Genomic DNA, 72,089 nt, shown 5'->3' on the forward strand with positions numbered 1-72,089 from the left:
TATTTTCCTTTCTTGCACGTGGTTTGATCATGATTTGATTACAGTTGGTGCTCTATTGTGTAATGTTTGTTTTTCCCTAATTTCACCCTTATTGTTTTTTTACATACTGTATATATTTTAGCACCAGTCTACATGAAATGATTTGACCTTCTTATCAATGTAGTCATCTGAATAACATGTAACATAGGGTGTTAGGTAAACACTAGCACCCTATGACCACAATAACACTCCCACCCAAAAAATGATAGGGAATGTGGTCTGATGTACTCTTTAACCACTTGCTTACTGGGCACTTAAACCCCCCTCAGTCCCAGACCAATTTTCAGCTTTAAGCGCTGATGCACTTTGAATGACAATTGCGCGGGCATACAACACTGTACCCAAATGAAATTTTTATCATTTTTTTCCCACAAATAGAGCTTTCTTTTGGTGGTATTTAGTTACAGCTCGGAGTTTTATTTTTTGCTAAACAAACAAAAAAAGATGCAAAAAAAAAAAAAAAAAAAATCATGTTTTAATAGTTTGTTATAAAATTTTGCAAACGGGTCATTTTTCTCCTTCATTGAAGTGCGCTGATAAGGCGGCACTGATAGGCTGCATTGGTGGGCACTGATGGGCTGCATTGGTGGGCACTGATGGGCTGCACTGGTGGGCACTGATAGGCATAGTTAAGGCGGCACTAATAGGCACAGATAAGGCGGCACCGATGGGCACAGATAAGGCGGCACTGATGGGCAAAGATGGGCACAGATAAGATGGCACGGATGGGTGGCACGGATAAGTGGCACGGATGGGTGGCACGGATGGGCACTGATAGGTACCACAGATAGATGGGACTGATGGGCACTGATAGGTGGCACTGATAGGTGGCTCTGATAGGTGGCACTGCTGGGCACTGATGGGCGGCACTGCTGGGCACTGATGGGCGGCACTGCTGGGCACTGATGGGCGGCACTGGGGTGCAGCACCTTTGAGGCAGATTGGGTGGCACTGTGGGTGGCACTGTGGGTGGCACTGTGGGTGGCACTGTGGGGTGGCACTGTGGGTGGCACTGTGGGTGGCACTGTGGGTGGCACTGTGGGCACTATGGGCACAGACGGGGGCACTTACTTTTACTTTTAGTTATACTTCAGGATGGCACTGCGGGAGGCAGGTGGGCACTGGCAGGTGGCATGTGGTGCCTTGCATTGCTGGCCGTGATCGGGACTGATGTCCCGATCACGGCCGCCGGTGATCGGCTTTTTTTTTTTCTCCTCGCGCTGTCAGCGCGAGGAGGAATAATAGCCGATTACCGGCTCCGTTCTATCACATGATCAGCTGTCATTGGCTGACAGCTGATCACGTGATAAGGGGTCGGGATCGACCCCTTACACGGATCGGTGATCAGGCGAGTCTCACGGACTCGCCGATCACAGAGCGCGCCGCGCGCGCCCCTCAGGGGGCGCGCAGGCCGCTCGTAACCGGGACGACGTCAATAGACGTAGTCCCGGAAATCTAGGTCCGCGCTAATGCCGTCATTCGGCAATAGCGCGGTACCCAAGTGGTTAAATTACATATTTCTTAACACCATCTCAGTCCTGCCTACATGAACTTGTGTAACCTTTTTATCAATGTAGTCATCTGAAAAGCAAGAAATGTAGGACTTGCGGTTTGAGCAAGTCAGAAATCAGATTAGTTATGACACTATTATTTATCTTATTACTAGATGTACATGGAAAATTTAAAGATTATGTGTGATAGATTGACAATTTTAAAGACAATTATTGACTCCCTCAATTCTGTAAAACTAAAAGGAAAAACTTGACAGGGGTTATACCCTTCCTTTACCTTATACAAAATGGAGAAAAAAAGTTTTGCCTTATGCCGTGTACACACGACCAGACTTTCCGTCAAAATAAACTTTGACGGTCTTTCCGACAGAGTTTCCGATGGAGTTCCGCTGAAACGGACTTGCCTACACACGATCACACCAAAGTCCTTTCGTTTAGAATGCAATGATGTACAAAGGGACTAGAAAGGGAAGTTCAATATCCAGTAGCCAATAGCTGCCCTTTGCGTCATTTTTGGTCCGCCGTATAAGCATACAGACAAACGGTTTTTATATAGGAATTGATTCCGTCGAAAAGATTTAAAACATGTTCTATTTCTAGGTCCATCAGAATTTTTGAAAAAAAAGTCTGCTGAAGCCCACACACGATCGGAATATCCAATGAAATTATTCCCTCTGGCCTTTTCTGCCATAAAGTCCGGTCATGTGTACGCAGCATTAGTTCTACTTTAAAACTGTTTTTCTTTTCAGTGATGCCCCAGTAAACAATAAGAATAATGCAATTGAAAAGTAACATAATAGTTTACAAAGAAGTTGCACCAACAATGTTAAGGTTACAATCTGGGTTATATATGAACATTTTCCAATTTATAGAACATCACTCACAAATGTTTTAAATGAATACAGCTTATGCTTAAAGCAGAAAAAAATCTTTTATTTTTTTAAATTCTTTAATAGCCACAAAGGATTAAAATCCACTTTCTGTGCAGCACATGATTTTAAAAACCAAGATATTACTATGTAAAAGTAGCAGTGATATCATCACTGTGCTGTACATAGCCTGTGTAGACACCAGAGCTGTGGGAGGGGCCCAGCAGGCTCCACTCACTACAGAAAACTATAGGAGGGGGGCAGATACAAGACCAATCACCCTGCACAAGGAGAGAGAGCAGCAGTAATTGGTCTTTATTACAGGAAGCTCCTGCACATAGGTAAGGTTTCACTAGATTACGACAGAGAGATGGAAAAATACACAAATCAAACCAATATTTAAAGTATTACTAAACCCACAACAGTAAAAATTAGTCCATACAGTGCCTTGAAAAAGTATTCACACCCCTTGACATTTTCCATATTTTGTCATGTTACAACCAAAAACATAAATGCATTTTGTTGGGATTTTATGTTGTAGAAGCCTGGAGTTTGTGCAGGGCTGCTCCTCACAAATTTACTTGCCAGGAGTAGTTATCCTGGTTGATTGTTAGAGATCCGTTGATTTCTCCCTCAGTTTGGCCTTGTTGAACTTTTCTCTTCTACCACTAGGTGGCCGGGTACTTGGTGGTACTAGATATTAGAAGGGCATGTCAAAGTCAGGTTATGGGTATATAGGGTATCTCAGCCAACGGGCAGTTGTTTTCTTGGATCCCTTGGCCTGCTGGGAGAGCCTATGTATTCGGGTGGAGTCAGGTGATCTAGGTTCTATGCGACCTGGACAGCTGGGGGCCTATCTTGGGGGCGTCTGGCTGCTATGCTGTCTAAGGGCCTATCCAGAAGCAAGAGAGCAGTGCAGGGTTGGGACTGAAGCTCAAAGTCCAACCAGAAGTGACGATTCTGCCCGGCGGAGAAGAGGGGAAGCTGTCGCCACTAAGGGACCAATCACCTTATTACCAGGGACCACAGTGAGTAACTGAAGCAAGTACCGGAGCAGTATTCTCACCGAACGGGCATGGTGGAGAATCAGGAAATTTCAGGCGGTAATCAAGTCAGGGACCCAGCCAGCAGAGGTGACGCTTGCAGAGCATCACCTCTTGTGTGTCAAGCCAAGGACCGAGCAGGCTAGTGGGGTGAAGCTTGAGAAGTTTCGGGAGTGCCAAGCTAGGGACCCAGCAGAGAAGTAGGGGTGATGCTTGAGGAAGATACCACCATGAAGATTGGAGGAGCTCAAGGGATTCAGTGACAGTGAATCAGTGGGTTTAGTGAGAGACTGGAAGCTCAGTGGGCTGAAGAACTACAAGGAGAAGTTGTAGTGGAGGTGAAAGAACTGTTATCTCGTGTACACACAACCAGACTTTTTGACAGCAAAGGTCCGGCGGAACGAGTCCGTCGGACAATTCAATCTTGTGTGGGCTCCATCGGACCTTTGCTTGCCAAAAATTCGGCGGACTTTAGAAATAGAACATGTTTTAAATTTTTCCATCGGAACTCCGGCGGACCGAGAAATCCATTCGTGTCTATGCTAGTCCGACGGACAAAAACCGACGCTATGGCAGCTATTGGCTACTGGCTATGAACTTCCTTATTCTAGTCCAGTCGTATGTCATCACGTTCGATTCCGTCAGACTTTGGTGTGATTGTGTGTGGCCAAGTCCGTTCATTCGGAAAGTCCGTCGGAACTCCGCCGAAACTCCGTAGGAAAGACCTACAGACCTAGTCCCTCGAAAAGTCCGGTCGTGTGTACGCGGTATTAAAGACTGTTGCCATATAAGACAGAATACCTGCACGTGCAGATATGGCTTCTTGCTGGAGGCCTTTTCCTGCACAGCTGTCCTCCAATTGAAGTCTCAGAGTCTGCTAATTGAACTTGCAACTATTCAAGGGTGTCCTGGCCCTAACCCTCTTTCCCCTAAAAGTTTGTAAGAGAAATAAACATCTCTTTTGCATTCATGAAGTGTCTGGCGCCCAATAACTTTATCCACCTTATACCCACTGTGCCTCACAACCCACCACATACAGAAGGATGTCAGTTATCTCTGGCACTGGAGGGTCTCTTTAGACTGAAGGAGGCCAGAGACCTTGCTACAATGTGATAGACCAACACAAAGTGGCACATAATTGTGAAGTGAATGGAAAATGATAAATGGTTTTCAACGTTTTTTTTAAATAAATATGTGAAAAGTGTGGCGTGCATTTGTATTCAGCCCCCATGAGTCAATACGTTGTAGAACCATCTTTCACTGCAATTACAGCTGCAAGTCTTTTTGAGGATGTCTCTACCCACTTTACACATCTAGAGAGTGAATTTTTGCCCATTCTACTTTGCAAAATAGCTCAAGCTCTGTCAGATTGGATGGAGAGTGTCTGTGAACAACAATTTTCAAGTCTTGCCACAGATTACCAATTTGATTTAGGTCTGGACTTTGACTGGGCCATTCTAACACATGAATATGCTTTGATCGAAAACCTTCCATTGTAGCTCTGGCTGTATGTTTAGGGTCATTGTCCTGCTGGAAGGTGAACCTCCTCCCCAGTCTTAAGTCCCTTACAGACTCTAACAGGTTTTCTTCTAAAAATTGCCCTGTATTTGGCACCATCCATCTTCTCATCAACTCTGACCAGCTTCCCTGTCCCTGCTGAAGAAAAGCATCCCAACAACATGATGCTGCCACTACCATGTTTCACGGTAGGGATGGTGTGTTCAGGGTGCAGTGTTAGTTTTCTGCCACACATAGCGTTTTGCTTTTAGGCCAAAAAAGTTACATTTTGGTCTCATCTGACCAGAGCATCTTCTTCCACATGCTTGCAGTGTCCCTCACATGGCTTCTCCCAAACTGTAAATGGGACTTCTTATGGGTTTCCTTCAACAATGGCTTTCTTCTTGTCACTGTTCCATAAAGGCCAGATTTGTGGAGTGCATGACTAATAATTGTCCTGTGGTCAGAATCTCCCATCTGAGCTGTGGATCACTGCAGCTCCTCCAGAGTTACCATGGGCCTCTTGACTGCTTTTCTAATTAATGCTCTCCTTGCCTGGCCTGCCAGTTTAGGTGGATGGCCATGTTTTGGTAGGTTTTCAGTTGTGCCATACTCTTTCCATTTTCGGATGATGGATTGAACAGTGCTCTGTGAAATGTTCAAAGCTTGGGATATTTTTTTATAACCTAACCCTGCTTTAAACTTCTCCACAACTTTATCCCTGACCTGTCTGGTGTGTTCCTTGGCCTTCATGATGTTTGTTCACTAAGGAGCTCTAAGAAACCTCTGAGGGCTTCACAGAACAGCTGTTTTTATACTGAGATTAAATTACACACAGGTAGACTCTATTTACTAATTAGGTGACTTCTGAAGGCAATTGGTTCCACTAGATTTTAGTTATGGGGTATCAGAGAAAATGGGGCTACATACAAATGCACGCCATACTTTTCACTTATTCATTTGTAAAAAATTCTAAAAAATATTTATAATTTTCCTTCCACTTCACAATTATGTGCCACTTTGTGTTGGTCTATCACATAAAATCCCAATTCTTGTAACATGATAAATGTGGAAAAATTCAAGGAGTATGAATACTTTTTTTAAGGCACTGTATATGTAGTAAAGCATACTTGATATACTCAATGCATTTCCATGTTCTGTGCACTGTGGGAGACCAGATATAGTGAATGCAGGGTCATGGGTTTAGTAATACTTTAAGGAAGTGTGTAGGCAGAGCCCCAACTTATTTACATATGCCTTTCACGTGCAGCTCAGTCTCCGCCTGCGTATTGCAAAGTATCAAAGGTAGGTCAGTCCAAGCCACATACTGTAACGTGCATGAATGTCAGCCAGACAGGGGAGTCATTTTTCTTCATCACCACCCACTCCAGATCCGACCAGGCTTGCAGGAATAAAGCACATAACTCACTCCACTCCCCAGATATTGTCTGTATTAGACACTTCACTCCATTAGATCATTACATAAAGGCTTGCAATTGCAATAAAACTCTTTACTTGCATACGTCAGCAAACAGAACTGAACAGTCCAGATAGTGGTATCAATAAATTCCAAATCATAACATGAAATAAGTAGTGTTCAATAACTGTATCAGCATTCGGGTATCTTGTGACTTTCGGTCCTCGATTAAGCCGTTTGGTAATTGGGTTCTCTGTTCTGCACCTTGACTCCAAGAATAACATCAGCCTCTCTGACACACCTGGTTGAAGGAAAGTTACTTCAACCACTTATAGGAACACAAGCGTGGAAACCTTTAACTGACTGGGAAATTGGATCAGGAAATCATAGCAGTAAAGCAGTAAAAGAGCTAAATGTATTGATATGGGTTAGGTTCAGTGCCATCTTTAATGCAAGGCAAAAGGGGCAGCTGCCCTGGGCCCTGTCATTGTTGTGGGGCCTCATACTTACCATCTATCCCAGTTTAACCACTTAAGCCCTGGACTATTTGGCTGCCTAAAGACCAGGGGAATTTTTACAATTTGGCACTGTGCTGCTTTAACTGGTAATTGCGCGGTCATGCAATGTTGTACCCAAACAAAATTTGCTTCCTTTTTTTCCCCACAAATAGAGCTTTATTTTGATGGTATTTGATTGCGAGATAAACAGAAAAAGACCAAACATTTTGAAAACAAATGATATTTTCTACTTTTTGTTATGAGAAAAATCCAATAAACTCAATTTTAGTCATACATTTAGGCCAAAATGTATTCAGCCACATGTCTTTGGTAAAAAAAATGTCAATAAGCGTATATTTATTGGTTTGCGCAAAAGTTATAGCGTCTACAAACTAGTGTACATTTTCTGGAATTTACACAGCTTTTAGTTTATGACTGCCTATCTAATTTCTTGAGGTGCTAAAATGGCAGGGCAGTACAAACCCCCAATAGACCCAATTTTGGAAAGTAGACACTCCAAGGAAATTGCTGAGGGGCATGTTAAGTCCATTGAATATTTAATTATTTTGACCCAAGAGATTGAATAATGATTGATTGAATAATGACAACAAAAAAAAGTTTTTTTTACAAAAAGTGATATATTGCTCACACATGGCATGGTTATATGTGGAATTGCACTCCAAAATACATTTTTCTGCTTCTCCTGAGTACGGAGATACCACATGTGTTGGACTTTTTGGGAGCCTATCCGCATATGGGGGCCGAAAACCAATCACTGCCTTCAGGATTTCTAAGGGCGTCAATTTTTGATTGAAGGCCATAAAATGCCAAGATGGCACAAACCCTCCCCCCAAATGACCTCATTTTGGAAAGTAGACACCCCAAGCTATTTACTGAGAGGCATGTTGAGTCCATAGAATATTTTATATTTTGCTACAAGTTGCAGGAAAATTACAAACGTTTTATTTTTTGTTTTGCTCAAAGTTGTCACTAAATGATATATTGCTCAAACATGCCATGGGCATATGTGGAATTACACCCCAAAATACATTCTGCCTCTTCTTCTGAGTACGGGGATACCACATGTGTGGGACTTTTTTGGAGCCTAGCCACGTACGGGGCCCTGAAATCCAAGCACCGCCTTCAGGATTTCTAAGGGCATACATTTTTTATTTCACTCCTCACTACCTATCACAGTTTTGTAAGTAGACACCCAAAGCTATTTGCTGAGAGGCATGGTGAGTATTTTTCATCTCTCATTTGTTTTTGAAAATGAAGAAAGAAAAGAAAAATTTATATTTTTTTTCTTTTTTCAATTTTCAAAACTTTGTGACAAAAAGCAAGATCTGCAAAATACTCACCATACCTCTCAGCGAAGAGCTTGGGGTGTCTAATTTCCTAAATGTTTTCATTTGGGGGGGGGGGTTGTGTCATCTGGGCATTCCATGGCCTCTGAAACTATAGGCAGTGAGGAGTGAAATCAAAAATGTACACCCTTAGAAAGCCTGAAGGGGGTGCTTGGTTTTCGGGGGGCCCCATAGGCTCCCAAAAAGTGCCACGCATGTGGCATCTCCGTACTCAGGAGAAGCAGCCAAATGTATTTTGGAGTGCAATTCCACATATAACCATGCCATGTGTGATCAATATATCATTTAGTGACAACATTTTGTAAAAAAAATAACTTTTTTTTGTTGTCATTATTCAATCACTTGGGACAAAATAAGTAAATATTCAATGGGCTTGCTTAGGCTTCCAAAAAGTCTCACACTTGTGGTATCCCCGTACTCAGGAGAAGCAACAGAATGTATTTTGGGGTGTAATTTCACATATGCCCATGGCATGTTTGAGCAATATATTATTTAGTGACAACTTTGTGCAAAAAAAACAAAAACAATTGTCTTTTTCCCGCAACTTGTGTCAAAATATAAGATATTCCATGGACTCGACATGCCTCTCAGCAAATAGCTTGGGGTGTCTACTTTCCAAAATGGGGTCATTTGGGAGAGTTTTGAACTGTCCTGGCATTTTATGCACAACATTTAGAAGCTTATGTCACACATCACCCACTCTTCTAACCAATTGAAGACAAAGCCCTTTTTGACACTTTTTGTTTACATGAAAAAATATTTTTTTTGCAAGAAAATAACTTTGAGCCCCCAAACATTATATATATTTTTTAAAGAAAAGGCCCTACAGATTAAAATGGTGGGTCATGTTTTTTCCATACAGTGTTTGCGCAGCGATTTTTCAAACACATTTTTTGAAAATACACACTTTATAAAAAATTATAATGCACTAAAACACACTATATTGCCCATATGTTTGATGAAATAAAAAAGGATGATCTTAGGCGAGTACATGGATACCAAACACGACATTCTTTAAAATTGAGCACAAACGTGCAGCAGTGACAAACTACATACATTTTTAAAAGCCTTTAAAAGCCCTTACAGATTACCACTTTAGATTTACAGAGGAGCTCTACTACTAAAATGACTGCCCTCGATCTGACCTTCGTGGTGAAATTGCTGTTTATATATGACGCCAGACCGACGCTTGCGTTTGCCTTTGTGCGAGAGCAGGGGGAGACAGGGGTGCTTTTTTTTATTTTTATTTTTAATTATTTATTTTGCTTTTTTATTTTTAAACTGTTCCATTCATTTTTATTTTTTTATAATTTTTATTGTTATCTCAGGGAATGTAAATATCCACTATGATAGCAATAGGTAGTGACAGTTGCTCTTTTTTGAAAAAATTGGGGTCTACTAGACCCTAGATCTCTCCTCTGCACTCAAAGGATCTGACCACACCAAGATTGGTGTGATAAAATGCTTTCCCAATTTCCCAATGGCACTGTTTATATCCGGTTTCTTAGGCCATAGAGATGATTGGAGCCGTTCTGGTCACTGATCAGCTCTATGGTCAGCTGGCGGCATTCTCAGGTTCCCTGTTGGGACAGGAGAGCCAGAGAAAACCATGTGGAAGATGGTTTCCCTCCCACTGCTTGTAAAAGCAGTCTAGAGGCTAATTAGCCGCTAGGATTGCTTTTACATGAAAGCCGACTGCTGGCTGAAAATAATGATACCAAGATGATACCTAAACCCACAGGCATCATTCTGGTATAACCACTTGAAGTCCAGCAACATACCATACCATACAAGCTGAATGGCGTACCTGAAAACAAAAAAATGCTTAACAATAAAACACAATAAAACACAATTTTTTTTACTTTTTTTTTTTTTACACTTTTATTTGTAACTGTAACTGTAACGGTTCAGTTCCAGGTTTGGGTCTCTCAAAATGCAAAGGCATCTTGGAAGACCCTGTGAAAGTGTGTCCTAGTCTGTGCAGTGCTGTACCCTACGCTAAAACTCCACTAGTGTATAGTAGCGTTCAAAACTTTCAATAATGCAAAGACCAGGATTGTCAGGACAGGAGGAACAAAAATAGCAGGTGTCACGCCTATATCCATGCTTTCTACAGACACAACATTTTCTTTGGGGGGCTCATTGGGTAGGGGTACTCGGGAGGACATACGGAAAATGCCTCTCATGCACCCGGCTTACTGCATTTGGATTGGGAAGGTGAGGTGGAGCACCGTCCTTTAAAGAAGGATCCAGTCCGTCCTGAAGCTTTGTATAGCACATGAGCGTTCAGCAAAGCCAATTGAAATAAGTATACAGAGACTTTTTTCTACCAGCGTATAGCCTTATGGGCAATTAGGTACGGTGCCAACAACTGGTCATTGAGGTCCACCCCTCCCATATTTTGCTTATATTCGTTGTCACAGAGGGGTTTCTCCACAACACCAGTCACCGTAGGAATTTGGACCGCTGTGTCTGCGTGAAGGGAGGACAGAACTAAAACATTCTTATTATCCCTCCACTTCACAGTGAGCAAATTATTACACTTGAAGCAGGCTCTCTCCCCCAGCCTAAGATGGTAATCTACAAGCCTCTGGGGTAAGCCCCGGCGATTAGGTCGCACGGTGCCACATGCGCCAATCTGATGATCAAACAAGTGACTAAAAAGTGGCACGCTTGTTTAATAATTGTCCACATACAAATGGTACCCTTTTCCGAATAAGGGGGACACCAAGTCCCACACAATCTTGCCAGTGCTTCCTATGTAGTCTGGGCAGTTCTCCGGCTCTATGTGACTATCTGTTCCCTCGTAAACCTTAAAACTATATGTATAGCCTGTGGCCCTGTCACAGAGCTTTTACATCTTGAACCCATACCTGGCACGCTTGCTGGGAAGATACTGTTTGAAAGACAAGTGGCCAGAAAATGTAATCAGGGACTCATCAACGCAGACAACTTGATGGGGAGTAAACAAGGCTGCAAAACATTTGTTGAAGTGGTTTACAAGGGGCCAAATTTTGTAGAGTCAATCGTATCCAGGGTCTCCACGAGGATGACAGAGTTCATTGTCGTTAAAGTGCATGAACCACAAGATCTGCTCGTATCAAGCCCTGGCCATGGAGGCAGGGAACAGGGGCATATGGTAAATTGGGTCAGTGGACCAATATGACCGCAACATACTCATTTTAACTATGCCCACATCGAGGGATAGGCCCAGAAAGGTCTTAAATTCGGAAACCGTAATTGGTTTCCAATCTCTAGCAAGGATCAACTGGGGATTAGCGGTGATGAATTGACCAGCATATAAATTGCTTTGGTCCACAATAGATCTATAGAGATCTTCGGTGAAAAACAGCAAATAAAAATCAAGTGATGTAAAACCAACAGTTTCCACCTTAATTCCGGGTTGGCCAGTGAATGGGGGAAGTACGGGTGCTGCAGAAGTGGCGGGTTCCCAATTAGGATTGGCAAATTCTGCAGGAAGGACACTATGGGCACGACGGGACTGTCTTTGTCTTCTTGGTGGCAGCGGGACACGACTTGTGCTAGCCACCTCACCAGCTTGAACTGCACTTATGGGACTCGCCACATCACCACGTGATACTGCAGTGCTGGATGTACAATCAGGGTGTACTAGGCTGCTGGTGCTTGCCAGTTCATCAGAAGGATGAGTGGCACTAGTACTTCTCTGCTCCATACAAGAGCCCTGCGGTTCTTGTACCTCAACAACAGCAGAAGATCAGTGTCTGGTATGCCTGACCTTGGCAGGGACAAAAACTCCATCGTCAGAGTTATCTGTCATGGAGCCGCTGTCATCTACAGGATCGTATTCTGAGCCTGAATCGGACAGATGAGTGACTTCCTCTTCACTATCTGTCATGCTCAGAAACGTGTAGGCCTCTTCACTAGTGTACCTTCGATTTGCCATTTTGGGCTCTAAATTTACTGGTACACTAGTGAGACTCACAGGAAAAAAAAGCTCCTAGGCTGTCAGAAACTGTATCAAACGCTACCAAAAAAACTGTTAGCGATCGCAGGGATCAGGCCTGACTCTGCGAACGCTGCAGTTATGTGTTTAATGTTTTGTAAGTGACAGTGATCGATCGATACTGCACATGGTTGGGCTGGGCTGGGTGGAGGGGCAAAATGCAGGTGCTAGCAGGTATCTGGGCTGATCCCGCTAACATTGCGTTTTTGGGAACCCTAAACTGCTGGGGATGCTAGTATAGATCTGATCAGATCAGATATTGATCCGTTCAGACACTATACTACTAAGGGAGGTGTATGCTGCGTGCGTTGATGTTAACGCTACTGGCATTAATCTGACGCTGCCTGGGGCAACGCAGACCCTAACTGACCCTAAAACTTTAACTAATATCACCCGCCGGGCGATCAGGGGGTTAAACCTTTATTGGGAAATAAACGGCAGGTGTCCTGATGCTATGAAAAACAAACTAACTAACCAGCGTCACCCGTAACACTTATACAATGATCACTGGTGACAGGGAGTGAAAGGGTTAACTAGGGAGCAATCGGGGGTTAAAACCTTTATTAGGTAGTATATGGGGGTACCTGACACTATAAAAAGCTGACGTGAACCTAAATAACTAACTGGCTACTTAGCGTCACCCGTGACACTAATATGGCGATCAGAAAAAAGATTGCTTAGTGACACTGGCAACAGGGGGTGAAAGGGTTAACTGGGGGCGATCAAGGGGTTAAACCTTTATTAGGGGGGTTAGGGGGGTACCCTAGACCTAATGGGCCTATCACTATCTGCCCTAACACTTTTTACAGTCACAAATGACACCAAATGCAGTGATCAGTACAAAAATATACACTGCAATCTGTGACACTGTGACTGGGGGTGCAGGGGTTAACTGGGGGGGGGGGTGATCGGGAGTGATTTGTGTGCCTATGTGTACTGTTGTTAGTGTGCTGTTAGTGCAACTCACTTTTCTTACCCTCTCTTCACAGCTCCCGAACGAAAAAAGGAAGCACGTGGAGAGATGGCATCACTTCCTCTGACCTGTGTTTACAGTTCACAGGCAGAGGAAGACGCTCATTCATCAGGAGCGATCGCGAGGGGGTGGCCATGAATCGGTGGCCTCCCCCTCAGCACGGATCGCTCCTGGAACGAAGCCGACCGCCGCAGGCACCAGGGGCCCACTGGGAGGCAAGGACGTACAGGTACGCCCATATGCCTGCCCGTGCCATTCTGTCGACATATATCATTGTGCGGCAGTCGGCAAGTGGTTTAAGTCCCTTGAGGTTTTAGTCCTGTGCTGTGTCCTGATATCTCAGTGTGAAGTTCTGTTACTAATGCTGCCCAGCTGTGAATAGCAGCTGACTGGCAGCATTCATATGTAAATATAGGTGGTATTCATATGTATATCATGCCCCCCTGAGGTCATAGCCACCATCACCTATACTGAATGCTGCCCACTGGGGAGATAAAGGGGCATTCTGGAAAGTCCTGCCTACAACCGTGGTCATTTAGCCTACCATCAGCCTGTTCTGCAAAGGTAAGCAAATTAGTGGGTGGGGGGGTGGTGAGGGGTGTGCAGAGGTAGGCAGAGAAGGAATTACAGTTTGGGGCGCACAGGTGAGCAAGGAGGTGATGTATGGAGATAAGGAAGGTGGGTGCAAAGATGAGCAGAGGAGGGAGGTAGCGTTAAAGGGGAAGGGGATTGGAGCAGAGAGGATGGGGAGGTTTGGGGTGCAGAGGTTTAGCATGGGTTTTAGGATGCAAAGGTGTACTGACAGGGTGGATAAAGATGTAGGTCACGTGTAGGGAAGCCCATTGAAATGAATGGGCTACCTCTATTCGCTACAAATGCAGAAGAAAGTACCAAACTCTTTTTCAAAATCACACAAAAACAATTAATGGCACTGCTGTGTATCTGCTAAAGGGCAGCACTTTTTTTTGGTGTCAGGAAATCGATTTTGCATGCGTTCCCACAGACCCGGACTGGGACAAAAAATAGGCCCGGGCATTTTAGATTGAACAGCCAACCTTTCCAGGGACCGGGGGGGGGGGGGGGGGTTGGGTTCGGTAGACATTAGCGGGGGTGGCTGGTGTTGGTCCTCCACACTGTAATGTGCAGGGACACGGTGATATAAAGGAAACTGCACTAAAAAAGGGGCACTGCAATGATTACAGTGCCCTTTTACGGGGCAGTTCCCTTTATATTATAGTGTCCCAGTCCTATTGTGGCCATGCCAGTACTGTCTGTCTCCTATTGTGTCCATGGCCCAGTGACACTGACCTGCTCTCTGGCGGTGCGGTAGAGCGTGTCTCTCTCTCTCCGGTTGTGCAGGTACAGCGTGGCTCTTTCTCTGGTGGTGTGGTACAGCGTGGCTCCCTCTGGTGGCGCGGGTACAGGGTGGCTCCCTCTGGTGCTGCGGGTACAGGGTGGCTCCCTCTGGGGGTGCGGTGCAGGGTCGCTCTCTCTTGGGGTGCGGTGCAACGTCGCTCTCTCTGGGGGTGCGGTGCAGCGTCGCTCTCTCTGGGGGTGCGGTGCATCCTCGCTCTCTCTGGGGGTGCGGTGCAGCGTCGCTCTCTCTGGGGGTGCGGTGCAGCGTCGCTCTCTCTGGGGGTGCGGTGCAGCGTCGCTCTCTCTGGGGGTGCGGTGCAGCGTCGCTCTCTCTGGTGGTGCGGTGCAGCGTCGCTCTCTCTGGTGGTGCGGTGCAGCGTCGCTCTCTCTGGTGGTGCGGTGCAGCGTGGCTCTCTCTCTCTGGTTGTGCTGGGGCTATTAGTTCCCCCAGCACAGTCCTCTGTTTCATTTGCCATGTCTCCTGTAGTAGCTGCTACAAGCACTCCTCAGCTTGTTTCTGGGTTTTCTCTTTCACCCCAGCAGAGTGCATGCTGGGGACTGTAGTCTGCTCCCTGCTGAGACCAATGGTGCCATGTATCTCTGGGACTGCATTTCCCATGATGCCCCTCTAGTTTCTTCTGATTGGCCCTCTGTTTTGGCCAATGGGGAGGGAAAGAGACCATATAGGAACGCCTTCTCTTCCCCTGCTGCCAACGTGAGAAGGGGAGGGGGAGCGAGGGGGGGAATAGTGACAGCAGCAGCTTTCCCCACCATGCGGACAACCCATGGCTGGAGGAGGAGAGCGGAACTGTCAGCGTGGCGCTGAGGCTGAGCTGTGTGTGAGAAAGACACACAGCACAGCCCATGCAGCCGCCAGTTCCACATGACACAGGCACGGCCGTATGGCGGTAGGCGAGCGGCAGCCGTGGCCTGTGTTACCCACGATCAGGCCACGGCCGCCGCTTACCTCCTGCTGTGCGGCCTGATCATCAACAGCCCACAGGCGGCCCCGGCCCACCGGGCAAATGCCCGGTCTGCCCTATGGCCAGTCCGGGCCTGCGTTCCCAACACACACAAATGTGAGCGCAGGCTAAATGTCTCAGTTACATTGTAACATGTAACATGTAAATGTCACAGTTACATTGGTGGTCAGTGTAAATCTTCTCATTACATTGGTGCTCGGTGTAGAATCCTTTCATTCACACTAGAGGCCAGTGTGAATGTCCCTCTTACATTGGTGGTCAGTGTAAATCCCTTCTTACATCGGTGGTTACTGTGAATACTTCTATTACATTAGTGGTCAGTATAAACCCGTATTACATTAGTAGTCCGTGTAAACCCTTATTACATTGGTGGCCAGTGTTGAAACTCCTCTTTATAATGGTAGTCGGTAAAAAAAAAAAAAATCAGCATTGCCATTGATCACACCCTCCCCTCCACCAAGCACTGCCACTGATCCCAGGAGTCCTAGGATCCCTAGGAGTTTTCTGTCTATTAATTGGTCTCCTCACCTCCCCAGTCCATGGTGTGCAGGCAGTGAAGAGATGATGTGCTGTAACCTCTTGCAACCAATTAGTAAGCAGTAATTATGTGCAGTAACCTCTAGCAACCAATCAGTGAGCAGTATTGATGTACAGTAATCTCTAGCAACCAATCAACAAGCAAAAATAATTTGCTGTAACCTCTAGCAACTAATCAGTGAACAGTAATGTGTGCTGTAAACCAGTCAATGAGCGGTATTGATACACTGTAACCTCTGGAAACCAATCACAATCACTGCCTGATCTGATTCAGTAAGCGTATTTTGAGTCTAGCTGCTATTTATTGTATGTCTGAGAGCAGGAGGAGAGCATAACTCCATGGGGGGGGGCAAAAAAACATTTTGCCCAGGGTCCAGTCAATATTAAAGACGGGACTGATTAGGTCAAATGTGATCTCTAGGCCAAAGTGACTTAGGATGGAGTTCTATACCACTAGGCTGGAATCAACTCATAAATCAGAAAAATCAGCAATAATCAGTACATATAAACATTAACTGCAATGTGAATAATATTACTATTTCTAGAGTGCACCTACTGTACTTACTATACAGAGACCTACTGAAGGTCTCTGTATAGCAGCTGTAAAGGGACAGTCTTCAGTCCTAACTTTTAAGCTTTTGGGGCCTAGTTATACTGTTGGTGCACGTGAGACTTGTCTCACATGCAGGCAGCAATAAGGCTACTATACGGCTATATGATAAGTTCGTAAAGGGCTCAATCTCTCCCTTCCACTCTTGCAGCAGATAGTACATCCCCACGGCAGCAGCTCACCAATCCCAATGATAATGCAGCTCACCATCTGGTCACATAGAGCGATTAGTTCACTCTCTGCTCTACACCCAGATGACTGTGGCTGATGACAATCCCAAACTTAGCACTCCAGATCACACTCAGGCCACCAACATGCAGCAGTGATGGTGCACACTTGACAGCGATGTGCACTCTCTGGTTTCCTTCATAGCAAGAAGAAGCTATGTCCTGTACAGCCCGAAAAAATGCAGCTCTTTCCCCTCCTAGCAACTTCCCCCTGGCAAATGCAATTCAAAAGCTCTTTATTACAGTTTTTTGTCCTCTGGACTACAGTTACCACTGTACAGTGCTGCCTGAATCAGTCTATTGAACTATTCCAGCTTAGTTGCTCCCTCCTCTTGTCAATATAGCTGTTAACCAGTTGAGCACAGCAGGAAAGCAGCCACAGAGAGCATCTGCAGACAGTGTTTCTCTCACTCACCATTCTTAGCCAAGCACCTGGCTACAGACAGTTTACTCCTTCTCTCAGTCTCTTTTTGTTAGCTCTGCACATAATTTTGTCTTCCCCTCCTCCAAAAGGGAGAGCATTGAAAGCCAGTCCATCAATCATCTTCCTCTTGCAGATACCTCTCCCAGAACCACCCTCTTACTCTAGCTCCACCCACTTTAGATAGTGACACTCTTGTGACACTACACCAGTAGGAGGAGCAACCCTTAAGGGGACCTCTACATGCATACAAGTGCAGAGAAAGTTACAAGAATGTGATTTCTGACACATTCAATATGTACTTAGCCTGAAAAGAAAACAAATGCTGCAACTACATCTAAGGATTTCTAAACTGCAATATATAAAATGTTCGTTCTAGGGTTTAGATATACTTTATTAAAGTGGATGTAAATCCACATTTTTTTTTTTTGATGTCATAATGTAGATGTAGCGGACATAACCCGTTGCAGGGCGGCCTTGACTTAATGGGCTTACCGGTTACCGTCTCTTGGCCTCCTCCTCCACGTCTAGGGGTTCCCAGGGTTGATACCCAAAGACTTGTACACTGGCACAGATGAAGTCCTTTCAAAAAGGTTTATTTTGCAGTAGAACTTTCACAAACACAGTCTCTTAGGGAACAGAGGGCACGGGTGAAGAACTCAGGCACCTTGAACTGCAGGTTTAGCAAAGTCTCTATTACCACCCAGAGGGTAGCCACTCACAGCTAGGCACTTCAAGGCTGAACAGATCTTTAGCCAGAGATCATGGCAGTCAGCATGTTGACTCAAAACTTGAACATTCATCTGTGGGTATACAGGAACCTTTTTCCAACCTTACCTGGAACGTTTCCAGCTTCCTTTATGGTACTGGAAAATTGTGAATTCGTCAATGTCCTTCCCAACTCAGTGACCAGGCACTTCTCAGGATGCCACTTGCTGGCCCTCCTCCGAAGAGTCCTCCCCCGGTCACTTCCACGAGCTGCAGTGTCCCTCCAAGCCGAGAGCACACCCGGAAACTCTGAATCCTTCCTCAGTTACTGCGCCTTGGACCAGTAGGTTCCGAGACTCGGGAACAGACGGATCCCTACCCCAAACCAGGTGAGTCTATCAGGGGCCCCTGACAGGAACATGTTGCCGGATGTCGAACACGCCATGACTGGAACCCCTCACGGGGCTACCCCGGTCCTGGAACCAGACCACACGTGTCTCACGAACAACTCTAGAACCCCCAAACATGTGACCCACACCTGTTTAAGTACCCCCTCCCAAACTCCTCAGTGGGCCCCATCACTCCTGCTGATTGGCTCCGAAACATCCAACCATACTTGATTCTGGCCTGTCATGTGCACCTCTCCATTCACATGACCAGGCAGAACTTCTAAACATAGCCTGGCCAGACTGGTGTTAGGCCTACCTACAATAATTAACCCTCAGAACCTTTATTGTCCCGAGGCCAAAAACTAAATTTACAATGTGTGTAACATTTAATACCAAATGTCATCCGCTACACAGAGTATAAGATTTCCTATCATTTGAGCCCAGTCTTCCCACAAAGAGTTAATCCAGCTCTGAGCAATCCTCTTTTATTGTTCAGTGAAATAAATCTTGACAGAGAAAAACTGTCAAATCCCTCCCCCTTGCTGTGAGTGACAGGTGATTTACATAACTCGTGCACTAGCCTAAGAGACATGCATTATTTTTAATTCCTTCCCACTCCTTTCTTCTGCTGCTCTACAAGGATTGGCTATTTCACACCTCAGCATAATTTGGCATGCTGAAGTCATGTGAGGACTTTTCTGGGTTTTGACTGGATGTTAGTGAGCATAGCAGATGTTCAGTGTAAGAAATACACAGGAGAAAATGCATGTTGATAAGGGGAGTGTAGAGGTGGACGGGCAGTCTAATGACATCACGACTCCACCCACTGAGCCCTGGAAACCAGACCCACCCACAGAATCTGATGTTTTTCGGGTCTCATAGCAGACAGAGGGGAGACATTTGACAGATAAGTATACATGCAGGAGGCATGTATATCCTTCTAGATAACCAATAGAAAGGATGAGAGTGGGTTTACATCCACTTTAATACATCATGCTAGTATCATATATGAAAGCTATCTAAGGACTGTGTGTTATAAAGGAAAACACTCTGATCCTCTTCTTACTGGAGGTGCATCTCAACCCCCCCCCCCCCCACACACACACACACACACACACATATATATATATATATATATCTAGTGTATTTTTTCCTGAAAATCTGTACTTAATAAACATTTGCACAAATTCAGATTCAGAATAATTTAATAATCTCAAAGGGATTTTTTTTTCTCAAAAAAAATCCTCTCAATTTGCATTCTTTCATTTTAGGAATTATGAAGTATTACAATGCAAGCAAAACACTTGCAACTCATAACAGGAATATATAAATGAATATATGTAGTATAATAAAATAAAAATGTTCCATGGTATGGACAAGAAGATAAGATAACGTAATATTATGATAAACATAATAGGAAATGAGATGAGATTACACAATAAAAATGATGAGGTAATACAAAAAAAAGAAAATGTATGCAGGATAGTGATGGTTTATTTATAAAATTTGATATAAGTCCAAAAAAACAAAAAAAAAAAAACAGGGGGGCGGGGTGGTAAAGGGAGAGGTAGGGTTCGAAAGGGGGGGGGGTGGGAGGGAGATTTATTATTTCATCCCAGAGAGAAATTATTAGATAAAATAAGAAACGTCAAACATCAAGAATTGCAACAACCACCATTTTATTCTCCAGAGTCTCTCCTTTCAGAAAACGACATCATGTTTGGGGGTTCTAAGTAGAAAAATGCAGATTTTAACATGTAAATAATGTCAAAACTGAAAATAACAAGGGGTTAAGTGCTTCTCAGGAACCCAAACTGCAATAAAAACAGAACACAATGCGCAAAGTCAACCTACTGCATCCCATCCAGAACTTACTATTGAAAAACTTTATGTAGAGTGACACTTTAACACACAGCCCTGTAAACAGCGGGAAACCACGCCCACCTATTAGTTATTCTCCCGCCTCTCTTGTCACCCAGCGAGGCCCTCCAGTCTAGAACTCTCAGCTGGGCCCCGCCCTCCGGTATTATCATGCATGCGGCATAAGCGCTAAGCCCCGCCCTGCCTGTCAAACTGCACGAAACTGACGTCAGGGAGTCCTCGCGGAGTGATACAGCGTGATCCGTCTCCGCTGTCACTGCCTGGGAGCCGCCCTCTCAGCCTGACCTGACCTCACACTTATTAGTAAACTCCGCCTATCGAGTACTGGACCCCGCCCACATAGCCAGGAAGTGAGGCCTTACCGGTGACTGGCTGGATCTAGGTCTCGCGAGACTAAGGCGCAATGCCCGTGATATCGGCGGCTGGTGCTCGCCAAGCTTGGCGCGCACAATGAGCGAGGGATCGCGGAGAGCGGAGTCCGGCACTCAGGTGAATGGTGACTTAGGTGTGCAGGGGGAGCGGCGCCCTCTTGTGGTAATGTGCCGCTCATAGCGCTCCTCCCCTGAGTGTGTTATCATGAAGGAGTAGGTGTCTGTGCTCCGCCCCTCGGCTTAAGTGGGCGGGCACACAGAGCTGTGTACATCTACACTAGTTCGGAGCACACTGCACTGCTGCCAGGGGAGAGGAAGCTGCTATTCTTAGACTGGTCACATGATATGTCAACTGCCATATGTTTGTGGCTGAGTTATATAGAGATCTGTAGATCAGCCACTAGATGGAGCTGTCAGTGCATTTCCACCCCAGGACATGAGGCGTACTCACCTGTGTGGTGCATTCAGTCCTCACTCACCTAAATGCTGCTGTTATCCCAAGGTGAACCCCCCCCACGTCCTCTATGGTTCCTCCCACTGACCCTAAGGTTGCCACCTGTCCAGGGTTCACCCGGATAGTTTGGGTTTGGAATCATGCGTCCGGGTTTCAGACACACTAGTTAGACTGGACTATGGCTTCCCAGCAGGGTTGCTGGTTGCAGTTGTCTAAGCTGAGAGTGTCTATTACTCTTTCACAGCCCCTAAAGCCAGCATTAACAACCCCGCTCCCAAACACACAGACGGGAGAGGAAAGAGGGCTCAATCTGCACCTCTTCCCCCCACCCCTACCCTGCTGTGTCTGCCCACACTATAAATTTCCAGCCCCAACTTTCTTTTTATGAGGCATAGTGCCAGGGATTGGAGTCAAGCAGCCTCCGATCCATCTGCATGAGAGGTGCTGACTGCCATAGGGTGAGTGAGCTCACCATCCACCCCTGCCTGTGACTGAAGTCTCCCCCCTTCTCTCTCCTGCCTCTCAGTAAGTACGCTAAGACACATCAGGGTTCTCAGAGCACCCCTTACATCAGAGTTTCCCTTTACACCAGAGGCCACAGTGTTTTCCCTTCCATCAGAGTTCTCAGTATTCAACCTTAAATCAGGTTTCCCAGAGCATCCCATATGTCAGAGGCCCCAGAGTTCTCCCTTACATCAGAGTCTGCAGAGTCCTCCCTTATAGTGAAAGGGAACTCTGCGAGTTCAGATGTAAAGGGGACTCTTGTAATTAACTTCATATGATTAGAAATGTTATTTAATAGCAAAATATATGTATAGTTTATACTATAAAAAAAAATGCTGTGCTAAAGTGTTTGGGTTTTTTATTGAAGAAAAGGTGGCAACCCTAACTGACCCCTATGTCACTGTTGTGTCCTGTACTGATGTGGGGGTTAGTGGAAGGAACTACAGCAGTAGTGGGGGACACTATCCAACACACCCAAGCATGTGGGAGATCCCCGACACTTGGAGCTCTGCAAGAAAGCGAGGGTTCAACACACCGCCATAAGGGTGAGTATTCCTATTCTTCTCCTACACACTAAGGAGGATCTTCAGTCGTTTATAAAAAATCAGCAGCTTACAAGTACTGTACTGACTTTTAATAAATAGACATTTAGCAACTGTTTTTTCACCAATTTTCAGTTTCCCGGCACCACCATTTTGGTTGTGGGAAGCTGGCAGTGAGGTCCTGCTGTTTCACAGCTTGCTTCCTCCATGCATGCATGAGACCCACTGATTGGACACAGCTGATCACATGGTAAAGAGCCTATGTCATAGGCTGTTTACCATAGTTAGCGATCCACTGTGTGGACACAGCGCACAACCGATCGCCGCTCTGCGAACCCCCCAAGAACGATAGTGCTTCTGCCCGCATGTCTTTTCACTATATGGCAGGTGGGAAGCACTTAAATTAAAAGTCAGCAGCTAAAAATACTGTAGCTGCTGACTTATAGCAGACACTTACTGTCTTCACTGGAGCCGGTCCTTCTCAGGGCTTCAGATCCCTGGTGCTGCCATCTTGGTTGTGGGAAACCAGCTGTGACTTCCAGATGTCTCTCAGCCACCTCCACCTGTACATCTGGGAGACTGTGCAAAATGCTTTCAGACTGGCCCCGCAGCCTCCTGGGATGTGTGACATGTCCCAGGAGGTTGAAGGGAGTGAACTTCTGCTAAGCTCACCTTGGCAAGAACAGCAGAAAAGGGAGCAGGCACCTGTCAGAAATAGTTACCTGGAATGATCCAATGATCATAGGAGGGAGGAGATGAGAGCTTACGTGAAGTTGCATTTTAAGTTGGTTAGAAAAGCAATGTGTTCTCTTTTAAAGGGCAAGTTCGCCTTTTCTAGAAAAGTTAATATTATAATATTTCACTCCAAATATCCTGGCCACCCATCCAGACTCTACTGTACTTGGCGTCTATGATGCCCTGTGTTGGCGATGTAGTGGTCCGTACAAAGCAACATGCAGCCCCCCCAAGTGAGTATCCATCAAAATGTTCACAATGCAATACAAGTACACAATCCCAGTACAGTTTAGAAGGGCTACTTTCTTCTTCGACACCTTAATAGAAGAAGAAGCTTTAGATGTACTACTTGTTGGTTAGCACAGTCACATGGTCGCACTGATCAGTAGGTGCTTTCCATTATGATGAATACTCGCTCTCGGGTTGTGCCTTACCCTTAAGGCTTTGTTCAAAAGTGTCCGATCTGTCTGCCGCAGATCACCGCCATTACTAGTAAAAATAATAATAATAAAATAATAATGCCCATAGTTTGTAGACGCTACAACTTGCGCAAACCAATCAATATAAGCTTATTGCAATTTTTTTTTTCCTACCAAAAATATGTAGAAGAATATATTTTGTCCTTATCTGGGGAAGAAATTTGTTTTTTGAAAATATTTTTGGTGACATTTATTATAGCAAAAAGTAAAAAAAATATATTTTTTTTCTTTTTTTTTTTTTTTTTTTCAAAATTGTCTTTTTTTTTGTTTTATAGCGCAAAAAATTAAAAACCGCAGAGGTGATCCAATACTACCAAAATAGAGCTCTATTTGTGGGGAAAAAAGACATCAATTTTGTTTGGGTACAGTTTCGCACGACCACGCAATTGTCAGCGAAGCAGCGCTGTATCGCAAAAAATGGCCTGGTCATTAGGCAGCCAAATCTTCCAGTCTGTGAGTGGTTAATCAACATCTCAATGAACACAAGAACAATTTCCAAAATTTTGACAAAACTGAGTTTTAGGCTCCAGGCACACTGAAACTCAAAAAAGCTTTTTCTGAACGCCAGATTGCTGGCAGAAAACGCTGGTTAAAAGACGTGCTTTTAATGTGCGTTTATTAGCGTTTATGGGAGTTTTCAATAAAAATACACAGAGGACACTCCCAAACTCCCACAATGCATTGAAAAAATAGAATGCCGAACAGTAATTAACGCGTGTTTATGAGCGTTTATCTGCGTTTTCCGGGGGTTTTTTTGCGGTGAAAGACGGCACTTTGAACGCGAATTTCTGGCGTTCAGAAAAAAGCCCATAAACTCCACTGCTTATTAAAGCTTAAAAACGTCCATGTTTATGGGCTTTTAAAAAAAAAAAATGGCCAAACTCCAATAAACTGCAGTTTATGAGCTCCAGTGTGCATGGAGCCTTATAGAATGTTTATTTAGCTCATTACATGAAATAAGGTTGATAATCTAACTTAGATTACAAAATGTTCCGTTTACTCAAATTAGTTGATGCAAAAATGAATGCACCCCACAACAAAAAAACGACTACATCTAGGATTTTGTATGATCTCCATGATTTGTAAGGACAGCACCAAGTCTTCTAGGCATGGAATGAACAAGATGGCGACATATTGCAACATCTATCTTTTCCATTCTTCAAGAACAACCTCTTTTTAGAGCCTGGGTGCTGGATGGAGAGTGATGCTTGTCTCTTCAGAATTCCCCATAGGTGTTCAATTGGGTTCAGCTTAGAAAACATACTTGGCAGCTGAATCACTTTCACCCTGTTTTTCTTCAGAAATGCACAAAATGGCTTTAGATATGTGTTTTGGTTCATTGTCATGTTGGAGAAGTGCAAGACTACAGAGGGCACAGAGTGATGGTACATCTTCTCTTTCAATATAGAGCAGTACATCTGTGAATTCATGATACCATCAATGAAGTGCAGCTCCCCGACACCAGCAGCACTCATGCAGCCCTACAGACAGTCACTGCCCCACCATGTTTCACTGTAGGCACCATGCATTTTTTCTTTGTTCTCCTCACCTTTGCAACACCATACAGTTTTAAAGCCATCAATTCCAAAAACCTTTATCTTGGTCTCATCCCTCCAGAGTACAGAGTCCCAGTAGTCTTCTTTTTCAGCATGGGTCCTGGCAAATTCTAGACGGGCTTTTGTGCATGAACTTTAGGAGAGGCTTCCTTCGTGGACAGCACCCATGCATGCCATTTCTCGGCAGTGTACGCCGTATTGTCATGTGAAACAATTACCGCAGTCTGGCTTTCTACTTCTTTAGCTAACTGCAGTGAACTTGCATGGCGATTTTCTTCAACCCTTCTCATCAGAAGACGCTCTTGTTGAGGTGTTAATTTTCATGGACGGCCTGGAAGTCTCTATGAGATGGTTTCAGTTCCATCTTTGTTAATTTTTTGTATCCCTTTTGCTACAGTATTCTGACAAGTAAAGCTTTGCTGATCTTCTTGTAGCCTTCACCTTTCCTGTGTAAAGAAATGGAATTCTTTCTCGGGCCTTGTGACATTTCTCTTCCATGTGGTGCCATTGCTGACAGCATGAAATGGGAAGGGGTTCTCTTTGTTGAGTAACACCCTTTTATAATCGACTGTCTTCTGGACACCTGTTTAATGAATAATTAGACTCACCTGTAGCTGAATTATTGTTAATTAGGATTTTGTTGTGGCAGTATTTTGTAGTGTAGTGTCCCATAGAAAATGTTTATTCTGAAAGGAAAGTAACAGTTTTCTGACAAATCTGTTGGGGTGTACTCGTTTATGCTGAGCTCTGTATGTGAACTGTGCCTTAAGGGAGTACGTTTTCAAACTTCTCTCCACAGGTTTGTCCACATGCAGCCACATAATGACGTTAGAAGAGAAGCGGTTTAATCTTAAAGCGGAACTTTACCCTCATATCCCTTTAAACCAGTGAAGCTGCTATCTTTTCACTCTCCTCTTCAGTATCCCTTTCCTCACTTTTTATTTATTTTATTTGTGTTGTGTGCGTCACGTTTGTCACTTTCACGTTTGATGAGTAGGGTGTCGGTCCTCGGACCTATCCTGAAAGTCTTGTGGGAGGGTGGACATAGGCCTTCTGGCTTGGTCCGCCCTCTATTGGGGGGCCTACCTTCGGGGAAGCCCCATAGTACCTAGTATGCTCTGTTTCAGCAGACCTCCCGGGGAAAGTCTGGTACCTCAGTCCCTGTCTGGAGCCTAACACCCCGGGGGATCAGGGCATGGTCCTTCCTAGTGGAGGACATCAGACACCCCTCTGCACTTTTTAGTGTTTCACTCTTTATGTGTGTGCACTTTTTTTATGCACCGGGTGGATGTTTTTTGGGTGTGTTTGCACGCCATGGGCTTTTTCAATCGAAAAGAAGCTGCTATCTTAGCATTATGATGAGAATGTAACTGTTTTTTTTTTAAATTGTTAAAATTCAATAGGTTTAGTTCCACTTTAAAATGCAAGTAAACCCACTGATTTAATGGTTACATTACTGGCATGCCGGGATAGCTAACTGTCTCATTTGTTTGTGCTGTCAACCAAACTGAAACCATCAGGCACAGTTCACATTGCAGCACACAATGGCTCACAGCAGGAGTGCAGTGCGTCTCCATCCTCCGGTTCAGGTCTGATTTTTCAGCCCGAATTTTAGGCCAACTCCAGACCTGAAATGGGCCAAAAGGCATACAGGACTCCTGTGCAATTCGCACCGGAGCCACTGCGGAGATGTGTGAACTGGCTCCATACAGAGCAGGTCACAATCGCCTGCTATGCGAAATGGATATGGGGAAACCTACATCCAATTCGCAAAAGTGTGAACCCAGCCTTAAATAGCTGATGTCATAACAAATCACGTGCAGCACCATGGCAGTTGAAGATTAAAGAGAGGCCAAGGTGGCAGGTTCCTTGGTTGAAAACAGTAGGGGGGTTTATATAGTTACATAGTTAGCAAGGTTGAATAAAGATACCAGTCCATCCAGTTCAACCTGAGTGAGTGTCTACAATTGTCCCTATCCCTGCACATTGCACACTCACATTGGTCCCTACCCTCAAGGAGCCCACAATCTCACAATCTGAGGTCCATATTCATATACTAGGGCCAATTTTGGACAGAAGCCAATTGACCTACCAGCATGTCTTTGGGGTGTGGGGGGAGGCCGGGGTGCCCGGGGGAAGCCCGCGGGGGTATGGGGAGGATATACAGGCTCCAGGCAGGTGGTGTCGTGGTTGGTAATTCAAACCAGCGACCCTTTTTACTGCTAGGTGGGGGTACTAACCACCACACCACTGTGCCGCCATTTCACTTTAAACTGCATAAGGAAGGGACTCCCTTCCATAGTAAATGGTATCAGCTGAGAGTGTAGATAACTTAAAGCGGAGTTCCACCCAAAAGTAGAGCCTCCACTTATCTGCTTCCTCCCCCTCCTTCCGGTGCCACATTTGGCACCTTTCGGGGGGGGGGGGGCGGGGACAGGTACCCATTTTTGACAGGTGCCCTTCCCCACTTCGGGAGAAAGCAGAAATTTAGTCTCCTTCCTCCACTGCATGGTCAGTTAGAAAGCACAGTATAAAGCACAAATGACGGTAGCAGCACCCAACAGCCGATCCCAAAATCGCCTGGGGTGCTGAGATCACGGGTTCCCTGGACAGATAAGTGTCCACACATTAAAAGTTATTTTTTTCCCCAGGTGGAACACTGCTTTTAAAAAACTGCCAGAAGTGCTTCTCGGGGAACACAATGTACAAGGATATGGCTTGTCATAGTGACTCTAACACAGGTCGAACAGGACACGTCTATAGCTTCCAGGTGCTGTGCAGCCCATTGAAGTCTATTAGGATGCATGACTGCACAGCTACTCATCCAAATGTGGCAGGTGTGCACAGGGCCGCTGATAGAAATCACGGGGCCCCGTACAGCCTACCTGACGGGGCCCCCCTTCAGCTCCACCCTGGCCGCGCCCCTAGTCCCTCCTCCAGCCCCACCCATTGCCCCTCCCCAGACCATACATAGTGAAATGTAATGTTAGTTCAACATCTTTAGGCTGGATTCACACTGCTGCGGCTACGAGAACCGGATGCGATTCGCACCGCACTGCAGTGCAAATCACATGCGATCTCTGTGCGATGCGAGTTCAGCCATACAGATAGTATACAGATAGTATGGCTGAATTCGCATCGCATCCCGGCCCAAACTCGCACGGGACCCTTTTTTTGGTCCACAGCAGAATCGGATCGCATGGGGGTTCACACCATGCGATCCGATTCCTGTCCGAGTTTGCAGGGTCCTGTGCGAGTTTGGGGCCGGGTGCGATGCAAATTCAGCCATACTATCTGTATGGCTGAACTCGCATCGCACAGAAATCGCATGTGATTTGCACTGCAGCCGCTCCAGTGTGAACCCAGCCTAAAAAAAAATGGGTATTCTTTTGTGTTTACATGTGCTAGAATTCATTAAAGTGCAATTATTAAAATTATGTTTCAAAAGTACAAAATTGCTTACGATTTTTAAAATGTAATCATTAAGTATGACACAAAAGCAGGTCAGTCCAGTTTTGTGTCATCTTTTATGCCTCAAGATCAAGAATACACACCTCACCTTGTCCCCAACTTCCAGATAAGAGCTCACCTCGATCGCCCGGCCCCTGCTCTCTCTGCTTCTTGTTAGTCATGTGTAGAGAGAGAGAGGATTGGGCATATCACTCCGCAGCATAACCTTTCTATTCTAATGCTGTGCGGTGTGCAGAGGAAGTATTCCTCCGTGGCCGAAAAAGAAGACAGAGTCCCCCCCACTACAGGCAGCCGCATACACAGAGTTTAGAACACATATTGGGAAAAAAAAAAACTGTACCGATCGTGGGGGGCACGGGGGGGGGGGTGCTTGGTGGAGGGGATTATGGCTGGATGTTATCTGCTGATAGCGCGCGTTATTTATGGCAATCCATGATCGTGGAGGAGGAACTTTTTTTTTTTTTTGGCAGTTAGGTTGCCCGGGCCCCCCTGCTGGTCAGGCCCGGTACAGCAGGGCCAGATGTACTGGCCTATCAGCGGCCCTGGGTGTGCAGCCACAAATGCAAACAATCTATCTGTGTTCAGGGCCACTCATAGGTGCCTGTCACATTACGAAGAGTGACTGTGTCTGTACGGGGTGCAAGGGTGAGAGTTGGGATTTTAGGAGACTGTCACTTATTCCCGTTCTGCCCAGCTTCCTGTGTTTTGGCCTGTGTGAGAGTGACAATGCTCAGATTTCTCATGTACTCTTGGGAGAGCTGAGGATTTTAAGGATGTGCGCTTACAAAACAGCAGCAGCACCCTAAGGCCTGTTTCACACGCGGGGCTTCAGCTTGTATAAAAACAGTGAGAACAGCAAGATTTCACAAAGCATTTGCAGGATCTTTCAGCAATCTGTATTGAATCTTTTAAAATACAATGCAACTGCAATTTGTAAGTGTTGAGCACAGATCCCAATGGGAGTGCTGATTGACACTTTTAAACAAACAATTTTTCATTGTTAATTTGCAGAACTGTGACTTTCTCTAGTGACCGTTCTTTGATGGATACCGGGTCCCACTTTCTTCTGTAAAACACCTTTTAATGATAACAGAATAGATTTCTATATTTAATTGTACTAATTATTGTTCTCATTTCTATTTCCTTAGTTGCTTGCTAGACTGGAAGGTCGAGCATCACTTAAAGAACTTGAACCATTACTTTTTGCCAGCGTAGACTGTCCAGTTCATGGTAAATATTTGTATCTTATCTTTCTGTATAGTACATAGTTGGTAAGTTGAATAAAGACACCCATCAATCCAGTTCAAACGGAATGTGTGTGTGTGTGTTTATATCTCTACCATTTCCTATATCCCTGTACATCAGGGGTAGGCAACATTTGAGAGGTGGAGATCTACCTGAACAACATGAAAGTAATCAAAAATCACTGCGGTTCGGCACCCTTTTTTAGCCTGCCTTAAAAGTGGACAGTCGGTAGTGCAGTGGGCAGTGTGTGGATTGTGTCAGTGGGCAGTGTCAGTATTTTATTTTTATTTTTTTGGCAGCCCTGTTGGGGGGCTTTGAAGTATCAGGAGTCTAAGCAGACCCCTGATGTCTCACTTTTGAGACAGAGAAAGAAGTTTAAGGACACAGCCCTCAGTCTCCATTTCTCTTTCGTTCATTGACGGACATAGCTCCATTAAATCTTGACCGTAGGGTTATTACCCCACCTTCAGGAGGGGACTAGGCAGAACACGTAATACATATGAAAACAACAGAACTGTACAGTTCTGCCCAGGGGGCGGTCCCTCTGGCTATAACCCCTCAACCTGCTTCCTGCAGCTCACTTTTTTTTTCTGCCTAGTGAAGAAGGACCTAGGCTCCTTGAAGGGACCATCGGTCCTGGGGATTTTTTTCCGTATTTTGCCTTTTGCGCAAGATATTCATGTGATCTTCTACCAACAGCCAGTTTGGTGACAGGCTGGATAATATAGATCCTTGTAGTTTCCCCAGCCTGGCCATCGAGCATGTGCAAGCCCTAGCTACACGCTGGGTCAGCCACGACATGCCCCTCAGGCTCCAGGGGCGGCTGGTGAGCTACATGCTCCGGTGCACACAAATGACCGGACTACGGATGTCTTTGTCACAGTGTGCCATGGCCAGCAGCCACCCCGTACTGCTCGGGTGTGGGTCTGTGATGGGATGCCTCCAGCTTGTCTGGACGGTATGTACAGCTCTCCCTGCCTCGGCAGGACAGAGCAGCTGGGCATTCCCTGGGAGGTTGATTAGGGGGTCCCTCCTCTCCCTTTCCTCTCTCCTTGTGCCTGTATAACCCCCCCCCCCGCAGGGGATGCTGCATGGCTGGGCTGTGGTGCGGTGTATGTACCTGGGCTGGGGGCTGTGCTGGCTGTCTGTGTCCATGTGCTGTCATCTGTCTCTCTGCTGGTGTCTGTGGGCACTGCATGTGCTACCACCACAGCGCTGACCACCGCCATTTTCTCTCAGTCTCTGTGTACAGCATGGTCGTCGGTCAATTTTCTGTAAGGCCGCGTACACACGGGCGGACTGTCTGTCCAACTTAGTCCGCTGAAACGTGTTTCAGCGGACAATCCGCTCGTGTGTGGGCTTCAGCTGACTTTTTCAGCGGACAGTCTGGCGGACTAAGTCTTTCGGAATTTCCGTAATACAGTCCGTCCAAACTTGGTTTCAGCGGACAGTCCGCTCGTGAGTAGGCAAGTTGGACGGACTAAGTATGGCGCATGCTCAGAAAGGATTTACACGGCCGAAGGTTGCATTGCAGTGTATTGGACGTCGTATTTCTAGTCCCGTCGTACGTGTTGTACACGTCATCACGCAAGCTTTCAGCGGACTGTCTGTTCATCGTGTGTGGTCAAGTCCGTTCATTCAAAAGTAGGACGGACTGTCTGTCGGATTGTCTGACGAACTTAGTTGGCCAGACAATCCGCCCGTGTGTACGCGGCCTTAGTTTTCCTAGTGTTTTTTACTATACAAGAACAGCTGGCAGTCATTTTCTTGTAGCCTCAGTGAGGTCTTTCTCCCTTGCGCTGCTTCCTGTGCCTCAGAACATTGCAGTTTTTGCTCTTGGACACCCCTCAATCTCCATTTCTGTAGCCTCGGCTGCACAGAATGAATGAATGAACGAACAGGAAGAGCTTTGCACAGTCTCCCTGTTCATTTACAAACCGAAGCATAGTAAATAGTTTACTATGCTTCAGTAATAAATGAACCCAGTGAGTGATCTGTACCGATCAGTCAGTGTTCATTCAGAAAAAGAAGAGGCTAGTAAATCGCATACTCACTGGCTCCTTCCCCTGCTCTCAATCCTAAAGAGCCCAGTCAGGAAAAGAGAGGAGGGGGAGCCAGCAGCACTGCCAAGGTGGGGGGGGGGGGGACCAGGGGAGCGTAAGTAGCAAAAGGAAGGGAAACCTGGAAACGGAGAGGTGTAATTTACTGGAAGCGATTCCTTGTATTTTCCTCCCCTGGCAGCTGAATGCTGGTGGGAGGGAGAGGAGGAGAAGCTGGCTTTCAGCTGCCAAAGGAGAAAAATGCAGGAGATCAGTTCTAGTAAATGCCACCTCTGCACCTGTCCAGATACTGAGGGTTAGGAAAGGAGGGACGAAATCTGCCCATCACCTGCCCGCAATTGAATGGTTGCTGACCCCTGCCGTACATTGCGTTGACTGCTATCCACATTCCCCACTGACACCTCCAACTGTGGACAGGAGTTCCACATCCTTACTTGTCTAACAGTAAAGAATGCCTTACACAGTTTAAGATTGAACCACTTTTGTCCAACTTCATTGTGTCCACGTGTCTTCCTTAGAGACCTTAGGTGAAATAATTTCCTCCCACTGCAAGAGTTACCCTTTTTAAAGATGCGTAGATCACTTTCATATCTCCTCTTAAGCGTCTCTTCTTTAGGGGAAATAAACGTAATGTTTGTAGTTGTTACAAACATTAAAAGTCGTTGGAAGCAAAAGGCAAAGCGGGAGCGGCCATGAGGGACTGGAGACTGATCCTGTGTCTCTTTTGTGCACTCTGATGTGAAAAAGCTGGAAAACCTATGGTGCATGAAAAGGAATACGAGGCCATAGCATAATGTCATATAAGAGTACCCACAACTAGCAGAATGATTGATGCTGAAGAATATTGTGTTCACTATTTTGACTGAAAAAAATAACGGGCTTGACCTGAAAGTGTTCACATTGGCCATAGCAACCAGTCATCTTCTAGCTGTGATATTTTCCAATACTGAAGCTGTCAGCTTTCTTTGAAGCCTCATTTAACAGCAAGCAATTGAACATTATTCTTCACAATATTAATTGGATGTCAAAAATGTAATTGCCCATGTATGGGCTGTTTCTCATGCATCTTTGTGAATTATACAGTAACTTCTTCTCATAAAGCAACATTTAAAAAAAAATGTAAAGCCCAACTAAACCTTCAGTTTAAATCAGCTAATTATATTCCACTTGCATTAAAACAAAAGAAATTCAAAGTCTTATAGTTAATTTTCTTGAGTCAAAAAGGCTGTACCCTGACAGCATACTGTAATAAAGAGCCATTGCTCCCTTTGTGGATGCAGTGTTCTCTCTGTAGAGGTCTGTCACACCCCCTTCTGAGCAAGGCCTATAGATCTCCAGTCAGCAAAGCTCCCTGGTGATTCGAGATCTCAGCAAGGGGTACATCAGGTCATAAAAAGCAGACCCTCTCCGAGTGGAAAAGTTTGTCCCTTGCTGGCGTGCTGCAAGAGGACACTTACTCTCAATGTGGAAGCAGTGGTCTTTCTGCAGAGGTCTGACCTGCTTCCTGCTGAGTCAGACTTACAGCAGGTAGCATGAGCTTCAATCAGCAAAGCTCATGCTACCTGCTGGTTAGAGGACTCTAGCTGTGGCATGTCAGATCTCTGCAGAGAGACTGCTGTTTCTACACTGAAAGCAAAATACCTTCTATACAGCACGCTTGCAGGAAACAGACCTTTCAGCTCAGACTGTGGCTGCTTTTTTAAAGTGTGTATTACCCTAAAAAAAAAAAAACAGATCCTGTTCCTTTAAAACATGAACAACAACACAGTGCTTTGTAATTTGGCCCCTTCTATCAGCTAAAAAACCTGGCTGATCCTGCCTGGCTATGCCCTCTCCCCTGTAAACTGACCATGGTTTATCATGGCTGCTAAGCCTTGAGACTGGTCTGTTTACATGCCTCCCTCATCTGCAGCTCTCCTCTCTGCTCTCTCCACCCCCCCCCCCCCTGCCTGTCAGCTCTGTCCGCTCCCCAGCTCTCCCCTCATGCTGCTATACTAACTACAATATAAACATACAACCCCCTCTCTGTACCTTATATCAGAGCGTTTCCCATCACTCACATGACTCCTCGGCTCTCTCTACTCCCCTCCTCCCCGGCTGATGCCAGGGAGAGAAGAGGGCCAAGGAGTCATGTGAGCACCCGGAGGCACTCTGATATAAGGTACAGATCAGCAGCTTTTTTATATAACACAGACACTGGAGCACATAATGTTATTTTACAGAGGGGATTGACAATCACTTTAAGGAAATGGCATCTTGCATGCCCCCTTCTGAGTCAGAACTAAAGCTCTCCAATTATCAGCATGAGCTTTATGGATTGGGGATCTATGGGTCTGTGTCAGAAGGTGGTGTGACAGACCTCTGCAGAGAAACCACTGCTTTCACACCAAGATCAATGGTCCTTCTTTGCAGCATGCTAGCAGGGGGCAGGCATTTCTATGCACAAAAAGAAAATTTATCCCTAAACCCCTAAGGCCCTAAACGCTGGTACCACTCAGTACAGTATTCAGCTGCATCTTGCCACAGCCTGCTATAGACTTTGACAGGCTTCAGGGACTGGACAAAAAGTGGATGCATTAAAACACCAAGAGGGCCCCACTGCACCTAGATGGCCCCATGTGCAATGGGGTCTAATGACTTTGAGCACATTTTTGTTTTAATGTACTTGGAATGTATTTAGCTGATTTGAAGTTGAATTGTGCTTTAAATCTTCATTTTGGCTACCAAGTGTGCTACACTGTTGGAAGCATTGCATAAAGAGGTGTTTTTATCTTGGGCTTACAGAATGTTTTAAAACAGCCATCTGATATTTTCCAAAGAAACGTTAAGCTGATGCTCTCCTTTCATACACAGGTGACATAATCGAATTTCATGGTGCCGAAGGCACAGGGAAAACGGAAATGTTTTGTCATCTAATTGCACGGTGCATCTTACCTAAATCCGAAGGTGGTTTACAGGTGGAAGTGATCTACATAGACACAGATTATCACTTCGATATGCTTCGGTTGGTGACTATTCTTGAACACCGGTTGGCACAGAGCAATGAGGAGACGGTGAAAGAGTGTTTGAGTCGACTCTTCCTAGTCTGTTGCAACAGTAGCGTTCAGCTGCTTCTTACTCTTTATTCTCTAGAAAACATGTTTTGCAGTCATCCCACACTGTGCTTATTAATCATAGATAGTCTTTCTTCCTTCTACTGGATCGACAGGAATAATGGAGGAGATAGCATTGCCAAGCAAGAGTCAAACATGAGAAAATGCATTGAGCTTCTTGATAAACTGCTAAAAGAATACAAGTTGGTTCTTTTTGCTTCAACGCAAACACTCATGCAGAAATTTTCTAATGATGTCAACAAGGAATCTTCTCATTCCTCTGAACTCGCTGCTCCCATCTTGAACTTTAAGCCTTACCTCTGTAAGTTGTGGCAGCATGTCACTACGCATAGGGTCCGCTTTTCAAAAGACGCAATGCAACCAGACAACGTCCAGACTTTTTCCATAACGTCCCATCACCTGAAGACCAACAGTATCGCTAGACACACATTTGCAATAGCTGACTTTGGAGTGAAATTTATTTCTTGATCCTTTAATTTATTATAATGTATTCTTAATTTTTGTAAAGTTTTATTTTAGACATCAACAATTTTCACAGCATCTGTGAGCCCTTCTTCCTTCCTTTTTTTCCTCCTTTAGGGAACCAACATATTTTATAGCCATGCTGCAATATTAGATTTCACAAGCTATAAAAGTTAAATCTTTGTTTGCAGATCTGTGTCCTGAGAAAACCATAGAGGACCTCCCTCCATGTTTGGGGGGAGATGAACAAACATTTAGATTTGTACCCCCTCCCAGATATCTACATTAAATTACTAAACCATATAATTTTATTTGTTTCATTAAACCTTGGTCCCTAGCCCTCAACTGCTCTAGCTAGGTGAGGGTCAAAGCACTCTGTGTTTTTAAGGGATCCTGGGAAAGCTGAGGATCTCAAATAATATGTACAGAAAAGTGTTACAACGCTGGTCATATGGTGCACTTTCTCTTGTTTTTGTTTGCATGTCCTATACTCATACTTAGAATAAAATCACTACACACTTTGTGATTATTTATGCTCAATTTATAAATCCAAACCTACTGTTTGCTGTTTTATTTCCTACAGGCCTGTTCCTTATAAGTGCATATATAATTATTCTTCATCCTTTGTGTAAACACATTATGTTGTCACCATTAATAAACTCTACATCAAAGAGGAATAGAATAAATACTTCTCTTCTAAACAAGACGTTGGCTTGTGGATCCTGCAACATGTTACACGGAAAACAGTATTATAATATTTGCTGCACTTTGGTCATAATGTGCACATACAGTGCCTTGCAAAAGTATTCACCCCCCTTGACATTTTTCATGTTTTGTCGCCTTACAACCTGGAATTAACATTGATTGTTTTAGGATTTGCATCATTTAATTTACAGAACATGCACACAACTTTTTGAAGATTTTTTTAATTTTTTTATTGTGATGCAAAAAAGTCAATATGCATAACTATTCACCTCCCTCCCCCCAAGTCAATACTTTGTAGAGCCACCTTTTGTGCAGCTATCGCAGCTCCAAGTCGCTTTGGATAAGTCTCTATGAGCTTGCCACATCTTACCACTGGGATTTTTGGCTATTCCTCCTTGCAAAACTGCTCCAGCTCCTTCAAGTTGGATGGTTTGCGCTTCTGAAAAGCAATCTTTAAGTCTGACTACAGATTTTCTATTGGATTGAGGTCTGTGCTTTGACTGGGCCATTCCAACACATTTACATGTTTCCCCTTAAACCACTCAAGTGTTGCTTTAGCAGTGTGTTGGGGTCATTGTCCCGCTGAAAGGTGAACCTCCCTCCTAGCTTCAAATCACAGAATGGGACAGGTTTTGCTCAAGAATATCCCTGTATTTAGCACCATCCATCTTTCCCTCAAGTCTGACCAGTTTCCCAGGCCCGACTGCTGAAAAACATCCTCACAGCATGATGCTGCCACAACCATGTTTGGTGTTCTTTCGGTGATGTGATGTTGGGTTTGTGCCAGACATTGAGTTTTCCTTGATGGCCAAAAAGTTCAAAAGACGCAATGCAATCAGACAATGTCCAGATGTTTTTCATAACCTCCCATCACCTGAAGACCAACAGTATCACTAGACACACATTTGTAATAGCTGATTTTGGAGGGAAATGGATTTCTTGGTCCTGTATTTATTATAATGTATTCTTCATTTTTGTAATGTTTTATTTTAGAGATCAACAATTTTCACAGTATCTGTGAACCCTTTTGTTTATTAATTGTAGAACCTTTTGCAAGCAATTTTAAATTAAAAATGAAATTCTTTGAACTAATTAGTAATCCCACAGATAGTGATCCTACCACCTCCAACGTTACACCTCTAGGAGGATTGTAGTGAATATACATTAGTTCCTTTAGGGCAGGAATCTTCAAACTACAGCTCTCCAGCTGTTGCAAAACTACACATCCCATAAGGCATTGTAACACTCTGACATTCACAGACATGACTGGGCATGATGGGAATTGTAGTTCCTGAACAACTGGAGGGCCATAGTTTGAAGACCCCTGCTTTAGGGAACCAACATATTTTATAGCCATACTGCAATATTAGCTTTCACCAGTGGGTGGCTATAAAAGTAAAACCTTTATTTGCACATCTGTGTCCTGAGAAAACCATAGAGGACCCCTCCATGTTTGGGGGGAGATGAACAAACATTTAGATTTGTAGCCCCTCCCAGATGTCTACATTAAATGTTAAACAATATAATTTGTTTTGTTTCATTAAACCTTGGTCCCTAGCCCTCAGCTGCTTTAGCTAGGCAAGGGTCAAAGCATTCTGTGTTCTTAAGGAATCTCAAATTAATATGTACAGAAAAGTGTGATGCCCTGTACACATGACCGGTTTTCCCATTGGAATAAACTCTGAAGGTTTTTCCGTTGGAGTTCCGCTGAAATTGTCTTGCATACACACGATCACACCAAAGTCCAATCGTCAAGAACGCAGTGACATACAGCAGGTATAACGGGACTAGAAAAAGGAAGTTCAATACCCAGTGTGCCACCCTTTGTGCTCCTTCTGCTAATCTCGTGTTAGTCGAAGTTTGCTTAGAGACAATTCACGCTTTTCAGACTCTAGCTTTTTCAGATCGTTTTAGTGCTGTTCAGTTTGTGCTTGTGGGTTTGTATCTGGTCTTCAGTGTGTGCAGTCAGTTTGTATCTGTTTTTCAGTGCGATCTTGTCCACTCGTTGCTGATTTGTAGCTCGCTCTTCACAGACCTTGCTGTTCTTTAGTGCGTTCTGTTAAGTTCGTTCTGACCAGCTGACCATTTTGAAACCATGGTGCAGGTACGTACTCTTCGTACAGTTAGTGCTGTGTGGGGACTTGGTGTTGGGGTTTATACATTGACCCAAGCCCAGTCCATGAACAGGGCAAAGAGGAGTTCATGGTCCAAGAATTGGTTACTCCAGTGTGACCAATTCTCGCAAATGCTTTTGCTTTGTGAGATCCAGGAGAATAATCCTGATGAATTCAGGAATTATCTCAGGACGACGGACCCCGTTTTGAACCATCTGTTGGCTTTGCTGACCCCTTATATCAGCAGGCAGGATACCTGCATGAGGCAAGCCATCACTCCAGAGCAGTGGCTAGTCGCCACGTTGCAGTACTTGGCGACTGGGAGAAGCCTGCAGGACCTCAAGTTCTCAACAGGCATCTCCCCCCAGGCTCTGGGGATCATTATTCCAGAGACCTGTTCTGCCATCATTCAGGTCCTGCAGAAGGACTATATTAGGGTAAGTTTTCTCCTTTAACATCACATTATATGTATTTAATGTTTGCTAATGTATTGTATTTATTTCATCATTCCCTAATTACTATGATTGGAATATGCTGTGAATGTTCCCTTTATCCTCATGCATGCTGGAACCTTTCAATGATCTTTTTTGGCCTACACGCATATTTGCCTTCACTTACCTCCCCAGTATGCTATCCTGGGCCCATACAAACCTATAGCCTAGTCACTTAAAGTGGAGCTCCACCCTGAAGTGGAGCTTCCGCTCATTGGAACCCTCCCCCCCCTCTGGTGCCACAATTGGCACCTTTCAGGGGGGAGGGGGATGCAGGTACCTGTACAGTACAGGTATCTGCACCCACTTCCGGCATAGATATCTGCAGAAGCTACGCCCCTTTCCGCAGAATCTACGCCCCTTTCCGAAGGTCCCCCGCTGTCTGCTGGGAAACACACGGATCCCAGAGACAGCGGGGACCATCCTTATTGCGCAGCGCGACTCGCGCATGCGCATTAGGGAGCCGGGAAATGAAGCCGCAAGGCTCCACTTCCTGATTCCCATACCCAAGATGGCGACGGCAGCACCCGAAAGACGATCGAGAGAGCGGCTTCGGGTGCCGACAACGCGGGTAAATGTCATTATTTTAAAAGTCAGCAGCTGCAGTATTTGTAGCTGCTGGCGGGTAAATGTCATTATTTTAAAAGTCAGCAGCTGCAGTATTTGTAGCTGCTGGCTTTTTAAAAAAAAAAAAGGTGGACTCCTGCTTTAACAATTTATTTTGTCAGTTCCATTGTAGTGCTTTAACCTAAACGCCCCCTAAAATGTGTGTCCTTAAATTCAGGCGTGCTGGAGGCTTTTTTTTTTTTTGGTTTCCAAAGTCAACTCAAACCTCAAGCCCCCACCCCCCCCCATATAATTTTATCAATGGGCCATCAGAGGGGGTGGGGAATCTGATAAGTGGGCCTTATATTTTTGTCTTTAAATACTCCTTAAAATAAATGTTATAGTGATGTTGTGCAAGAATGTTTTTTGTGTAATCTGCTTGCAATGTTATGTGCAAAAGTAATTTTTTTTCTCATATCGTCTTCCAGGACAGCCTCTGAGATATAGGGCTCCTCCCTCCGTGACAGGAAACACGTCAACCCAGTCAAATAAAAGGTGTGGTCCTCCAGGCCCTCCTCAGTTTTTGTGTTTCCTGCCGGATGGGAAGGAGCACGTCGGAACTAGTAGGGGAGCTCCTTCTTCTCAGGGGTTGTCCTGGGGGGAGCACCTGGTGGACCTGGCCCATAGCACCCCTCGGTCCGTTCGGAGGGAGGAGAGGGTAGCTATCAGTCCCCGCTGCCATTAGAAACGTTCGAAGAAGACGGGACCCCGATGGGCGGCAATCTCCCCCTCTATCGCGCTAACCGCTCGTACCTGGTCGGTCGTATGGCGGGCGGGAGACGTTCGGATCCACTGGCTGGCGTTCAGGTACTGTAAGCGGTGCGTTCGTAAGGAACGCATAGCGTGAGTGGGCGGAGATTTTGCGTTCCGGTATCCGGAAGTGGGAGAGACGCACTTCCGCTGGATTCGCGTCATCAGGGGGCGCCGCGGGACCTGTTCCAGTCCTTTGGACGCAGCGGTGGGAAGGCTCAGGGAGACCGAGTAAAACACTGGAACCATGGAGGGCGCAGTTGTGCAGGTGGACTCCGGTTTGACAGGCTCCAGCACCTCTCAGGTAAGCTTGGTGAGGGCAGACCAGGACTTACACTGGGAGGTGGAGGGGTCACTCTGACCTTAGTACCCTCCCGGGGTGGGGAATCTGCTGGTGAGGGGGGCACTTCCTAGACAGACCCTAGAAGCACAGTGGTGTGGTCAGGGGTGGTATTTTAATGGGACCCTGTTTTTCTTTGTTTTTAGGTCAAACAGGACAGAGCCCAGATACCTTTGCCCAGAAGGAAATGTGCCGTGTGTGGGGCTAAGTTAGGCACCGGTTGGGAGAAGCCGCTTTGCCCGGATTGTGTCAGTAGCCTGGTGAAAGAGGACTCAGTGGCAGCTTGCCACAAAGTTTTGACATCTGTGAAGGATGAAATAGCATCCACTTTCCAGTCATTCAAGAACATGATGGATAGGATGCAGGGTGCTTCTGTCTCTTTACCCAGGGCCGTGAGTATGCCCTCCTTGTCTGAACCAAGTCAGGAGGATGAGGTGGATAAGGAGAGAGTACCAAGGTCGTTAGCCTCCTCTAGGACAGAGTCTACTTCTGAGTCAGAGGGGGAGGAAGAATCCATTAGATCATCCAGATACAAGCTGTCTTTGGACGATGTGGGTGACCTCCTTAAGGCAATATATGACACTTTGGAGATCAGGGAAGAACAGGTCCAGCTTTCAAAACAGGACATGATGTATCAGGGGTCGAGTGTACTGAAAGACAGGGTAATCCCTGTCCATAAATCGCTGATTGAGGCGATTCTGCTGGAGTGGGAACAACCGGAAAAGAGGCCTTTTTTTCAGGTAGCCTTAAAAGGAGGTTCCCTTTTGAGACGGATGCGGTGCATCCCTGGAACAAAGTTCCCAAACTTGATGCTCCCTTAGCTAAAGTCTCTAAAAAGACAGATTTGGCCTTTGATGATATGGGTTCTCTCAGGGATCCCATGGATAAGAGGGGAGACGTGCTGCTTAAGAGGGCCTGGGATGCCTCTTCCATTGGGCTTAAACCAGCCTTAGCAGCTACCTGTGTGACCAGAAACTTAGAGTGTTGGCTTATACAGTTACAATCTCATATTTCAGCGGGCACTTCCAGGCAACAGCTGTTGAAGTCCTTTCCGCTACTGTTCAAGGCAGTGGGGTTTTTGGCCGATGCCTCCGCAGAATCAGTCAAATTGGCTGCTAGATCTGCCGCATTAGGGCCGTTTGGCTTAAAACCTGGACAGGCGACGCAGCTTCGAAATTTAAGCTGTGTGGATTACCTTTTTCAGGGGACCACTTGTTTGGGCCCGGCCTGCAAGAGGCGTTAGAGCTCACACAGGATAGGAAGAAAGCTTTCCCAGAGAAGAAAAAGAAAGCTTAAGGAAAGCGCTTTTTTTCGAGGCTCTAGGCAGCAGAACCTGCAGGAAAGGGAGGTTCGCCCCAAAAAACATTGGTCGGGTCACAAGGGAAGGGACAGAGGAGGAATCTTATTCAATCCTCCTCAACCCTCCCCTAAAACCCAGTGACTCCTGTGTCCCGGTGGGAGGAAGGCTGAGGAAGTTCCTTCCACAATGGGATACTTCAACCGAAAGTCCGTTCATACGAGATGTAATAAGGAACGGCTACAGGTTGGAGTTTGGTTCTGTTCCCCTCCCGAATTTTCAGGTAACCAGGTTACCAAGGGACCAAGAGAAGGCAAAGGCTCTGGGTCTTCTTCTGGGAGATTTGGTAGACCAAGAAGTACTGGTGCAGGTGCCTCCAGAGGAGCGAGGCTTGGGGATTTACTCCCACGTGTTCGTGGTAAAGAAACCTTCGGGGAAATTCAGGCTGGTACTGAATCTCCGCCCCCTGAACAGGTTCATAAAATACAAGCGGTTCCGTATGGAGTCAATCTTCTCGGTAACCAAGTTTCTGTTTCAGGGTTGTCAAACATGGCCACCGTGGATCTCAGGGATGCATGTTTGCATATCCCGATTCATCCGGAGTCTCAGAGGTTTCTCAGGTTGGCGGTGAGGATGAACACGGGAGTGGTACACCTCCAGTTTCGAGCTCTCCCTTTTGGGCTCTCGGCCTCGCCAAGGATCTTTACAAAGGTACTGGCAGAGGCGCTGGCCCCGTTTAAAGCTCAGGGCTATAACGGTGATTCCATATCTGGACGATCTACTGTTTATAGCCCAGTCTGCCCAACAGCTGCAGAAGGACGTGCAGGAGCCCTTGAGTTTCCTGCGCTCACTGGGGTGGCTGATAAACCAGGAAAAACCCCAGTTGACCCCCTCACAGGAAGTCCTGTATTTAGGATACAGGATCTCTTTGGTGGAGCTGAGGGTGTTTCTTCCTGCGGAGAAGATCAACAAGCTAGAGCAGGGGGTAGCCCAGCTTCAATCAGGTCGGGAAGCCCAGATCAGGGAGGTTATGAGAGTCCTGGGATTGATGACATCATGCTTTCCAGCAGTGGCCTGGGCAAGGCATCATCAGCGCCCTTTGCAGAGTCGTATGCTCCGTTATTGAGATGGCAGGGAGCGGAGCCTGGTCCAGGTTATGCCCCTATCTTCTGTCGTCAGGAGGTCTCTGTGGTGGTGGCGGGCCCAGGTCAACCTTGACAAGGGTCTTCCCTGGTCCCCACAAGCTACGGTGGTGGTCACGACCGATGCCAGTGCGCTGGGTTGGGGTGTCCACCTAGAGGGAATCTTAGCCCAAGGAACCTGGTCGAATGTAGAGGCAGGTCATTCCTCAAACCAGAAGAATCTTCTGGCAGTTTGGAATGCTATAGAAACCTTCCAGATCCAGTTACAGGGCAGGGATCTGCAGGTTTGGTCAGACAATGTGGCAGCAGTAGCTTATCTGAACAAGCAAGGGGGAACCAGAAGCCCCACGCTGCAGGCTATTGCGGACAGAATCTTCTGCTGGGCCGAGAAGAACTTGTCCTCGATATCAGCCATTCATCTGAAGGGAACTCAGAATTTGCTGGCTGATTTTCTCAGTCGGCAGAAGATAGGCCAGGACGAGTGGTCCCTCAACAAGATGTGTTTGAGGAGATTGTGTCATGCTGGGGAAGGCCAGAAATAGACCTATTTGCAACAGAAAGCAACAGGAAGGTGACACAATTTTTTTCGGTTCACCCACAAGATCGGGGCAGGGGGATAGACGCCCTTGCCAATCCATGGCAGTTCGGCCTGTGTTATGCCTTCCCTCCTGTAAGGATGGTGATGGAAGTTCTACAGAAGTTCTGGTTGGAAGCTACGGACCTCATTTTAGTGGCTCCTTTTTGGCCAAGGAGACCCTGGTTTGCCAGCATAAAGAAGTTGGCTGTTCATCCTCCGATATTACTGTCCCAGTCAGGGAGGATTTGCTTTCCCAAGGGCCTATTCTGCATCCTCAGATAGAGATACTCAAGCTTGCGGCCTGGTATCTGAGGAACAGATCTTAAGATCACAGGGTTTTTCAGAGAGAGTGGTTAAGACCTTGTTAGAATGCCATAAACCAGTAACTAGAGCGATTTACGCCAAGATAGGGAAAAGGTTTAATTCCTGGTTTGCGAGAACAGGGGATTGGACGTCCCGGGGTCCCGGCAATCCTAGATTTTCTGCAAGCGGGGGTAGAGCTGGGCCTCTCTATCAGCACCCTAAAGGTACAGGTGGCGGCCTTAAGTGTTTTTCTTCAGTCCTCTCTCCAGCAGAATCCTTTCATCAAAAACTTCTTCAAAGCTCTGGCTAGATCCAGGCCTGTGAAGATGAAGACCTGTCCTACTTGGGATTTGTCCTTGGTCCTTAGGGCTTTGACCCGAGATCCATTTGAACCCTTAGAGAAAGCGTCACTTAAGTGGATGGGACTAAAAACATTTTTTTTGATAGCGATCACTTCAGCTAGAAGGGTCAGTGATCTGCAGGCACTCTCGGTCAGAGAGACATTTTTGTTAATTTTAGAGGACAGGGTAGTGCTTAAGACTGACCCTAGTTTTCTCCCTAAGGTTGTGTTCACTTTTCATAGGACACAGGATATTATTTTACCAACATTTTTCTCAGCCTCAGGCGGAGATGAGGCGAGATCTTTAAGTTTGTTAGACGTCAGAAGAAGTCTATTAATTTTTTTAGAAGCCACTAGGGTCTTCAGGAAGTCAGACTCACTTTTTGTTAATTTTTCAGGCGCCCGCAAGGACTGCAAGGCGTCCAAATTGTCTATCGCCAGGTGGATACGAATGGCGATAGTTAAAGCCTATGAATTAGAGGGGAAGCAGGCTCCCTTAGTTAAGGCACACTACCAGGGTCGTTTCCGCATCATGGGCAGAGAGGGCTGGAGCCTCTCCAGAGGAGATCTGCAAGGCAGCAACGTGGTCCAGCTACTTTACGTTTGCAAGATATTACCGTCTGGATTTATGGTCTGATAAAGAGCAGACTATTGGACGAAAGGTGCTCCAGGCAGTGGTCCTGCCCTGACAAGGTGAGCTCCTTACTTATCATCGCAGAGGCTGTCCTGGAAGACGATATGAGAAAACCGGAGTTAGACTTACCGGTAACTCTTTTTCTAGGAGTCTTCCAGGACAGCCTGGTTTCCCACCCAAAGTTATTTAAGTTGGACTAAGTGCTGAGGATGTGTACTAACGTGATTGTTAGTGTGTTATGTCTTTCAGAGCCTTCCGGCGGTTCTTGGAGTAAAACTGAGGAGGGCCTGGAGGACCACACCTTTTATTTGATTGGGTTGACGTGTTTCCTGTCCTGGAGGGAGGAGCCCTATATCTCAGAGGCTGTTCTGGAAGACTCCTAGAAAAAGAGTTACCGGTAAGTCTAACTCCGGTTTTCTTGTTTGACTCCACAGTTTCCATCAACACCACAGGAATGGCAGACTGTGGCCTCCCATTTTGCTGACCGTTGGGACTTTCCCAACTCTGGAGGGGCTATAGATGGGAAGCATGTCCACATTGTGCCACCACTCCATTCGGGGTAGTGTTAATGGCAGTGGTGTCAGCACACTATGAGTTCCTCTATGTGAACGTGGGGAAGAATGGTCGGATAGAGGAGTCTTCGCCCAGATGGAGTTTTAACAGCGTCTTCAGACTGGTGGCCTGGCATTGCCACCTGATGCGGCTAACATGGAAGGACTCCCCTTCGTCTTTATTGCAGATAAAGCATTCGGTTTGGGCTAGCACCTGATGAGGCCATTCCCCTAAAGGACCCTCATCCTGGAGAGGAGGGTTTTTAACTACTGGCTGGCCAGAGCAAGAAGAGTCGTTGAGAATACCTTCGGGATAATGGCCAGCCAGTTCTGCCTGTTTCTGACAGCAATCCATATGCTGGACTACAAAATCAACCATATCATCCTATGCTGCTGCATACTGGACAATTATTTAAGAAAAAATTCACATAATTATATAGCCTCAGTTGGGGCTGAAGCCAGACTTACAGAGAATGCTGTGACAGGCCTGGATACTGGCCATACTAGCTCGGCCCCCCAACGAACCCGTGAAGTTAGGGAGAAATATGTAAATAATTTTATGGGTAGGAGGGCCATTGCTATACCAGACAATGTCTAAAAAATTTTTATAAAAAAAAAATATCTGATAAAATCTTGAAATTTCTTTATTGCTTGTGTTTGTTTTTGGCTGTCTCCTAGTACACTTGTAATGCCAAGTGGATTTTCCTTTAGTAAGCTTCATTGTCACTGTAAACACAAAATTACTTACAAAACTGGTATTGAGCATTTAAAGAAGAAGCCACACATTGTTGATTCAAAAAATTTTTACTCTGTGCACATTCACATGTGCGTTAGAATTTTTTTTAGAAAAATCTTTTTTTTCTCAATTATTTTATTATTATTTTTTTTTTAAACAGGCATGTTTTAAATCAACTTACACAACTCTGAAACGTACAAAGTTCAATGTATAAAAATGGAAGGCAATATCAAACATTATAGTGTCAAAAATGTCTTGATATTGCCTTCATCAAATGGGGCGATGTCACCCCTGTAAAAGCCAATTTTTGAAGATGCACACAAATTGTGAGTCCAAATGGGTATTTCCCTCCTGATCCCATGCCTAATGTCGACATGTGCTATGTCCCATCATGGGGGATCAATGGACGTATTTTGGGAGTGCAGCCCCTTCCTCTCACCTACTAGAGTTAGGAGGAAGGGGTTGCACCCACAAAACGCATACATTGAGATCCCCTGATGGCAGATAGCACATGTTGACACACTGTGTGCATCTTCAAAATTGAGCTTTTAAAATGTACAAAAAAACAATTGGTTTAGTCCAACAAATGGGAAAATGGATGGGATTTGAATGAAATTTATATTCTCCCCAACACATCTATTGTGTTCTTCATTTTTTGTTCCATAACATTCAGTTTATTCCTAATAATGTCAATTTCCCCATTTCACATCATGATGTCATGAATGAGCCTTTCGGCACTGTCACTAGTGAAAGATTCAGCTTGCTGTTCCACAACCAGCACATCACCTACAAATTGGTCAAAAAACATTTATTAGAAATATGTGTGGATATAGATTACCTGAAGCTGGGGTGTCAGACACTCACCTGTTTGGGTGTCAATCTCGCCCACTTCCTCCACCTCTCCTTCCTTCAGATCCTCGGGGGGGTCTTAGGCTGATTTCCCCTTCTTGTTGATTTGGTGGGTCCCTGGTGTCCTCTGATGAGCAGTATCATCTGAGTCTTTTCTCCCCTATGTGAATGAAACAAAAGGCATACTTGGCACACAGATATTTCAGTCCAGAAATAGGAATATGAAACATTGCTGGGAAGTGGGGTACAATTGTCTGTTTTGGGCAGAGTTTTAAGCTGAAGACATGATTTCTCTTATATTCACCGACCGACACAGCTCCTCTCTTAGCCATTGGGTTGTTTGCCTTATTACTAGGAGATACTAGGCATTAGTTGTAACATAACACTCAGAACTCCGGGGCGGTCCCTTGGGCAACAACCCTCCAGCCTGCCAGGCAGACCTCAGTTTTATTTTGCCTAGTGAAGTAAAAGGACCTAGGAACCCTGCGGGCCCATCGGTCCGTGGTTTTTATGCAGAAGCAGGACTTTTACGCAAGATGAATGATCCAGTGATCTACTATCAACAGCCGGCTGGGTGAGAGGCTGGATACCCTTATCCTTGTAGTCTCCCCAGTCTGGCCACGACAAAATCTCAGCTCCAGAGGTGGTCGGTGACCTTTTATGCTCTGGAGTATACATATGACCGGGCTACTGATGTCTGCGTCACAGTATGCCAGGCCAGCAGCCACCCTGTACTGATCAGTGAGTGGGTCTATGATGGAATGTCTCCCAGCTCTTCAGGACTGGTAAGTACAGCTCTCCCTGTCTCGGCGGGGCTGAGCAGCTGGGCATTCCTTGGGAGGTAGATTCGGGGGTCCCTCACCTCCCTCTCTTCTCTCCCCTGTCCCTATCTCCCCCCCCCCCTGTGGGGTGATGCTGCATGTGGCTGCTGAGCAGTGTGTGTGTGCCTATACAGGGGCTCTCACCTAGTTTGGGGGGCTGTGATGGCTAGCAGTGTACTGGGTCCTGTTCTTCATGCCCCTGGAAGGCGTCTGTGAGGTTTTGCTGATGTCTGTACAGCGCTGTGTTCACTGCCATCGTTTTCTCCCTGTACCTCATGGAGCTGCTTTGATGGCCATTTTAGGTGTGGGCAAGGGCATCATGCTTTCCTGGGCTTCAGCAGCCATTTTCCTAGTGCTCTCCCTCTGCTGATGTACCGGTCCCTTTTGGGTCCCGCAAGCCAGCACGTTCACCTAAGGTGTTCCCGTATCTGACTTATTTTGACAAGTTCATTGACAAGGATTGGGGTCGCCCGCAACGGACCTTTTCGGTCCCCAAATACATGGCGGTGCTTTACCCTTTGAGGAGAGCCTTCTCAAAGAATGGTCGGCTCATCCGGTCGTGGACCCCCCAGTATCCAGGTTAACCACTTCGCATCCAGGCCAATTCTGACATTTCTCTCCTACATGTAAAATTCATAATTTTTTTGCTCGAAAATTACATAGAACCCCCAAACATTATATATGTTTTTTTAGCAAAGACCCTAGAGCAGGCTTACCCAAACTTTTGAAGAGCGAGGGCCACTTAAACAACTTGGTAACCAGTCACGGGCCACAATGAGCAGAGCAGGCGGATGACAGGTCTGTACAGAGAGGACACGGACACAGCCCACTCTACTCTATGGGTCATCCGATCTGATGGAAGGGGATTGATTCCCTTCTGTTTATTTGTTTTTTCTTCTAGCGAATCAGATTGGAGGTAGGCGGGTGTAAAAGGACACAAATCTGTTTACATCTGCCGTTTCATGGAGGTGAATGGAGGGTCCGATTGAGTTGGACCCATGTGAAAGGCCCCTTTCACACTAATGCAGCGCAGTGCACCTGTGTCTTTCCTATGGGAAAGTGTAGCTAACCCATAGGAAAGACTTTCTGAAAGCTCACCAAACCAGCAGGTAATAACAGAAGTCTTTGCCTCAGTGCAGGTGATCTGAAGGTGCACTGCACCTGTGGATCAGTTTGAAAGCAGCTCAGTATACACTGCAATTATAGTAATAAACAGACCTTTAATAACAGTCTTCCATACAGGTATCGCCTGCTGTTGCTGTCCCCGGCAGAGTGCATTTGGTATCACTCCACCTGTGGCAAGAGACGGCGCTATACAGGAAGCATCAGCTTATACAGCTGCTCCACAGCATGTCGTACCCCCTGAATGAAGGTAACTAGTCCGAGCACGCTACCCGGCCGGCCAGGAAAGGGGGGGACGAGCGAGCGCCGTACCAGGCCGCGTGCCCTCAACATGGGGGGGTGCCACCCCAAAGCACCTTTTCCCCATGTTGAGGACAAGGGCCTCTTCCCGACAACCCTGGCCGTTGGTTGTCAGGGTCTGCTGGCGGGGGGCTTATCGGAATCCGGGAGCCCCCTTTAATAAGGCCTGGTACGGCTCAGAAGGGGGGGGGGTGCTCGCTCATCCCCCCCTTTCCTGGCCGGCCGGGTAGCGTGCTCGGACAAGGGTCTGATGTGGACCTGGGGGGGGCCCCATGCCGATTTTTTTTCCCTTTAAGTCCATACCAGGTGATTAAGGCGGCACAGTGGTGTAGGGGTTAGCACTCTAACCTAGCAGTAAGAAGGGTCGCTGGTTCAAATCCCAACCATGACACTACCTGCCTGGAGTTTGCATGTTCTTCCTGTGCCTGCGTGGGTTTCCTCCGGGTACTCCGGTTTCCTCCCACACTCCAAAGACATGCAGGTAGGTTAATTGGCTTCTGTCCAAAATTGGCCCTGGTATATAAATGGGGACCTTGGATTGTGAGCTCCTTGGGGGTAGGGACCGATGCGAGTGTGCAATGTACAGTGATGGGGACAATTGTAGACACTCAGGTTGAACTGGATGGACTGGTGTCTTTATTCAACCTTACTAACTATGTAACTATGTGACAAGGAGGCGTCGCTGGCCCCGGCTACCTGGAGACGCGCTCAAAATGAGCGGACTTTCCTCCGCGTGTGTGGGCGAGTCCATTCATTTCAAAGTACGGCGGATAGTCCGGCGGAGTTAGTACGCCGTATTAGTCCACTGAAAAAGTGCCGTGTGTGGGCAAGTAGATCGTTCGGAAAGTCCGCCAGATAGTCCGCTACGTGTGTACGCGGCATTATTCACCGACTGACACAGCACCCGCCCCTCCTTTTTATCTTTACGTTATACTGCTTGTTGACATATTGAGGTCTGCCTGGCAGGCTGGAGGGTTGTTGCCCAAGGGACCGCCCCCTGGGCGGAACTAAGAGTTCTGAGTGTTGTGTTACAAGTAATGCCTAGTATCTCCTAGTAATAGGACAAACAACCCAATGGCTAAAAGAGGAGCTGTGTCGGTCGGTGAATTACAGAGAAAAGGATTTTATGGTGAGTACAAAAAATCCTATTTTTTTACCTTACCAAAGCTGGAATCCTTTATATGGCAATTTTCACACACAGAGACACCTCAAGTATCCACTGGGACACCTGTGTGGGACACCTTAAAAAGTTTGTACTTGTGTCCCACACTAGTGCTCCTGAGTCCAGATGTGTAAACAGCTGCTGAGTGTCCTCTCCTTACATTACACTGAATCAAGTTTGCAATTCAGTCTAGTTTCAAAGACATCTAGACAACAATGTTCTAAACGTCTTTTAATACAAATTAGCATGACCAAATGTAGTTAGTTAACCCTGTATCAGCTAAAAACATTGTATTTAGTTGGCAAACTAACGATATGAACATGAAAGTAGCCATTTAAAACTGTACAACAGTAAAGAAATCACATGGAGCAGCATGCAAGTTAATAATCATAATAGGAACACAGGACAAGTACTTACTTTTTTGAAGCACTTTCTTTATCCTTCTGTACTGATCTAGCTCCCTTAACTTTAGGTCTGACCAGCGTTTTCTTCCTTTAATCGTCATATCCCAAATTTGTGCTGCAGACTCTTCACCATTTTAATCATGATTTTGGTCTTATGCAGACTGGGGTTTGGGTACGGCCCATTCTTTGCATCATAGTTGGCCCTCCTCAATGTGTGGACCATCTCCTCAAAGGACATATTGGAGGCTTTAAACCTCCTCCTGGATAGTAGTAGTCAACTGCTGTGTCTCTGCCATGTTCCTCTTCCACTGCAACGAAAGAGACGGGGTGGGGACACAGGCGGAGTTTCAGACTGAAGCCAGGGAATCCCTTTTGACCCTTCCCTGCCGTGTGATTGATGAAGCAAAAACTAAAACTATGTCCCTTTTTTTTACACAGGAGGAGGGTCTGGAAAGCGTCAGCCAGGAGGAGGCCGTGCCCAGTGGCAGCCAGGAGGAGGCTGTGCCCACTGGCAGCCAGGAAATGGTTGGGCCCAGTAGGCATCTCACCCAATCCCAGGTGCCTCCTCTCTGCCTTACAACCAAAAGGCCCAGGAAGGGGACAATGACGGAGGAGGCAGCACTGGGCCTCATTAGGGAAGCCAGCGATTTCATCAGGAGTCCCCCAATGCTGAAGAGGCCTATGGCTGCTATCTAGCCATCAGGTTGCTAGAATTGGAGAAGGGCCAACGCCTCCTCTGTGAGGGAATTTTGTTTGATGCCATTCAGAAGGGGTTGAGGGGCCAGCTGAGTGAGAACAGCCACATATATGAGCAAGCCCATCCTCTTCCTCCTCCTCCTGCCACAAGTCCACCACCAGAGCCACAGCCTCTAGGGAAGGCTGCAGGGAAGACGAGAAAGCGATGGCCTGGGTTCAGTCTGGTTTGACAGAAGACGCAGGCTGGGGTAGTACCACAGCCTGGGGACAGATATGTCATCTGCTGCTGGTCCTGATCTCTGGGATATGGACTCCTCAAGCTTCCAATTTTCTTTTCCACAGACTTGATGAGCCAAAAGACTTCACAAATTCCAAAAGTTTCTCCAGCGTTGACTTCCTTTTTATTTTGTTACCCAGAATAAATGGATATTTTATTTACAAAAAATACTTTCCTATGTGTTTTTAGTCAAAAAGGACAGTTTGTTTGTGAGTAGGCAGGTACATTTAAAAAAGACAATGTCAAATTAACAAGGGACATCAACCTCCTTGAGGTTAATAAAAAATACAAGATAATAATGTTATTGTGGTAACTTGACACTCAAAAAAGCAAATTATATGGAGATCACTAGAAAATAATTTTTAAGTAATCCTAAATTAGATCTTGATGAAACAAAAAATTATAAAAGATGACTATAAAAAATATATAAAATATATAAAAAATAATTGTAAACATTATTATGGAGATCGGGTTTTTAAAAAATAGAATATTATTCATGAGATTAGGATAAATAACTGTGTGAATATGAGCAGCAAAACAACTTCATTCTTCTAGCATTAAAAATAAGAAAAGTATGCGCTGCATTAAAAGATCACAGAATTAGCAGTGTGAGGAATGTGCTAGCTCTAATACGAGCGCTAGTTTTACCACACTGAGCGCTTGCGTCTTGTACTTGCTTTAGAGCATGCGTTTTTGGTCCATCAGAACAGCATACAGACGAGCGGTTTTCCAGATAGGAGTTGGTTCCGTCGGAAATATTTAGAATATGTTCTATTTCTAGGTACGTCAGAATTTTCAAAAGAAAAAGTCAGATGAGGCATACACACGATCGGAATATACAATGAAAAGCTTCTGTCTGACTTTTTCTGTCGGACATTCCGCTCATGTGTACGTGGCATAAGAATGCTTGTCAGATAGTGCAATTTCTCTTATTTTGTTTGCTACATGCTGCATGTCCTATACTCCTACCTGGAATAAAATCACTACACACTGTGTGATGATTTATTCTCAATTTATGAATCTAAACCTACTTTTACTACTGGGGAATGTACCTGTTTGCTGTTTTATTTCCTCCAGGACTGTTCCTTATAAGTGCATATATAATTATTCTTCATCCTTTGTGTAAACACATTATGTTGTCACTGTTAATAAACTCTACATCAAAGAGGAATATAATAAATACTTCTCTTCTCCTAAAGAAGAAGTTGGCTTGTGGATCCTGCAACATGTTACACGGAAAACAGTATTATAATAATAATATTTGCTGCACTTTGGTCAGAATTTGCACATATCTATATGCATAGAAGGCTTCCACAGTATGAAGACTTGCCTGAGTTTACCCTGTACAGTGCTCAATCCTCTTCTCCACTATTCTTCTGAACCTGGTAATTGCATTTCGAGCATTAGATGGCCACTGATGATGTAACTCCTTTGTATGGAAAAGACTCTCTGCCAAAGAGCTCTAACTGGCATTTTTTTTTTAGATATTTTAATTAATTTTAATTACAAAATGCAAGAAGCTACTTTTAACCTTTTGACCTCTGGAAGGTGTTACCCCCTTCATGACCAAGGCATTATTTTCCATTCAGTGCTATTTTAACTGGCAATTGCACACTCATGCAACACTGTACCTAAATGAAATGTATATAATTTTTTTTCAGACAAACAGAGCTTTCTTTTGGTGGTATTTGGTCACCTGTCATGGTCGTCCCCGGAATCCAGTGGCTTATGGAAGGCCTGCCCACGGAATCCCCTCATTGAGAATTAACCAGTATCCATTGGCGCGCGTTGGCGCGAATGGACGCACGCGAGTGCGCGATGGTACGAACGGGCGCACGCGGGTGCGCGGGGTCACGAACGGCTGCACGGTTTCACGCGGGCGCGCGTAGACATGCCCCGCGACCGTTCTTGGCGCCCAAAGGGCTACTTAAGGAACCTGTTACAATGCCTCTGTGCTGTCCAGTCTACAGCGTGTCCGGTTATTCTGTCTTCTGCCTACCTGATTGTTCCTGATTCTTGTTACCCGGCCTGTTCCTGACGACGCCCGCTTGCTGCCAGCCTCTGACCTTCGGACTGTTTGACCACGCTTCTGTCTCCTCCTGTGTACCGTTGCTGCCCGCCTGTTACCGACCCGGCTTGTACCTTGACCTCGCTTCTGCTACCAGCTGTTCCAGTCTGACCACCTGTGCCTGCTGTTGTCTGCTGTCTGCTACCAGCTGTTCCAGTCTGACCACCTGTGCCTGCTGTTGTCTGCTGTCTGCTACCAGCTGTTCCAGTCTGACCACCTGTGCCTGCTGTTGTCTGCTGTCTGCTACCAGCTGTTCCAGTCTGACCACCTGTGCCTGCTGTTGTCTGCTGTCTGCTACCAGCTGTTCCAGTCTGACCACCTGTGCCTGCTGTTGTCTGCTGTCAGCTCAAGGGCCGGATCTGTCCTTCACCAGCTCGGCACTTGTGCCCTCTGAACTCTAGAATTCCTGTTCCCACTTCCAGGGATTCTTGAGCCAGAGGCTTACGAGAGGCCGCTTCCTGCATTCTGGGCTCCTCTACCAGGTACGTGACAGTACTGGACAGCCATGTCCGAGCCCACGCAGGGAGCCTCTCCTATGGACGAGCTCTGCCGCCATCTTGCTGGACTTACTCAAGCGGTGAAGAACCTACAGGAAGGCTATAGCCAGTTGGAGGAACGTGTCCAGGCTCTGTCTGCATCCACACCAGCTGTTTCCGGGGCTTCTGCTGCACCTTCAGGTGTGATGTTGCCGCCAGAGCCTAGGGTACCCACACCCGAAAGATTCTCAGGCCACCGGGGAAGATTCAGGGCTTTCCGCAACTCCTGCAAACTTTTCTTTGCCCTACAACCAAGGACCTCCTCCCTCGAATCCACCAAAGTGGGATTTGTCATCTCCCTGTTGACAGGCGAACCCCAGTCCTGGGCTCATCGTCTACTGGAGAAGAAGGATCCTTCTCTCGATACTCTGAGCACCTTCTTCCAGGCCATGTCCCGGCAATATGAAGATCCGCAATTAACTGCTACCGCTGAAGCAGCCTTGCATACACTGCAGCAAGGCCGTAGACCCGTGGAAGACTATGTATCGGAGTTCAGACGTTGGAGTGCTGACACAAACTGGAATAATGCGGCACTTCGTTATCAATTCCGTATGGGTCTTTCCGAACCCCTGAAAGACGAGCTAGCCCGAGTGGGCACTCCTGAGACTTTGGAAGCTCTAGTGGATTTGTCAATCCAAATAGACAGACGCTTAAGAGAGCGTTGCTTGGAACGCTCCACAGCAACCTCTCGTCCAGTGTGGATGCTACCTCGGGTACCTAACTCCCCCCATCCAGCCTCCTCTAATTCCACCGCAATGAACCAGGACCCTCCTGAACCCATGCAGCTGGGCTTACTTAGACCTTCCCTGACACCTGAGGAACACCAGCGCCGTCGGGCAGGAAACCTCTGTTTGTACTGCGGCGAACCGGGACACTTCGTGCGCACTTGCCCTGCAAAGCTCTGTAAGTGCTTTTCCATGTCTCCTGCCCTTACTCCTGACTTGCCGAGTAGTACTTCCCATCTGACTGTACCCATTCTTTTGCAGCTCCCAGGAGGGAATATCCGAACCAGCGCAATTATTGATTCGGGAGCTTGCAGTGGCTTCATAGACTTGTCCTTTGCCTCAAGATATAACATTCCCCTTCGGCCTAGGGCAAAGGGACTTTCCGTACATCTGGCCGATAGTTCAACACTCAAGTCTGGTCCAGTAACTCAAGAGACTTTGCCTTTGTTTACCACCATTGCCGGGACTCACCAGGAGTTATTGTGTTTGGACGTCATCAAGTCCCCTTTATTTCCTATCATATTAGGCATGCCCTGGCTGAGAGCACATAACCCCCAAATTGACTGGTCCGCTGGAAAGATGAAATTCCTCTCACCCTACTGCCTCCAACATTGTTTGTCGGGAATCGACAAAGCCTCCTCCTCTTTGCTCTGCCTGGAAATAGACGCAGAAACTCGTCAAGCCGTGCCCCCAGTTTACCACAGCTTCCTGGGCGTTTTTAGCAAAAAAGGTGCTAAGACTCTACCTCCTCACAGGCCATACGATTGCCCGATAGAATTGCTTCCGGGTGCGGAAATTCCTTTTGGGAGAATCTTCCCATTATCAGAAACAGAATTGGTAGCCCTGAAGACTTATCTGGACGACAACTTAAGGAAGGGATTCATTCGTCCCTCTACCTCCCCGGCAGGCGCGGGAATCTTCTTTGTGCAGAAGAAGGACCAATCCTTACGTCCCTGTGTTGACTATCGGGCACTCAACAAAATTACCATAAAGAACCGTTATCCTTTGCCGCTTGTGCCTGAACTGTTTCAAAGACTGGGATCCGCAGCAGTGTTTTCCAAACTGGATCTTCAGGGTGCCTATAATCTCGTTCGCATTCGGAGTGGAGACGAGTGGAAGACTGCTTTCCGCACTCGCTTCGGGCATTTTGAGTATTTGGTTATGCCTTTCGGCCTGTGTAATGCCCCCGCCACGTTTCAGCATTTTGTAAACGATATTTTTAGAGACTATCTGGATCTATTTGTTATCATCTATTTAGACGACATCCTGATCTTCTCTCCTTCCCTGGCCGAACATCGGGAACACGTCAGGAACGTTCTATCACGACTCCGCCTTCATGGATTATACGCCAAGCTGGAAAAATGCATCTTCGAGCAACGAAGTATTCAGTTCCTTGGCCTGATCATTTCTGTAGATGGCATTGAAATGGACCCCCAGAAGGTTTCTGCCATTCGAGATTGGCCTGCTCCTACGGACAAGAAAGGGGTCCAATGGTTTATAGGTTTTGCAAACTTCTATAGAAAGTTTATTAGGGGATTTTCCACCATCACAAGACTAACCAAACAGGGCCTGAAATTCCAGTGGACTCCCGAAGCTCAAATAGCCTTTACCACTCTGAAGGACTTGTTCGTTTCGGCCTCTATCCTTAAGCATCCCGACCCAACTTTGCCATACATTCTGGAGATCGATGCCTCCGAGATAGCGGTTGGGGCAGTACGTTCTCAGAGACATGGACCAAGATCTCTTCTGCACCCAGTTGCGTTCTTTTCTCGCAAGCTATCCAAGGCAGAAAGCAATTATGATGTCGGAGATCTGGAACTATTAGCCATCAAGGTGGCTCTTGAAGAATGGCATTATCTGTTGGAAGGAGCAGCCCATCCGATCCTTATTTACACTGACCATAAGAATCTGGAGTACCTGAACTCGGCCAAGAGATTGAGACCACGTCAGGCCAGATGGGCACTTTTCTTCTCCAGATTCTCCTTCCACATAACTTACCGCCCCAGGTCAAAGAATACCAAGCCGGACGCTTTGTCTCGTATGTTCAACGAACCTGAGATCTCCTCGCATCCGGACACCATTCTGCCCTCAGGGAACTTTCTTCTGCTTCAAGGAAATTTGCTGTCCCAGATCAAGCAAGCATCCGTTAGTACTGTTCTACCCCCTGACATCACTCTTCTGGCCAAGGACGAACTCTTCTGGTACAAGGACAAGATTTTCGTTCCTCAGGAAGTGCGAGTTCCGGTCCTCAGCTCTTGTCATGACCATTTGCTGGCTGGCCATTTTGGGGTTCATAAGACCTCCGAACTGCTTAAACGAACATTCTGGTGGCCACAGTTGAAGTCGGATTGTAAGAAATATGTGGAGGCATGTGTCACCTGCATCCAGAACAAAGGCATTAAGTCCAGGGCTTGGGGTCTGTTAAAACCACTACCTGTCCCAGAAAGACCCTGGCGGATGATCTCCATGGACTTCATTGTTGAGCTACCACCTTCGGAAGGTTGTTCCACGATCTTTGTGGTTGTGGATAGGTTATCTAAAATGGCCCACTTCTTACCAATGAAGGGTACTCCCTCCACCGCAGAAACAGCCAAGATGTTCATTAAGGAAATCGTGAGACTACATGGCATTCCTGCGAATATCACATCGGATCGGGGAGTACAGTTCACGTCTAAGTTCTGGAGGGCACTTTGTGGGGTCCTGAAGATCGATCTCTGTTTCTCATCTGCCTACCATCCTCAAACCAATGGGCAAACTGAACGAACGAACCAGACGTTGGAACAGTACTTGCGCTGTTTCTCTTCATTCTCTCAGGATGATTGGGCTCCCTTATTACCTCTTGCCGAGTTTGCATATAACAACTCCGTCCACTCAGCCACGAAACAATCCCCGTTTTTCGCAAACTACGGTTTCCACCCTCTGTTCTTGTCCAACGATCTTCCAGAATGTCCGGTACCAGCGGTTCAGGAAAATCTTGACTTTTTCAGCTCCAACAACAGGCTTCTGCAAGAGACCATGACGAAAACCCAGAACTATAATAAAGAGGTGTTCGATAAGAGGAGAAGGGGAGAACTTAATCTCAAGGTCGGGGATCAGGTTTGGCTATCCACTCTGAACCTGAAAATAGCCTGCCCATCTAAGAAGTTGGGTCCAAGATTTGTGGGTCCCTTTCCAGTTGTGAAGAAGGTGAATGATGTGGCGTATGAACTAAAGTTGCCAGAATCGTTTCGGATTCACCCTGTCTTCCACGTAGCTTTGCTCAAGCCATCCATTCCACATCCCTTTGACAGCCGGAAGGTTGCTCCACCTGAACCAGTGATCATCGACGGTGAAGTCGAATACGAGGTAGAATCCATCCTGGACTGCAGGCGAAGACGCAATCAAATCCAATTTTTGGTAAAATGGAAGGGGTACGGGCCTGAAGAAAATTCCATGCCAGGAGACTGATACTTGCCTTTGAGAGGTCTCATCCGGGTAAGATGGCACAATTGGGCATCCGGAGGCTGCCCCTTGGGGGGGCAATGTCATGGTCGTCCCCGGAATCCAGTGGCTTATGGAAGGCCTGCCCACGGAATCCCCTCGTTGAGAATTAACCAGTATCCATGAACGGACGCACACGGGCGCGCGATGGTACAAACAGGCGCACGCGGGTGTGCGGGGTCACGAACGGCTGCACGGTTTCACGCGGGCGCGCGCAGACACGCCGTGCGACCGTTCTTGGCGCCCAAAGGGCTACTTAAGGAACCTGTTACAATGCCTCTGTGCTGTCCAGTCTACAGCGTGTCCGGTTATTCTGTCTTCTGCCTACCTGATTGTTCCTGATTCTTGTTACCCGGCCTGTTCCTGACGACGCCCGCTTGCTGCCAGCCTCTGACCTTCGGACTGTTTGACCACGCTTCTGTCTCCTCCTGTGTACCGTTGCTGCCCGCCTGTTACCGACCCGGCTTGTACCTTGACCTCGCTTCTGCTACCAGCTGTTCCAGTCTGATCACCTGTGCCTGCTGTTGTCTGCTGTCTGCTACCAGCTGTTCCAGTCTGACCACCTGTGCCTGCTGTTGTCTGCTGTCTGCTACCAGCTGTTCCAGTCTGACCACCTGTGCCTGCTGTTGTCTGCTGTCTGCTACCAGCTGTTCCAGTCTGACCACCTGTGCCTGCTGTTGTCTGCTGTCAGCTCAAGGGCCGGATCTGTCCTTCACCAGCTCGGCACTTGTGCCCTCTGAACTCTAGAATTCCTGTTCCCACTTCCATGGATTCTCGAGCCAGAGGCCTACGAGAGGCCGCTTCCTGCATTCTGGGCTCCTCTACCAGGTACGTGACATCACCACTTTTTTTTTCAAAGTTCTTGGTCTTTTTTAATTTATATATATTTATATATATATATATATATATATATATATATTCTACTTTTTGTTATAAAACATATACAATAAATTCAAATTTCTTCATAAATTTAGGCCAAAATGTATTTTGCTACATGTCTTTGGTACAAAATTCTCAATGAGTATATATTACTTGGTTAACATGAAAGTTACAGTTGTATGCAAACGTTTAGGAACCCCTGACAATTTCCATGATTGTCATTTATAAATATTTGGGTGTTTGGATCAGCAATTTAATTTTGATCTATCAAATAACTGAAGGACGCAGTATTTTTTCAGTAGTGAAATGAGGTTTATTAGATTAACAGAAAATGTGCAAATATGCATCAAAACAAAATTAGACAGGTGCAAAAATGTGGGCACCCTTGTCATTTTGTTGATTTGAATACCTGTAACTACTTAGCACTGATTAATTGGAACACACAATTGGTTTGGTGAGCTCATTAAGCCTTGAACTTCATAGACAGGTGCATGCAATCATGAGAAAAGGTATTTAAGTTGGCCAATTGAAAATTGTTGTTCTTTTTGACTCTCCTCTGAAGAGTGGCAACATGGGGGCCTCAAAACAGCTCTCAAATGACCTGAAAACAAAGATTGTTCTACATTATGGTTTAGGGGAAGGTTACAAAAAGTTATCGCAGAGATGTAAGCTGTCAATGTCCACCGTGAGGAACATAGTGAGGAAATTGAAGACCACAGGCACAGTTCTCGTTAAGGCCAGAAGTGGCAGGCCACATAAAATATTGGAGAGGCAAAGGCGAAGGATGGTGAGAATGGTCAAAAACAGCCCACGGACCACCTCCAAAGACCTACTCCATCAACTTGTTGCAGATGGTGTTATTGTGCATCCTTCAACAATTCAGCGCACTTTGCACAGGAAGAAGCTGTATGGTAGAGTGATGCGAAAGAAGCCTTTTCTGCGCACACGCCACAAACGGAGTCGCTTGAGGTATGCAAAAGCACATTTGGACAAGCCAGCTTAATTTTCGAAAAAGGTGCTGTGGACTGATTAAACAAAGATTGAGTTATTTTCTGTGAATCCAATAAACCTCATTTCACTACTGAAATATTACTGTGTCCTTCAGTTATTTGATAGATCAAAACACCCAAATATTTATAAATGACAATCATGGAAATTGTCAGGGGTTCCCAATCTTTTGCATACAACTGTATAGTATCTACAAACTATGGTACAATGAGTCTGCAAAATACTCACCATGTCTCTAATCAAATACCTTGGAGTGTCTACTTTAGAAAAAAATGGGTAATTTGGGGTGTGTATACTGTCCTGGAATTAGTGCCTCAGAAAATGTGATCGGTGGTCAGGAAATCCAATGTGTATTTAATGCCCCTTGCAAGCCGGAAGGTGCTCACTGGATTTTGGGCCCCTGTATGTGGCTAGGCTGCCCAAAAGCCTCTCAAATGTGGTATCCCCATACTCGTAAGAAGGAGCAGAATGTATTTTGGGGTGCAATTCCACATAGCATGGCATGTGTGAAAAAATATCTAATTAAAGTGACAAAAAATTGTGGCAAAAAAAAAAAATCTTCCATGGACTCAACTTGCAAATACCACGGGGAGTCTACTTTCCAAAAATTGGTAATTTGAACTGTCCTACCATTTTAAGGCCTTTAAAAAAAAATTACATGTTTCTGTCACACTCCTAATGTTGGGCATACATGTAATGTTCTTTATTTCGTTCAGCCTGTGGGCTGTGCAAAAAAAAATAACGTAACTGATTCCTCCCTTCACATCAGTCAATGTGGATGAAGAGATCTTTGCCAGAAAAAGTTTATGCCCAACATTAGAAGGTTCCTCCAGAAATCCACTCCACGCTTCTAATGTTGGGCTTACAGTTTTTTCAGAACCATATCCTTTCCAGACTTTGATGTTAAGGTCTCTCAAAATGTGACCTTTTCCTGACTACCTAAGCTGGCTATAGATGAGTAGACAAAATGAGTAGATAACACATCACTTCCTTATTCAAGATGGGCGTGCGTTCCACTATGCACAGTGATGTTACCGGATGTGACACCAATAACGTGGCTCCACCTTAAAGCATTTCATCCCTGTGATGTCTTCAGAGAAAGGAAGTGATGTGCCACTGAACTATATGAAGGCTGTCATTTAATAAATTTCCTATAAGTGCAATTATTTAGTATTTATTATGTGAATTAACAGTGTTACACTATTGTGGCTTTTTCTCTGGTCTGCTATCTGAGGGTGAAAAGGAGTGATGAGGTAGTTCACAGTGTACCAAGCAGAGAAATCTGGGAGGAAGAAGAGATCTTAACCACTTAGGACAAAGCCTCGTTTTAAGTATTAATAGATTTTTTTGCTAGAAAATTACTTAGAACCACGAAACATTATATATATTTTTTCTAACACCCTAGAGAATAAAATGGCAGTTGTTGCAATACTTTCTGCCACATCGTATTTGCGCAGCAGTCTTACAAGCGCACTTTTTTTTGGAAAAAATACACTTTTTTAAATTGAAAAATAAGACAACAGTAAAGTTAGCCTATTTTTTTTTCATACTGTGAAGTTACGCTGAGTAAATTCATACCCAACATGTCACGCTTCAAAATTGTGCCCACTTGTGGAATGGCGACAAAGTTTTACCCTTAAAAATCTCCATGGGCGATGTTTAAAAAATTCTACAGGTGAGGTTGCAGGTTTTGAGTTACAGAAGGGGTCTAGGGCTAAAATTATTGCTCTCACTCTAACGATCATGGTGATACCTCACATGTGTGGTTGGAACACCGTTTACATATACATTCATGTATGCATTCGCTTCTGCACGTGAGCTTGGCGGGATGGGGTGCGTAAAAATAAAATTATTTTCTTATTTTACTTTTTATTTTTACTATTTACTTTAAATTGTGTCACTTTTATTCCTATTACAAGGAATGTAAATATCCCTTGTAATAGAAAAAAAGCATGACAGGACCTCTTAAATATGAGATCGGGAGTCAAAAAGACCTCAGATCTCATATTTACACTAAAATGCAATAAAAAAAAATTGGCGTTTGAAATTTTTTTTTTTTAAACTTCCCTTTGGGCGGAAAACTTCCCTTTGGGCGGAAATGACGTGGCTTCCACCCTGCAATGGTATGGAGCCAGGTAGGGACCATCTTCCCCTCACTCAGCTCCATACCACACAAGGAGAAGGATCCAATCATCTCTACCGATGCCGGCACCTCCAGTAAGCAGCAGAGGGCACCGGAGCATGGCGGGAGTGGTGTCAAGAACGACTTCTAGATGGGAATGTTGCAAACACAAGGTCAATGAGAGAAGAAGTTTTGTAAGTAGAGGAGAAACATGAATACGCCATACGGAAGAGGACCCTGGAAGCAACAGATCTTTCAAGGTATGGGGGATGAATTGGAATGAAAGTAAAGAAAGTCTGTTCAGAACAATAAGGGTGACATTTTGTCATATCATGCGTACAGCATTTCTGAGGAGACTGGTGGTGGTAGATATAGGTTAAGTGTATAAAAAGTGTTGCGCTAAAGAACGTATTCTGTGTAAGAGTATAACAAAAGTGGCTTAGGTATCTTACTAATGCAGACTCTGAAAATTATTAAACATCTGAAACAATACCTAATTCAAAGTCACTACACACATATATATGTAGAAAGAAAAAAGTCCTTTTGTAGAAAATCAAAATGTGCTCCCCCTTAGTGCGAACATGAAGAGATGGAAAAATCCTTCAGTCCATAGAATGTTGATCGTAAACACCCTGGTGCTGACACCGCCACACAAAGAAGGATGTAAGCTTACCGACTCCAAATGACCCAAGCAAGCGTACGCTCCAGGGGTCAAATACGCTTTACTGTCATACAGCTAAGAGATCCTCTGGCCGGAAAAAGATGGACACTCAATGATGAAGGTCGCTACACACTTGCTTCTCAAACTGAGTTGGACACAGAGCCAGTGGTCACAGATAAGGTCATACTCCCCTCAAGGAACCATGCAGAACGAAAAGATTGGGCCAAATAGCGTAATTCCGTAAAACAAACTAATTTATTAAAAATAAATCTCACTTACATTTATGCAGTGAATTGAGCGCTTCTCATATAAAAAATATAGGCAGCAGTGGAGTCCTCCCGACGCGTTTCGTCTCCTTGGACATCGTTATTTTTAATAAATTAGTAAATACTTTTCAGATTATACCTCCCATGGTAAGGATAGGAGATAATCAAAAGATATTAAGACACATTGGGGGTGATTTACGAAAGGCAAATCCACTTTGCACTACAAGTGCACTTGGAAGCGCAGTCGCTGTAAATCTTGGGGTAGATCTGAAATGAGGGGAAGCTCTGCTGATTTTATCCTCCAATCATGTGCAAGAAATGCTGTTTTTTATTTTCCTTGCATGTCCCCTCGGATTTACAGCGACTTTAATTCCAAGTGCACTTGTAGTGCAAAGTGGATTTTCCTTTTGTAAACAACCCCCATTTGCCGCAGCGAGGCAACCAGAAAGGTACAGTACCCATCAAGAATACCTAACGCATAAAACCCCTGTTTTCACAGTATCCACCTAAATCAAATATTCGTTGTATTCAACAAAACAAATGTCAAGAAGTTAGTCAACAGAAAAATGTCCCCTGTGGGGTAGATGTACGAAAGAGAGCACTACTGCCCCCTTCAGATGTGTATAGTCTTCACTGGATCCCTAGCTGTAGTGCAAAAAACGATGGAGAAGATTATGGGCTCCAATATATACGTAGTACAAACGATATATATGTGTATGTATATATATATATATATATATATATATATATATATATATATATATATATATATAGTACAAATGATGGCTATAACATTAGAAAACATAGACCATTAATATCAGAAATAAAGAACAATGTAAACAACAAGGGGCCAAAACGCTCATGTTCACTTGCTGTTAGCAGCATTCACAGGCAATGGAGCTAGTAGCAAGGTTCGGTAAGCAGAGAAGTAGATGGAAAACCTGTCAAGCCAGGCTGATGCCTCAGTGTCAAAGAATCGGGTCTTCTCTCCATCCAGGATGTGGTGCCTTCTAAGGTAGATAAGGCCCTTTGATGCCCTTGTTCCTGAGACCTCCGAGGTCAGCAGTGTAGAAGAATCTGTGCTGGTATTGCTTAAAAATAATCAGGGAGAAGTGAGATTTTTCAGTTTTCAAAGGTTAGCTATGAAATATTTCTAAGAAAAATTTTAAAAACCTAAAAAAAAAAAAGTTATATAGTTAATATTGAGTATCATAAATAAAGAAAACAAACGATAGAACCCCTTTAAAGAGGTATCCTTCCAAATGATTTATCTAATCCCGTCTTGAACTTCTTCACAATTAGATAATACAGGTACCACAACTTTTTGGAGGATTTTAATGCTTTTACTCATTTTGAGCTTTACCAGTTTGTGCTTTTATCAGTATGTTGGTGGATTGACAGCGCCGGCAAAGCAGCAGAAACATTCAATTGATCTTGATTATTCTCATACTTTACAGAACTGTCATTTTGGCAGTTTGGAGTTGTTTGCAAAATAAGTGATAACAATGCTCTTAGAAGAGAACTGCAATGTGAATAACCGGTGTTTATCCTGTTACTTTATTTTGTGTTCTGTTTGGAAAACAGCATTATGCTACACACAATGTTTTAGGCCTGTAGCAACAGATGAAGTCTTATTGTAACAACAACCTTTTTGTGTATTTGTGAATACAAATAAGACACTGCGGGCAATGCAGTTCCAAGTAACCGACAACCCGTAGCTGGAAAAGGGAATTTGTTTATTGGCAACTGATTTGTAGTCTTCGATACAGGTACTTTTGATGCACATTTAAAAAGGCTTCAGTATTTCACATAACCTAATACAGTAGCACATGAGCCTAATGTGTGCCTAATGTGTGCTTTTATCTGAGCGTATTATACCAGGAGTTGATAGGGAGTCCACAGAGTTCTTGATAAAAGCAGATGTTTTATTGCTTATGTATCCAGCATTCAACTGCAGTGCATTGTGAACAGCCAAAGTAAACCTGAAATGTTAGAAAAATGTTGGCGTATCTCTGTGCGGTACTATTATACCAATATTTTTCTTTAACTTCTTTCCACCCACATAACGTATATGTGCAGTGGTATAGAGGGTGGACTTGAATGCTCACACACCGCACATATGCATTAATGGCCAGCCAAAATTTCTGTAGTAAGAGTGCGCTCACTGTCCTACCAGCACTGTGACTTAGTAGTCACAGACAGTTCTTGATCTCTATTCACAATCAGGAGCTAGCAGGATGGGCTTCCAATCATACGTCGACTGTGACAGCCAATCACAGTGGTCTGGGAACTGGGAAGTCCAAAGACCCAATTAAAGGGATGTCAGGGCCTGGCAGTAATTGGTTAAGGGGAATCCTCCATAAAGTTTATTTTTTGTTTTTCTTCAAGCACCAGTTATTTAAAATTTAAGGAACTTGATCCTCTGAGAGATGAAACCAATGCAGCAGATAATGCATATGGGTTGCTCACTTGTGTGCCCCTAATGTGTACAGTGCATGCAATGCACACAGACCCCAAGGGAGAGGAAGCCCGCTGTGCACTCACTGCACACATTAAAGTTTTTGATTCAGTAAGCAGGTGCAGCACAAAGAAGATCCAAAAGAACCTAGTATACACCCATCCTTTGAAGGTGGGTGTGCAGTGTCTCAACTATTTTGCTACATGGCATTGGCAGGTACTATGAAGAGGTGGCAGGGTGGAAGTGTGCAATGATATTGGAACTGGAACAATGAATCCCCTTCAGTGTGGGGGCCCAGAGATGACATAGATCATGCTTTCAAAGTTGGGTTGCTGGGGTGATGTTTGAGGAGAGATTTCTGCAATAAGAGGACGCAATGGCAAAAGTGATGCTCTGCAGTAAGGGGATAGAATAATGATAGTGATGCTCTGCAGTAATTGGACACAAAAATTACATTTGGTGAAGCTATGCAGATAGGGGTAGCAGATGTTGACCTGTGCCAATGGATGCCTGGGCTAGGTATTTCTTCACCATTCCCACAAATTATTTGTTCAGTTTTTTTTTTCTTGAAGGGAACCCAACTTATGATATTGCACACAGAATATGCCCCTGGGGATCATGGTATAGAATTCATCTTTGTTATACCTTAATTTAACGAAGAGTATGAGATAAATTAGATTCCCCTTTAAAGTGTATCAAAAGTCAGAAAGTAACCAGGTGCCTTTTGGTCAATCTGCCCCAGCTGTATGCTCTTTATGTTCAATAAAAGCGTAAACGAAAACAAAAATGTTTACCTGAGCCCAGTAGAGGTCCTCATCTGGATCTGACAGGCTACTTGTAATACTTCAGGTCCAAAGCTGGCCATACACTGTTCATGTTCCTGATGAACCATCTGAAATTGTAGGTGTAGGGAGCCCTATGGCCCCCTCCACCTTGACATCCTTCCATTAAAAAAATCAAAGAAGCCAGGCAGAAAATTGTTGACATAACAGCACCTGCATCCAATCAGATACAACAGCTACTGGTGCCTGTCAGAATATGCTAACCCCCGTTAGGCCCCTTTCACATGAATGAAAGGGGCCTAACACCTTTCACCCTCCATTTTCCTCTGTGGGCCGTCTGATGTAAATGGACTTGTGTGGGAATTCGTTACCCTCCAACTGGCTGGATCAGATCGAAAGGGCAGTGGGGTGTAAACTGACAGCTGGTCTGTTTGCATCCAACTGCCCATAGAGCAGAGTCTGTGTCCGCTCCACATAAGCAGAGCAGACATGAACCAGTTATCCAGCCACTCTGCTCAGCTTAGCAAGGGATCAGCGGACCTGCTAAGCAAATCAGAGCTCAGTGAAGTTCAGCCCATTTGAAAGGGGCCTAATGGAATTCGTTCATCCCCACTGGGTGCTCAGACAGAAGTAGCTAAAGAATGTTTCTAACTTCAGTCCCTTTCACTATGGCCTTAGACCAGAATTAGTAGGGAGTCAAAGAGCATGTCCATCCTAGGGGGTGTTGTTTTAGCTTTTATTGAACATAGTCAGATAATGTAGGTGGACCTAAAGTAAATTTTCTACTCTAGGACCACTGTGAGACCTCCCACCCTGTGGTTGGAGTTTAAATTATGTGGAAAGATTGCCCTTTTAGCATCGCAATGAAGAACGGAAAAGACGGAGACCATGGCCAATTCCTGAAGTCGGGATACACAGCCAACTGGAGATCAGCAAATATTGGCACTCCACATCACTTTATTATATTCAGCAGAATTATTACTTCTTAATAACAACACAGACTTTTTTTGTTGAACGTCATTTTAGAAAAACACGCTAAACCTGTTTAATCCTGCTTCAAATCATTTCCTTGTCACTGAAGAGCCCTCGACTCTCAGCGGTGGACGTAGAATTTTCATAATAATTACTGTTGACTTTTCAAACTTTCAGGCTGTGTTTTCGAGAATGGAAAATATTTTCCCCTTGAATTAATTGCTATTTCAATAAAGTTTCTACAGTCCTGCTATATAAGCAACATAAAAAACTAAATGTAGTGTTTATGTATGCACTAAACAATAGTTAAACCTGTTTTTAAAGGAATACTATTGTGGTTTTGGGTTATTTTTTTAATGTAGAATTTTTTTAACTTGCTTCTATCTGTGATTGTACTATATATACTGTGTATATACTGTACATCCATTATTTTGCAAATAAACAGTTAACACGCGACAAAGGATTTTCAAAGCTATATTGGTTAACTAAAAAGCACAGTGGCTGCCTACTTTGAGGTTCTGTTTGTCTAACTAAAACTTCAGAATGAGGTGTACAATATGGGATGCATCACTGCTAATGAGTCTTCTACTTCTATGTATGAATGTAATGCAGTGTGAGCTACAGAACCTGTAAAAAAATAGATTAGATAGATATGCATATGTGAAAAGCACCCCACAGCTCATTTTTAATCCTAAAAATAATAATTCAAATGTGGAATGTGTACAAAACTATGCATATTCTCTCTAAAATTCATTATGCATAATTACTCTAGAAACAGATTAATAAATAATTCACTAACTCAAGGGAGATTTTAAGGCAACCCAATAAAAAAAAGGTATTTTATTTGTGGAATCTTCTACCCTTCCGTTGATACATAGGAGGCTCTGCCATGTTGAGGCTATGCCATGTTGAGGCCATTAGGCAGATGGAGGATCTAACCAGTTCCCTGAAATGAGTTTATTCCAAATTTCAGAAAACCTGGTTTCATTGGATACAGTACTCTTCCACAGACAAATTGAAGTAACTTTTTTCTGGCTGAATCTGGTTGCTTCTTTACAAACCTGTCTGCCAATTCCCTTCCCCTCACTAAGCACCTGTCCTGACCTTACTTTCCTCTGTCCTATACCCTATGTATCTCCAATATCATTAGGCAGTGGTGGCTGACACCCCCCCCCCGTCCCCCCACCTGGCCCTTCCTCTTCCCCTTCCAGATTCTCTTCCCTAGCCTCTGATCCTTTCTCCTTTAATTGCCTTTCAGTAGGCACCCTCCCTTACATATAACTCTAGAGATAAGTTTCTTCTCCCTACTTCTGTTCCATCCCTCATTTAGTGTATCCCTTCTAGTTCAATTATTAGACTAACTGAGCTCAATTTTGACTGTCAATGACCTACCTCATCTACATTTAATAGAGGCGTCTTCAGCTCAGAGAATACTTGCATTTGAAATTCTTCTTTCTTGAACAGTGGTCTCCAAACTGTGGCCCTCCAAGGATGCAGCCCTTTGCTTGCTTTTATATGGCCCTTGCGGTATTATTTCATCCTCTGACACCAACAATAGAGCATAATTCCCCCCATGGACACCAATGAAAGGGCACAATTCCTCCCAATGACACCAATGATGGGGCATAGTTCTACCCAATGACACTGACAATGGGGCACAGTTCCTGCCAGTGACACCAATGATGGGGCAAGATTTTTCCCACCCAATGATACCAACGATTGGGCACAATTCCTCTCACTGACATAAAAAAAGGAGCATGGTTTACTCCCATTGATGTCGGGACATTTTCTACTTCCAATAGCCACATTCTGGCCCCCCTAAAGTCTGAAGGACAGTATTCTAGCCCATTATTTAGAAAGTTTGGAGATTGAAAAAGAAAAAAGATAGATGTGGTCTGTAGCACCATATGTGATGAGCCTCCATCCCTAAATATATATATATATATACAAAAAAAAAACATACATTGGTCATGGGACCTTAAATGAGGCAAATCACTTCAAATGTTCTTGTCTTTTCCTGCTGGTGGACACAGTGAACCCTTTTCCCTATTATGGGTCTCTACATATCACTGCTGGCTAATAGTTCCATCACCTATGTACATAAGCTATGGATTAATTCTGCTATGGAAACTTGGTCAGCCCCCCATTTGCCCTCGAGGTTTGGGTCACATCGCCACAGCCCCAAGTGCAGGCACTACCTGGTACCCCCACTCACAAGGCTGCTAGGTACCCCCTCCCTTTTTTTGAGTTGACCTATAATTTACTTGCATCTACTCCTGGGGAAGTGGACAGGGATCCATGAAATGCATTGAGTTATATAGGATGCCAAGAAACATGTGGATTGCTATGTATTTTGCAATCATTCATTTCCATTTGTTAACAATCATATTTCCATTTCCATCTGAAAAAAATATCATGTATATGAATATTAATATTTTTCATGAATTTACAGTGTGTATTATGGTAACCTATTATGGATGAACTCATTACATCTTCTTTTTAATTAGTATTTTGTGTCTATAAATTGTCAATATGACATATGCTATCATGCAATAAATTTGTAATCATGTGTACTATTACGGTTTGAAGTAATTTGCCTCATTTGATATTGGTTGTATTGAAAAATAAAATTGACTGAAAACGATAGATTGAGAACAATTTTAAAAATTAATTAATTAATGTACTTTAAAATGGTTTTAAACCTAGTTACACCACTTGTACCTACAGGTAAGCCTATAATATTGTTTACTTGTAGGTACTGAAAATATCTCCTAAACCTGCACGGTCTAGAAGATATTTACCATATACGATTGCATCATCAGCGCATACGCAATGAACAAACGGCTTGCTTGTGCCGTTTCTTCAGCAGCCATGCCATGCCAATAACAGTGCCAGAGCCCGCGAACCCGGAAATAACTCTGGAAGATATGTCACCGGTCACAGCAGTGTACAGGGACCGCTGCAACAGCGTTTATCCAAGGTAAGGTAAGTATTTCATAATGAGCTAGTATGCGATGCATACTAGTTTATTATGCCTACAGGTTGTTTTTTTGGGGGGGTTTCTTCAGGTTTACAACCACTTATAAAAAAGGATTTTGGCAAAAAATGCAATTCAACACAATGGTGGTGATTTACTAAGAAGAAGGTACTGCACCAGTTCATACATTAATTGGTGAGCTGGAAAAGTCATTAATCAAACATACGAACAGGCACACATTCAAGCGCAACTAGCGATAATAAATACCCGCATATGTAAACTGCAACTGGTGCTAGGCTAACTGCAGTTTTCTCATTGATAATAGCCCATGGCCAATACAATTGGTTAATTCCATCTCATTGGATGTGTCTTGTTAGGCAGTTAATTAACCCATTTGATGCTAATCTCATTCCTATTACTTGTAATATATCTTTGAAATGTGTTTTTTTCTATTTTTACTAGGGCTGTTACTGATTAAAATTTTCGCATTCGATTAATCAATTTTTTTTTTAAATTGATTAATCGACTAATTTCGATTAATTATAACGCACATACAGAACCAACTACTTTTAGCTGATCTCCTTGCATTGCAGCTCTGCATAAGTGCATAAATGTGGTATACACTATATACAATCACCTGACACTAGTTAGTTTCCACAATCCATGACTTAACTTCACAGTTCACACAAATACGTTTTAAATTCAAACTGTAGCACTGACGTAAGTCGTTTTTTTTCCACAGTAGCGTGACAATCCCTCCACCTCCGGTCTAACGAATCACTCTCACCTTATGGCATGGACCCCTGTGCAATCAGGTGGTCGTGCAAGCGGGTATTAAAAGGGTTAACACAGACCATAAACTTCTCTCACGTCTCCTTAGCTCTCAGCAAGGATGTCAGCTCACGGGTAGAAAGAAAAGATCTAAGGCCGCGTACACACGGGCGGACTGTTCGCCCAACTTTGTTTGTCAAACAGTTTCGGCAAACAGTCCGCTCAAAATTAGCATGGACGGACATGGCCACACACGGCACTTTTTGAGCGGACTGTTTCAGCGAACTGTTTGACAAACAGTTCGCTCAACTTTTGAAATGAACGGACTCGCCCACGTAAGGCGGAGGCAAATCCGCCCATTTCGAGCGCGTGTACAGGTAGGCGGGGCCCGCGAAGGTGACGTCGCGGGCTCCGCTGCCTGGAATGGACTTAAAGGGGAACCCCAACGCCGAAAAAAATCGGCGTGGGGTCCCCCCAAAGTCCACAACAGACCCTTGTCCGAGCACGCTACCCGGCCGGCCAGGAAAGGGGGGCGAGCGAGCGCGCCCCTCCTCCTGAGCCGTACCAGGCCGCGTGCCCTCAACATGGGGGGGTGCCTTGGGGAAGGGGGGGCCGCGCGGCCCCCCCACCCCAAAGCACCTTGTCCCCATGTTGATGAGGACAAGGGCCTCTTCCCGACAACCCTGGCCGTTGGTTGTCGGGGTCTGCAGGCGGGGGGCTTATCGGAATCCGGGAGCCCCCTTTAAGAAGGGGGCCCCCGGATACCGGCCCCCCACCCTATGTGAATGAGTATGGGGTACAATGTACCCCTACCCATTCACCTGTGAAATAAAGTACAAAAAAAAACACAACACAGAGAAAAAAT

The 72,089-nt window shown here is 45.1% G+C and overlaps 1 protein-coding gene across 1 annotated transcript; it reads left to right on the top strand.

Annotated features, from left to right (window-relative positions):
• The first annotated feature begins 20,569 nt into the window (after window positions 1-20,569).
• On the top strand, window positions 20,570-36,006 carry XRCC2 (X-ray repair cross complementing 2). Its single transcript, XM_077491168.1, has 3 exons — window positions 20,570-20,799; window positions 29,571-29,652; window positions 34,581-36,006. Exons 1-3 carry the CDS (start codon window positions 20,761-20,763, stop codon window positions 35,306-35,308), a joined length of 849 nt encoding a protein of 282 aa, XP_077347294.1. The 5' UTR covers window positions 20,570-20,760; the 3' UTR covers window positions 35,309-36,006.
• The last annotated feature ends 36,083 nt before the right edge of the window (window positions 36,007-72,089 follow it).

Source organism: Lithobates pipiens, unplaced genomic scaffold, assembly GCF_037356315.1.
Source record: "Lithobates pipiens isolate NorthernLeopardFrog02 unplaced genomic scaffold, aLitPip1_a1.2 Scaffold_19, whole genome shotgun sequence".
NCBI lineage: Eukaryota > Metazoa > Chordata > Amphibia > Anura > Ranidae > Lithobates > Lithobates pipiens.

Coding starts and splice junctions, on each gene's coding strand:
- XRCC2 (XM_077491168.1), top strand. CDS start 20,761: ATGAGCGAGGGATCGCGGAGAGCGGAGTCCGGCACTCAG. Junction 20,800..29,570: donor GAGCGGAGTCCGGCACTCAG/GTGAATGGTGAC, acceptor CTATTTCCTTAG/TTGCTTGCTAGACTGGAAGG. Junction 29,653..34,580: donor CGTAGACTGTCCAGTTCATG/GTAAATATTTGT, acceptor TTTCATACACAG/GTGACATAATCGAATTTCAT.